This window comes from Hylobates moloch, unplaced genomic scaffold (assembly GCF_009828535.3).
Source record: "Hylobates moloch isolate HMO894 unplaced genomic scaffold, HMol_V3 SCAFFOLD_2, whole genome shotgun sequence".
Classification (NCBI taxonomy): Eukaryota; Metazoa; Chordata; class Mammalia; order Primates; family Hylobatidae; genus Hylobates; species Hylobates moloch.
This window is the reverse complement of record NW_026652277.1, coordinates 112,121,272-112,193,360: the sequence shown is the minus strand read 5'-3', so window position 1 is coordinate 112,193,360 and position 72,089 is coordinate 112,121,272. Positions and strand designations below refer to the sequence as shown.

The following is a 72,089-nucleotide window of genomic DNA, read 5'->3' as shown; positions in this document are numbered from 1 at the left end:
AGACAGGCAGATCACGAGGTCAGGAGTTCAAGATCAGCCTGGCCAATATCGTGAAACCTTGTCTCTACTAAAAATACAAAAATTAGCTGGGCGTGGTGGCGTGCATCTATAATCCTAGCTCCTGGGGAGGCTGAGGCAGGGAATCACTCAAACCCTGGAGGTGGAGATTGCAATGAGCTGAGATTGCACCACTGCACTCCAGCCTGGGCAATAGAGCAAGACTACATCTCCAAAAAAAAAAAAAAAAGAAAAAAAAGAAGAAACTATAGGCACAAAAATATCCACAAGATAGAGTGCTTAATTTGTCATTTTCTTTAGGAACCCATCATATTTTAATAATATTAAATAATGAATAAAAAATATACATTATTTTAGATAATATGCTGATAATGTCAATTATATTTTAAAGTTAAGGTCATTGTTTAATTTTATCATGCATCTAAATAACTATGTATTTGTATATGTCTAAATTCATATATATAAATTTATATAGAGATTGTGATTGTGAATATGAAAATAGATAATAAAAATAACTAAAAACAATAAAAGATGTTAAATATTATAACAACTTTGGCTCAGTGTAATAGCTTTATTAAAAAGAGAAAAGGTTTGTAGATCCTTCCCTGAAAAATATTAGATAAATACATAAAAGGAAAATTAGAATCTTCTTCTATTAAATTATCAAGTCATTATCTGCCCAGATAGAGATGCTTCATTTCCATTACCAAAGTATTTTGTTAATTCTCAGTACTTCTATAATATTCTTGAACTGAATTATTTTACACTTGATTTTAGCCAAAAGGCTGAGAAGCAATGAATGGTACCATTTTTAAGTGTTCTGATTTTGAAGAATATAATTTAAATCGGTAAAATCATTGTTTCTTATTGATGGCCCTTATTTCTTACTTTGAATAAACATGGGATATCTCTGTGTTTTGTCTTCCTTGTCAAGTGTTTCTTTTTTTGTGTGTCTCAAATTCAGTCAACAAGTTTAGAATAATAAATATCTGTAGATTTCTGGAAATGTCTACCAGATACCAAAATGATTGCTTCCTTCCTTGTATGAAAGAAAGATGATAAAAGTAATCAGGTTTGTTTGGCATTTCAATTCTTATAGTTCGCTATGGATATGCAAGATATATTAATATAAATGTTTTAATGATTGCATCATTTTTTAAGTTCAAAAGTATATTAATCTTTAGGCACAAAGATTGGCAAAATATTTGTGTATGAATGGATTTATGTCTCTAAATTGTATATACTAGTCATTCAGAGACAATTATCAACCCTTGTATGTCTTATGCCATAAATCAAAAGGTCCTAGACAACTGTCAATATCCTCACCTGAATAATATGTTCTTACTACTAGAGCAATCCTCTACTACCTGTTTATTAACTAATTGTGTGTTTTCCCTCAGAAGAGGTCTCCAGTCTCTTTGATTTTGACAATGGTGGCTAATAATTTATTACCAAGGACAATCTCATTCTATCCCCATGGCATAGATAAATCATCTGCAATCTTAAGCCAACATTTGTAGGGCAATTTTATTCAAAATTCCTGAGGTTGTTTCTGGCATATGTCACATCTGCCAAGCTAATAACTCAGCAAAGCAGTAAAATCAAGAGCAAAGGTCTATCTGGGTATTGAAAGAGAGATTTCTTCACATGAAAATGTGTTACTTACCATTGTGTATTTTCTGGATGGCTTATTTTCATCTTCTAGACTTTGTATTTCCAACATGGTGTATGCCGAATTACTTATTCACTGACTAAGGTACCCATTTTATAGGGACCATACTGAAAGTGCTTTGTAAGACATTGTCTATCATTAAGAAACACTGCATTCTTAATTACCTTCTTACAGGCTTTATCTCCAAATACAGCCAATTTGGGGTTGGAGCTTCAACATAAGAATTTGCTGGAGGGCACAATTTAGTTTATAGCTGAAATGGCCAGATACTTTAATGATTTAAGGCAGTATACTTACGTTTATAGCAAGTCTAAGTGGCTTTTCTCAAGGATAAACTCCTGGAACCCCTGCATTACCTTCATTCTGGAGAACTAGTTCTACCAAAATGGTACCAAGAAAAGTCTGATTTTAAATTTTGTTGAAATGGCCCTTAGGTACTATAAACTACAGATGTGGTCATTGAATCATAAGGATTAGATATCTAGACTCTTATTTCCAAACTCAAAATAAATCATCACATTCCCCTAACCCACAGTCTTTATGACTCAGAGATAAATAATTGAGAATCTCTCAAGATACTCAAGAGCAAATAGCATCATGAAGAGGACAGGTTTCTCAAGAACCTTGGATATAGCAGCAAACCTCCATATATAAACAGCTTCTACCCAAAAGATCCCTGGACAAAGATCCCCATAGGCTAAGAGTCACTGACTGCCAAATGAGTCTTTGTCTCATTCTTCTTATTTTCATAGGAGTTATTTTCCCCTTCTGTCACTTTAAGATTTTAGACTATTAATTATCAAAATGGGAAACTTAAAGATGAAACCTTTGTTATAACAATATGTGGCTTGTGGTTCAAAATGTAATAAATAATAATAATAATAATGAGGAGGAGGAGGAAGGAGAGGGAGAAGAGGAAGAGAAGAAAACCTGGCCATTGTGCCACTCTCTAAATTACTTATTTCAGAGAATTCAGATGGAGCTTGAGATTACAAACCTTCTTAAAAATCCAAAAAATAGTTACACAAGAAGGATCTATTTATAATCCTACTTTGTGTGTTCCTTGGTATCCCATCCTATGCTATATCTGGCCCAAAGTTTTAAATGCTTTTACACAGCTGATAACTTGGATTGATGATTAAAATCACCATAGAAAACCAGAAACCACATGAAAAACTAGTGATTGTGCTCAAGACTCTAATAGCTCCTGAGATTACAGAAAGTTATTTTTCTTCAGGCTCAGAAACCACATGGTTGAAAGAATCTAGATTCTGAAATTTAGCTTAGGCATATTGGCCCTGATGCCCATGCTAGCCCAAAGAAAGAACCACGAAAGACTCTAATGGCCTAAAATAATTATTCCACTGTGACCTTATCACCTAGCAGTTTCTTTCCAGCCCTCTTGTTAAACCCAAATTATCTGAGCAATGGTGCTAAACTGAATCCAGTTCTGCTGCCCAACATCCTGTCCTGTAATTAATCCAACCTAAGCTGTCTTTTGGAAAAGTCTACTCCTTGGCAAATGTTTTGAACAAATAATGTTAAAAATCGTTAAGAAACAATAAAGATTTGGATTTTTTAAATTATATTTTCTGCTTTTCTGCTTTATACTTCAAGGCTAACAGCAAGATATGATTTGTTTACTTAAAACTTACAAAAGTCATGTTTAGCGGATCTGCGTTTACTTGGGTTATTGAAACACAAGACCAAATGGAGAAGGAGATAAAAACGGTTTTTCAGATGATTACTAAAATTTTCATGATCAGGATCTGAGACTATGAGTATCATTTCATCTATTACCGTAAATTATATCCTATACGTGCTAAAGAGATAGATCCACTGTCTTACTTGCCTCATTCAGCCGATTTTTACTGAAGACATTGTGTAAGCAAGTGCTGACTTAATCTCTTGGGATTCAACAGTGAACAAAGCAGGCAAACATCATTGCCCTCCTGAGACTTACAATCTATCAGAGGAAGACAAATAACACACAAGTAACAAAAAATACATGCTGGGCAACATTATAGACCCAGATGCCAGGAAAGTACCAGTATATGATTGCTGTCATGGAGTTTCATTCAATTTAAAGTATTCATAAGAAGTTTTATTTTATTCTTTATATTTTTATTTTTTAACTATTTTTGAAAATAATTTTAGATTTACAGGAGGTTGCAAAGGTAGTACAGAGAGGATTTGTGCACCTTTCTCCCAGTTTACTCAGATGATTAAAATTTACAAAATTTCAGTGCAATTACCAGAAATTAGACATTGATACAATGTACGGACATAGTTCTATGTCATTTTATCACATGTGCAGATTGGTGTAAACACCTCTGAAATCAACAGACAATAAATTCCTTCACCACAAAGATCTTCCTCTGCTATCCCGTTATATTCATACACTTTCTGTCCCCCTGCATGGTCCCTAAACCCTAAATCCTCTGAATCCTCAACAGCATTTGATTTTATCGCTATTTCTGTTGTTGTTGTTGTTGTAATTTTAGCTATTCTAATAGGTATATGGCGGTATCTCATCATGGCTTAACTTGGATTTCCCTAACTACAAATGATGGTGAACATTTTTTCATTTGCTTATTTGCCAGTAGTATATCGTAATTGGTGAAGTGTCTCCTCATGTCTTTTTCTCATTTCTAATTGAATTTTTTAACAGTTGAGTTTTGAGAGTTATTTATATATTTTATATATGAGTTCTTTGTCAAATAGGTGGTTTGTAAATAATTTATTTTCTTTTGTAGTTTGCCTTTTCATTCTCTCAAGTGGGAATTTCACATAAAATATTTAAAATTTTGATAAATTCCAATTTATCAACTTTTATGGACCCTGTGTTCAATGTCAAGTTTAAGAACTCCTCACTAGGCCCTAGGCTCTAGAGATTTCCTAGTCCTAGGATTTTTTTTGGTAAGTACATTTATTGGGGATTTGTATTAATCTGTTCTTGTACTGCTATAAAGAAACACCTGAAACTGGGTAACTTACAAAGAAAAGAGATTTAGCTGGCTCACGGTTCTTCAGGCTTTACAGGAAGCATGACTGGGGAGGCCCTAGGAAACTTCAGTCATGGTGGAAGGGGAAGCAGGCACATCTTACATAGTGGAAGAAGAAGGAAGAGAGTGAAAAGGGGACAACCAGATCTAGTAAGAACTCACTCAATATAATGAGAACAGTAAGAGGGAAATCTGCCCCCTTAACCCAATCTACTTCCCACCAGGCCGCTCCTCCAACACTGGGGATTACAATTTGACATGAGAATTGAGTGGGGACACAAATCCAAACTATATCAGAATTTTTCTTACACAATTATGTCTACAGATAACAACAGTTTTCTTTCTTTTTTTTTTTTTTTCTGATCCATATGGGTTTTGTAAATTTTTCTTGCCTTATTGGATAGAACTTCCAGTACTAAGTTGAATAAAAGTGATGAGGGTGGATGCAGATGCCTTATTCCCAAACTTTTTTTCTTTTTCTTCTTTTTTTTTTGAGATGGAGTCTCGCTCTGTCGCCCAGGCTGGAGAGCAGTGGCGCGATCTTGGCTCACTGCAAGTTCCACCTCCTGGGTTCACGCCATTCTCCTGCCTCAGCCAAACAAGTAGCTGGGCGTGGTGGTGGGCACCTGTAGTCCCAGCTACTTTTTTGTATTTTTAGCAGAGATGGGGTTTCACCGTGTTAGCAAGGATGGTCTCCATCTCCTGACCTCCTGATCTGCCCGCCTTGGCCTCCCAAAGTGCTGGGATTACAGCCCTGAGCCACCACGCCCGACCGCCTTGTTCCCAGTCTTAGGGAGAAACTATTCCATTTTTTGTTGTTCAGTTCTACTGGATTAGATGTCTATTTTTTAAAGATTTTTTTGAAATCAAGTTGAAGAAATTTATTTCTAGTTTTCTGATAGGGTTGCATTAATTTGTTTTTAAAATGAATAATTGTTCAATTTAGTCAAATTTTGCTTCTTCGACATGCAGTTGATATCATCATGTTTTTTCATAATTATGTGTTCTTTTTTTTTTTTTTAATTTAGCCTATTAAAATGGTGGACAGCTGGGCACAGTGGCTCATGCCTGTAATTCCAGCACTTTGGGAGGCCAAGGCTGGCGTATTGCCTGAGCTCAGGAGTTCGCGACCAGCCTGGTTAACACGGTGAAACCTCGTTTCTACTAAAATACAAAAAAAAAAAAAAAAATTAGCCAGGCGTGGCAGCTTGCACCTGTAGTCCTAGCTGCTCAGGAAGCCAAGGCAGGATAATTGCTTGTACCAGGGAGGCAGAGGTTGCAGTGAGCCGAGATTGTGCCATTACACTCCAGCCTGGGTGACAGAGCAAGACTCCATCTCAAAATAAATAAATAAACACAACAACAACAAAAAACAATGGTTGACTACATGTATTGATTTTTGAATACTGCACAATCCTGAATTTCTGAAATAAATTCCACTTGGTCATGATATAGAATCCCTTTTATATATCACTGAATTCTATTTGTTAATATAGTCATACCTTGGATACTGAAATCTGTGGATGCTCGAGTCTCTGATATAAAATGGTGTAGAACTTGCATTTAATCTATGCATATCCTCCTGTATACTTTAAAGCATCTCTAGATTACTTATAATATCTAATATAATGCAAATGCTCTATAAATTAGTGTTATACTCTATTGTATAGAAAATAATGACCAAATTCTGTACATGTTTAGTATAGAAGGAATTATTTTTTCAGTATTCTTGATCCATTATTGGTTGAATCCATGGATGCAGAAACCATTAATATAAAGGGCTGGCTGATTTTTGTTAAAAATTTTGTATTTAAATTCATGAGATGTATTAGTTTATAGTTTTTATTTATCTTTGTTGGTGCCAGGGTAATACAGGCTCCATAGAATAAGATGGTTAAATGTTGCCTTCACTTCTATTTTCTGGAAATTAGTTGGTAGAATTTATATTATTTTGTTTCTAAATGTTTAGTAGAATTGTTCAGTGAATTCATCAAGGCCTTGAGTTTATTTTTTTCAGGAGGTTTTAATTATGAATTAAATTTCAATACTAATTACAGGACAATTTAAATTATACATTTCATATTGAATGAGTGGTGATAGTTTTTGCTTTTCAAGGAAAAGTAATTGTCAAATTACTAAACTGTCAAATTTATGTTTTTAGACATTTGTATTATTTGCTCATTATACTTTTAATGTCTGCAGGTTTGTAGTCAGATTCTCTGTTTTATTCTGGATATTAGTAATTACAAATTACTAATCTCTTTTTTATCTGTCAATTTTGTTCAAAATTTATCAACATATTTTTGATCTTTCAGAGAACCAGTATTTTATGCCGCTGGTTTTCTTTATTGTTTTTCAGTTTTCAATTTTGTTGATTTCTGCTCTTAGCTTTATTATATTTTCTTTCTTCGCCTTGCTTTGAGTTTATTCTGTTGTTATTCTAATTTCTTGAGGTAGAAGCTTAGCTTATTAATTTAAGTATCTTTCTCTCTCCTGATGTTGACATCTACTGTTGAAATTTCTGTCTCACCATATCTTGTATTTTTAGTTTTTGAGTTCAACGTATTTTTAAAATTCCCCTTGAAACTTTCTCATCAACTCATGTACTATTCAGAAATATCATATTTAGCATTCAGTTATTTAGAGAACTTCTCACTGTTTTTTCTTTATTCACTTCTAATTTGATTACATTGTGCTGAGAGAATATATTGTAAATTATTTCAATTTTTTAAATGTATTGAGGTTTGTTTTATGGCCCAAGATATTGTCAGCTTGCTATATGTTCAATGAACACTATAAAAGAATGTTCATTCTTTTGTTACTGGGTGGAATGATCTATAATAAAAGTCAATTTGATCCTGTTGGTAGGTGGTATTGTGTATTTCTATAGCCTTGCTAATTTTCTGTCTAGTTTTTCTATAAATTGTTGAGGTAGAGATCCTAAAATCTCAAACTGCAGTTGTTGATTTGGCCAATTTTTCTTTTTAGTTCTGTCCATTTTGGCTTTGAATATTTTATAGCTCTGTTTTTTGATACGCACACGTTTAGGATTGACATTTCTTCTTGATGGATTGATTCTTTTATTATGTAAAGTCTCTCTCGTTCCCTGGTAGTTTGCTTTCTTTTGATTAATGTTTGCATAGGATATCCATTTCATTCTTTTACCTTCCATCTACCTATGTGAGTATATTTGCAGTGAATTTCTTCTAGATGAAGAATTGAGAATTCTAGAATTGAGTTTTGTTCTTTTACACACTCTGCCAATTTCCATCTTTATTGGTGAACTTACACCATGATATGGTTTGGCTCTGTCCCCACCCAAATCTCATCTTGAATTCCCATATGTTGTGGGAGGGACCCAGTCAGAGGTAATTGAATCATGAGGGCAGGTCTTTCCCATGCTGTTCTCATGATAGTAAATAAGTCACAGGAGATCTGATGGTTTTAAAAAGTGGAGTTCTCCCACACAAGCTCTCCCTCTTTGCCTACTGCCATCCATGTAAGACGTGACTTGCACCTCCTTGCCTTCCACCATGATTGTACGGCCTTTCCAGACATGTGGAACTGTAAGTCCATTAAACCCCTTTCTTTTGTAAATTGCCCAGTCTTAGGAATGTCTTTATCAGCAGTGAGAATACAGACTAATACAGAGTATTTATATTTAATGTGATTATTAATGCTAGCCCTTAAATCTTCCACTGTATCTGTTGTGTTTTTTTCTTTGTTCTCTATTTTTTTTTAGTCTCTATGTTTTTTAACTTTTTTTGTGTGTTGCTTAAACATTTGTTAGAGTTTTATTTTGGTTTATCTTAGTGTTTTTGAGTGTTTGTCTTTGATAGTTCTCTTAGTTGTTGCTCTAGGTATTAGTAAATACACACAGACACTTAAACACACATACACAACTTATGACAGCCTATTTGTGTCAACCACTTATACCAGTTCATATAAGTTGTAGAAGTTTTACCTTCCTTAATACCCCTCTCTTGTTCCCAATGTATAATATAAGTATTTTAAATATTTATTCTCCAAACACTTATAACATTACACAGTATTAGAAACTTTGCTTCAGCTGGTTAGCATAATTTGGAAAACTCAAGAGTAGAAGAAAATTTTATAGATAGAACATTTTTGCTCTCTTGTTTTTTCTTCCTTCTTGAAACTCCAAGATTCCTGCTTTTATTATGGATTACTGTTTAAAAAATTGTCTTTAATAATACTTTTGGGGGATGTCTGCTGATGACAAATTCTGTTCATTTGCCTTCATGTGAGAATGTTTCAGTTTTCCCTCATTTGTAAAGGATAGTTTTGTTAAAAATACAATTCTGTATTGAAATTTCTTTTTCTTAAGGAGATCACTCCTGTTCAACTCCTTTCCCCCCACCCCACCCATATAATGCATTGCTTCTCTCAGACTTCTTCCAAGAAATTTTCTTTTTTTTTTTTTTTTTTTTGAGACGGAGTCTGGCTCTGTCGCCCAGGCTGGAGTGCAGTGGCGCAATCTCGGCTCACGGCAAGCTCCGCCTCCCGGGTTCACGCCATTCTCCTGCCTCAGCCTCTCCGAGTAGCTGGGACTACAGGAGCCCACCACCACGCCCGGCTAATTTTTTTGTATTTTTAATAGAGACGGGGTTTCACCGTGGTCTCGATCTCCTGACCTCGTGATCCGCCCGCCTCGGCCTCCCAAAGTGCTGGGATTACAAGCGTGAGCCACCGCGCCCGGCCAAGAAATTTTCTTTGTCTTTAGTTTTCAGAAGTTTGTCTACGATGTGTTTACATGTGAATTTCTTTGGGTTATTTTATGTGAAATTTACTTAGCTTTTACATATTGAAAGCATATGTCTTTTGCCAGATTTCAAAGGAAAAAAGTCATTTTTGATACATTTTTAAACCCAATTCTTTCTTCTTTTATTCTAAAATTTGATAACATAAATGTTAGATGTTTTGTTGCAGTCTCTCATGTCCTGAAGCTCTATTTATTTTTTATTGTATGAAGTTTATTTTCTTTCTGTTTTTCAGATGTACTCATTTCTATTGTTCAATCCTCAGGTTCACTGATTCTTTTTCTGCCCTCTCCATTGTGTTGCTGAGCTCATCCACTTAGATATTTATTTTGACCATATGTTTTTAATTCTATAAATTTCATTGGAATCTTCTTTAAATGTATTTGCTGTTGCTTTCTATCTTCTTTATTTGGTTCAAGTATTTGCATATTGAAGCATTTTTATATTGTCTTCTTTAAAACCTTTTTAGATAACTTTAATATTTGTGCCGTTTTGGTGTCTATTGATTGCCATTTCTCCAAATGTAAATTTTTGATGAATGATTTTTTATTGAAACATTGATATTTTTGGAATTATAATAATATTAAAATATTAATATTAATGTATATTAATATTATAGTGTTCTAAATATTATAATATTTGTAACATTGTATAGTTATTTAAATTTTATGTTTCAGCAGTCTTCCTCTGGCATAGCTTTGATAGAGAAATTGGGATGCCACCTTATTATTGCTAGGTGGGTATGGAAGTACAGGTTCTCTATGATCATATTTCATTATGATCAACTCATACATCTTTTATGAAAAAATTTCCTACCACTCACATTAGCACTTTGCATATGACATATCTCAATACAAATCCTAATCTCCAGTATCCCACCCCAAACATAAGAAATATGTCTGACAAAAGTTACTTTGATATAATAAATTTTAGAGGTTCAAACCCTCTTATTTCTAGAATTAGAGGAATTGAATCAACCCCTGGGAATCCAAAATTATCTGTGCTACCCAATATACCACATCCTAGAGTAAGGTCAGCTAAATAAGCTATTGGGTCCATACCCCAAAAATATTGGTTATACCCTTCCCGTACTAATTAACCCTCTAGTCCAATTTTCACCTGAACTTCTAGGTGATCGAGACAACTATACTTCAGCTAACCCTCTCAACACCCTGCCCCATATTAAACCAGAGTGGTATTTCTTATTTGCCTATGCAATCTTACGATCTATCTCTAACAAATTAGGGAGTGTATTAGCTCTTGCATCCTCCATTCTCATTCTAGCAATTATCCCTATGCTTCACATATCCAAACAACAAAGCATAACATTCAGACCATTAAGCCAGTGCTTATCCTGAATCTCAGTGACTGACCTATTTACACTAACATGAATCAGGGGCAACCAGTTGAACATCCTCTTATCATCATTGGATGAACAGCATCCATTGTGTACCTCTCTACTATCCTCACCTTTATATCTCGAAATACTCCGAGGCTTGACCATCTTTTGACACCAGGAAGTATGGGAACTCGTGAAGGCCTTGTGTTTCCTGAGTTGGAGTGGAAAATAAGAATCGTCCACTAGGCCTCTGCTGATTCATCCTCTCTGGGAGTGTAAGGGGCGCCTCATTACCACTTTCAGGTGGTTGCCACTGATGCTATAGGAGGCTCTATAAAATCCTGTAAAATTCTGACTCTCTACTAGCCCTCTTTTGACATCACCTCCAAAATGGAAGGAAAAGGCCACCTTATTACTGCTGGATAGTTCTAGAAGTTCAGATTTCCTAGTCTCCACTGGCTGGCATGGCAGATAGAGTGGGGATGTTCCTTAAGACTGGGCAGAAATACAAGTGCTGACTTCCACGTGGTCTCCTGTGACACCACCTCAACAGGGAGATTACCTCATCGCATACTAGTGAAGGTGAAATTCCAGGCTCCCCATTCCGCATTTTTTAGCCAAGACCACAGATTCTTTCTTCTTCTTTGTTTTTCTCTGTAGTGTTTGGCTGGAGTAGAGTTGTTATTGTTTAAAAGGTTGTCTGTTTTCCAGTATTTTTGCTAAACAGAATAAGCTTTTCTTGCTTTTTGATTGTTTGTTTTGGGATATTTTTGCCTGTGTCAGTTGATGTTTCTGGGTCATCAGCCTCTTTAATAACCAGTCTGGGATATAGAAAACAAAAAGTCACCCAGGAAACTCATTACCATACCATTTCTTGCGTTCCATGGTCCCTATCCATTGCCTTTTTCCCCTCCATCTTTCAGAATTTTCCTGTGTGTTTTATATTTTACAACTAGGAAATTTAGTTGTATTTAGAGAGATGATTACAGAAATGTTTGGCTACTTATGTTCCTTAAACAGCAAAACCTTTTATCTTTATAAAAATATTTTATTTGTTTCACATTAAAATAAAGGTGAGTTTCATAGATCTTATATTGTACTTCTGGTTTCTGGCTTCTGCCTTCATTTGTAGTATTAGTGAGGCACATGCACAAAGAACAAAACTTTCACTTTAACATAACTAAGAATACAACTTATGTTTTTGCCCAGTACTTTTCAGATGGGATGTAACTAACTCCTATCCCAACTCATTAAATGTATTTAATGCATATATCTCGAGGGTAATTTTCAATATCTACTCCCATTTATTTTACTCTATTAAGTTCTACCTTCCCTGCTACAATAGCACTATTAGTTATCATTAGAATAAGGATAATTAAAATAAAAGAGGTTCATGTTCAATATTGCTATATTAGGCACCTTCCCTGTCTCTCATAACTTCAACACTTTCTTCCCTGCCTTTTTATCCCATGTAGTACTGAAAGATAACTGTCCATTTTTACTGGACACTTCTATTAGTCTAATTTATTCTCTATTCAAAAACATATATAGCCAATACTCTCTCTAGCTGAACATACGTATCTTCCCTTTTGTCAGACTGTATCTATCTCACAATTGGATTGCTTGAATGCACTCACATGCCAAAGCCAAAAATTTTTCTCTTCAAGATGAAGCTTCTGCCGGGCATGGTGGCTCACGCCTGTAATCCCAGCACTTTGGGAAGCCGAGGTGGGTGGATCACGAGGTCAGGAGATCGAGACTATCCTGGCTAACACAGTGAAACCCCATCTCTACTAAAAATACAAAAAATTACCTAGGCGTGGTGGCAGGCTCCTGTAGTCTCAGCTACTCGGGAGGCTGAGGCAGGAGAAGGGCACGAACCTGGGAGGCGGAGCTTGCAGTGAGCTGAGATCACACCACTGCACTCCAGCCTGGGCAATACAGTGAGACTCCATCTCAAAAAAGAAAAAGATGAAGCTTCCTTTTACTTAAAGTTTTTAAATGCTAGTTTCTGATTTGTAAAATGGGGCTAATTTTAATACCTATTGAATAAGATTTTTATGATTACTAAATGAAATCACATTTTATTTAAAACTAAAGGTTGGGCGTGGTGGTTCATGCCTGTATTCCCAGCACTTTGGGAGGCTGAGGAGGGTGTATCACCTAAGGTCGGGAGTTCCAGACCAGCCTGACCAACCTAGAGAAACCTCATCTCTACTAAAAATACAAAATTAGCTGGGTGTGGTGGCAAATGCCCATAATCCCAGCTACTCAGAAGGCTGAGGCAGGAGAATCACTTGAACCCGGGAGGCAGAGGTTGTGGTGAGCCAAGATCGTGCCATTGCACTCCAGCCTGGGCAACAAAAGTGAAGCAAAACTCTGCCCCCGTCCACCCCTCCCCACAAAAAAAAAAAAAGAAAAGAAAAAAGAAAAAAAAATTATGTCCAGCATGTCAACACTCAAAACATTAGTTATAGTAATTATTATTTTCAGAAACCCTTTAAATTTTTACTTATCTTACCAGGTCATGGAAGATACACTTTAGTTTAAACATAAGAACTCCTTTAGATTATTAATTATTGCATACATGTGACAATAGCCTTATACTTTATAAGAATCACAAGAAGATAATTTTTGAAAGGCACATGATTATAGTGTTGGCATGTTAGATTTTTATAACCAGCTTATTGAGATGTCTGTCTCAATAGGGTATAAACATGACATGTTTTGCATTTATTCTACTCATTATTCTTCAATGGGCCATATATATGTTCTGTCACAGTCACTTAAAATTGTCTTAAGTGGATTACATAACTTTCTTATTGGTCAAATTTAATGTTGCAATTTTGTACTGGATTCAAAGCTTTCCTCTCCTCTATTGGCACAACATGTGGCTTAGGAGAGAAAGGATGAGAGGAGGATAGTGGTCTGCTTTTCCATTCCTCTTCCATCTTCACCTTCTGGAGGTGGCCCTACAGGATGGAGGTAGGAAAGAGCAATAGGGAAGACAAAGGTTTAATTTGTAAAATTACCATACTGGGTGTGGGGTGGAACCCTATGTGACACTGTCTTGGTCCTATTTTATCACGTTTTATTGCTCTCCGTTGATGGAGTGGTCTTCATCAATATGTTGTTCTTTGTGAAATAATGAGCATTTGTTTGGGGCACTACTCAACTCCGCATCCATTCCATCCACTAATTAAGTCTCTGTCTGCACAGCTGCATGTGTAGCAGTGCAGGCAGCAATGGCAGCTGCTGTGGAGCTGTCAGGTGAGAGCCCATGGTTGGCTTCAAGTAAACAAAGTGCAGAGCAGCACCAAGCCCGTCATCTGCCTTGGAACCATTGAAACTGGCACCCAAGATCAGCTGCAAGTGCCATTAAATGGAAATTGCAAGAATTGGGATCTTATATTGATAAAAACTTCCTGATTGCATTGTAGTAATGGTATCAAACAAGAAAAGACAGAACCAGATGACAGAAGATCTGTCCCTATTTCTAGGAAATAATACAATTTGATTCATCATATGGCTTCATGGTAAACTACTCCCTGTTACAACAAAACCCTCTAGTCTAAAGTCCTCTGATACCAACCCAATGTCTTTAATAGTAACATGCCTTCAAGCAAGATCTCCCCAAGTTTTAGTTGGAGAGATGGAAGAAGGAATGAAGCTGCAGTGCTGCTCCTTGTCATTTCTAATATAAACCTTAAAAAAAAAAAGATTCCAGAGTCTTTTAAGTTCACAAAAGTAGAAAACCACTAATGTAAGACATATTGTAAGGCTGGAGCTACAATTTGACTAGTGTCAACAGTGAAACCATGCAGGAAGCCAGCATCTTCTGAAGCCATGATTGATGATAAGCCAGAACCAGATAATCTCATTGAAGAAGATCTCAATTTGTGCTGAGGAATCACTTATCTCAAACAAAACAAAACAAAACAAAAAACTATAGCAACATGTACATATGGGCCTTCTCATCCTTCTATTGAAATTTACCCAGCATCTTCAAGTTAAAATGCAGATAGAGGTCCATTGAAACAGGCTGTAATTTCAACAACAGCAAAACAATATTCATGCTGCCAAGAGACTTGATATATAGAACAAATACATGAAAAGGAGATGTTAGCCAGAAGTGCTTAACAGCTTAGAAAAGACTTATAGTCCTTTCTTCAGAAACAACTCAGAAAAAAATGAGTGTTAAGGAAGAAAACTTTTTAAAAGAGTTACTTCTGGTAAGTCCAGTTATTAAAGTAAAAAAAAATCAATTATAGAATAAAAGGAGAAAAGTGTTGATTATGGCTCCTGAACAAGAAGCATCTCCAACAGTGTGTGAGCTCTAGCAAAGCCTGAAGAGGCCTTACCTTCTATCTTCTAAACAAGCTACCAACAATATAGTTTGAATGGGTATGTCTGAAGAATAACAATCTAGAAGCAAAAATAACTGTTAGTCTGTTTGCATTGCTATAAAGTAGTATGTGATACTGGGTAAAAAAAAAAAAAAAGAAGAAGAAAAAAAGGAAAAAAAGATTATATTTTGACTTATAGTTCTGCAGGCTGTACAGGATGCATAGTGCCAGCATCTGCTTCTGGCGAGGGCCTCAAGAAGTTTATAATCATAATGGAAGGTGAAGGGGAAGCTGGCATATCACATAGCAAGTGAGGGGCAGGGGAAACGCCAGGCTCTTTAAACAACCATCTCTCACCTGAATTCATTACTGCAAGCAAGGCACAAAACAAAAAACAGATAAGTTTTTGGAGTGTTGCAAGTACTGGCCTGCTTGTAAATATGGGGATGACTGTACTTACCATCATCCTATTTCACCTTGGAAAGCCTTCCTTAATTGTACATTTCCTGAAAAATGTTTGTTTGTTCGCCAAAATTGTAAATACGTTGCAAACTGTACTAAACCAGATTGTCCCTTTACTCATATGGGGAGAATTAAAGTAACGCCTCCAAACCCAGTAGCTATAATGCCAGCACCACCTTCTAGTAGTGAGCTCTATCACTACTTCCTGGCTTCTAAGGAAACTGAATGTCACTTGTATCATCCAAAACACTGTCGATTTAACATTCAGTGTACAAAAGCCAGGCTGTGCATTCTATCACCCCATTGTTACTGTACTGCCACTACATACCTTGGAATGAATTCTACCTCAAACCAGCAAATGACATCCAGTCTTACCTGGCAGAAGTTCTTGCAGTTTGAAATTTTCCATCTACTCATGAGAGATATTCTACAGAACTTGTCAAATCTTTGAAACTTGTAGTATATTGCTTTCATAAAATGGAGTTTATTACCTAACTGAAGTGTCTAATTTTTCAAGTTTATAAGTGTATTAAGTGGTTTAACATTGGGTGTTTGTTTTGTTTTACTATGAAAAGGTAGTTTAAGGAAAAGCTAAATTCTATTAAAACATTTGAGGCATTTTTGTACACTGCTGTTCTAAGTATCATCATTTATAATGTAATATCATTGTTAGTAATGATACTATAGTTTAGGGCCATTTCATTGCTATGTGTAGAGAAATATAGTGAGAGAGGCAAGTGTTATAGGCTGAGTATGTTTTATCCAAATGATTGGGACCAGAAGCATTTAATCAAACCCTTCTTTAATCAAAATCCTTCCCCAACCTCAAAGGCAAAGGTCAACATGGAAGGGGAAAAAATTACAAAACATTGCCTCGAAGAGTCAGGTAGTTGTTTGTGTGTTTGTGCCTGTATGTGCATGTGTATGTATGTGTATGTGTGTCTCTCTCTCTGTGTATTTGTGCACGTATGCACTTTTTTTATTATTATTATACTTTAAGTTTTAGGGTACATGTGCACAACGTACAGGTTTGTTACATATGTATACATGTGCCATGTTGGTGTGATGCACCCATTAACTCATCATTTAGCATTAGGTATAACACCTAATGCTATCCCTCCCCCCTCCCCCCACCCCACAACAGTCCCCGGTCTGTGATGTTCCCCTTCCGGTGTCCATGTGTTCTCATTGTTCAATTCCCACCTATGAGTGAGAACATGCAGTGTTTGGTTTTTTGTCTTTGCGATAGTTTGCTGAGAATGATGGTTTCCAGCTTCATCTATGTCTCCACAAAGGACATGAACTCATCATTTTTATGGCTGCATAGTATTCCATGGTGTATATGTGCCACATTTTCTTAATCCAGTCTATCATTGTTGGACCTTTGGGTTGGTTCCAAGTCTTTGCTATTGTGAATAGTGCCGCAATAAACATACGTGTGCATGTGTCTTTATAGCAGCATGATTTATAATCCTTTGGGTATATACCCAGTAATGAGATGGCTGGCTCAAATGGTATTTCTAGTTCTAGATCGCTGAGGAATCGCCACACTGACTTCCACAATGGTTGAACTAGTTTACAGTTCCACTAACAGTGTAAAAGTGTTCCTATTTCTCCACATCCTCTCCAGCACCTGTTGTTTCCTGACTTTTTAATGATCACCATTCTAACTGGTGTGAGATGGTATCTCGTTGTGGTTTTGATTTGCATTTTTCGGATGGCCAGTGATGATGAGCATTTTTTCATGTGTTTTTTGGCTACATAAATGTATTCTTTTGAGAAGTGTCTGTTCATATCCTTCACCCACTTTTTGATAGTGTTGTTTGTTTTTTTCTTGTAAATTTGTTGGAGTTCATTGTAGATTCTGGATATTAGCCCTATGTCACATGAGTAGGTTGCAAAAATTTTCTCCCATTCTGTAGGTTGCCTGTTCACTCTGATGGTGGTTTCTTTTGCTGTGCAGAAGTTCTTTAGTTTAATTAGTTCCCATTTGTCAATTTTGGCTTTTGTTGCCATTGCTTTTGGTGTTTTAGACATGAAGTCCTTGCCCATGCCTATGTCCTGAATGGTATTGCCTAGGTTTTCTTCTAGAGTTTTTATGGTTTTAGGTCTGACATGTAAGTCTTTAATCCATCTTGAATTAATTTTTGTATAAGGTGTAAGGAAGGGATCCAGTCTCAGCTTTCTACATATGGCTAGCCTGTTTTCTCAGCACCATTTATTAAATAGGGAATCCTTTCCCCATTGCTTGTTTTTGTCAGGTTTGTCAAAGATCAGATAGTTGTAGATGTGCGGCATTATTTCTGAGGGCTCTGTTCTGTTCCATTGGTCTATATCTCTGTTTTTGTACCAGTACCATGCTGTTTTGGTTACTGTAGCCTTGTAGTATAGTTTGAAGTCAGGTAGCGGGATGCCTCCAGCTTTGTTCTTTTGGCTTAGGATTGACTTGGCGATGCGGGCTCTTTTTTGGTTCCATATGAACTTTAAAGTAGTTTTTTCCAATTCTGTGAAGAAAGTCATTGGTAGCTTGATGGGGATGGCATTGAATCTATAAATTACCTTGGGCAGTGTGGCCATTTTCACAATATTGATTCTTCCAATGCATGAGCATGGAATGTTCTTCCGTTTGTTTGTATCCTCTTTGATTTCATTGAGCAGTGGTTTGTAGTTCTCCTTGAAGAGGTCCTTCACATCCCTTGTAAGTTGGATTCCTAGGTATTTTATTCTCTTTGAAGCAATTGTGAATGCGAGTTCACTCATGATTTGGCTCTCTGTTTGTCTGTTATTGGTGTATAAGAATGATTGTGATTTTTGCACATTGATTTTGTATCCTGAGACTTTGCTGAAGGTGCTTATCAGCTTAAGGAGATTTGGGGCTGAGAAGATGGGGTTTTCTAGATATACAATCATGTCATCTGCAAACAGGGACAATTTGACTTCCTCTCTTCCTATGCCTTTGTTTCTTTCTCCTGCCGGATTACCCTGGCCAGAACTTCCAGCACTATGTTGAATAGGAGTGTTGAGAGAGGGCATCCCTGTCTTGTGCCAGTTTTCAAAGGGAATGCTTCTAGTTTTTGTCCATTCAGTATGATATTGGCAGTCGGTTTGTCATAGATAGCTCTTATTATTTTGAGATACATCCCATCAATATCTAATTTACTGAGAGTTTTTAGCATGAAGCGTTGTTGAATTTTGTCAAAGGCCTTTTCTGCATCTATTGAGATAATCATGTGGTTTTTGTCTTTGGTTCTGTTTATATGCTGGATTACATTTATTGATTTTCATATGTTGAACCAGCCTTGCATCCCAAGGCTGAAGCCCACTTGATCATAGTGGATAAGCTTTTTGATGTGTCGCTGGATTTTGTTTGCCAGTATTTTATTGAGGATTTTTGCATGAATGTTTATCAAGGATATTGGTCTAACATTCTCTTTTTTTGTTGTGTCTCTGCCAGGCTTTGGTATCAGGATGATGCTGGCCTCATAAAATGAGTTAGGGCGTATTCCCTCTTTTTCTATTGATTGGAATAGTTTCAGAAGGAATGGTACCAGTTCCTCCTTGTACCTCTGGTAGAATTCGGCTGTGAATCCATATATCTGGTCCTGGACTTTTTTTGGTAGGTAAGCTATTAATTATTGCCTCAATTTCAAAGCCTGTTATTGGTTTATTCAGAGATTCAACTTCTTCCTGGTTTAGTCTTGGGAGGGTGTATGTGTCGAGGAATTTATCCATTTCTTCTAGATTTTCTAGTTTATTTGCGTAGAGGTGTTTATAGTATTCTCTGATGGTAGTTTGCATTTCTGTGGGATCGGTGGTGATATCCCCTTTGTCATTTTTATTTATGTCTATTTGATTCTTCTCTCTTTTCTTCTTTATTAGTCTTGCTAGTGGTCTATCAATTTTGTTGATCTTTTCAAAAAACCAGCTCCTGGATTCATTGATTTTCTTGAAGGGTTTTTTGTGTCTCTATTTCCTTCAGTTCTACTCTGATCTTAGTTATGTCTTGCCTTCTGCTAGCTTTTGAATGTGTTTGCTCTTGCTTCTCTAGTTCTCTTAATTATGATATTAGGGTGTCAATTTTAGAACTTTCCTGCTTTCTCTTGTGGACATTTAGTGCTATAAATTTCCCTCTACACACTTCTTTGAATGTGTCCCAGAGATTCTGGTATGTTGTGTCTTTGTTCTCATTGGTTTCAAAGAACATCTTTATTTCTGCCTTCATTTCGTTATGTACCCAGTAGTCATTCAGGAGCAGGTTGTTCAGTTTCCATGTAGTTGAGCGGTTTTGAGTGAGTTTCTTAATCCTGAGTTCTAGTTTGATTGCACTGTGGTCTGAGAGACAGTTTATTATAATTTCTGTTCTTTTACATTTGCTGAGGAGTGCTTTACTTCCAACTATGTGGTCAGTTTTGGAATAGGTGTGGTGTGGTGCTGAAAAGTATGTATATTCTGTTGATTTGGGGTGGAGAGTTCTGTAGATGTCTATTAGGTCTCCTTGGTGCAGAGCTGAGTTCAATTCCTGGATATCCTTGTTAACTTTCTGTCTCGTTGATCTGTCTAATGTTGACAGTTGGGTGTTAAAGTCTCCCATTATTATTGTGTGGGAGTCTAAGAAATATTTGCCTTATACTTACCATTTAAACATCCCTAACTTGAAAATCTGAAATCTAAGATGTTCCTTTGGGCATGCCATTTGGGAATCACATCGGTGCTCAAACAGTATTGGATTTTGGAACATTTCAGAGTTTGGACTTTTGGATTAGAGTTGTTCAACCCATATTATTCTAAAAGTTGAATTGTTGCTTCCACTTTTCCCAAAGATTGTATAATGTTCATAATCCTCCATGAAAACAAGAGTGACCAAATGTGCTGAGGTTGCTTAAGATAGTTATTTAATTCTGCTTTTTAAATTTTAAATGAATTTAAGTTGAAAGGCATGATAATACAGGTCTCTTGGGTTGACTGCCACTTTGGTAAAATGGTTTCCAAGTCCCTCACCTTCTGCAAAAGGTGGCTGTGTAGGGTGAAAACAATTGGAGTGATAATTACAAAAAAAAGATCAACTTTTTTAATGTTTTACTACTGAGATATGCTTTTAAAATATATTTTGGGGCAACTACATCATCACAAAATTGTATGAAGTTTTTTTGCAAGTATATACATAAGCTATCAGAAAACAGACTTTAAACTCACAAGATTATAAATAAACATGTCTATTTTCACATTCTAAAAAATAATGTTCTCAGAAATCACTTTGCAGAAAATATACTTAGTTACTACTGAAGATAATTTTTGAAATGTAAAAATTAGATTTAGATAGTATGTTTTAAAAGGCAGAATTATATAATTACAGAGATCATATGGATATACCCCAAAATAGTGTGAAACTTTGGGCCTACTGTATTTATTTCAGAGTTTTATGTGTGTGGTTTTTAAAATTGTGAAGGCAGGAAGTATCAAAAGCTTTAGAATTAAATAACAAACTGATTGTTTCAAAGATGTGATATATAGTAATATTTTCAAAAATTAAAGCTTAGAACGTGGTTAGAAAACAGTGAATTAATGTAAAAGGGATAATAAAGATTCAAACATTCTTAGGACAAAATTAAGCTAATTCTGTAAAAAAAAAAAATAAAAACTAAAACTAAACAAAGCCTCTCTCTAGGAGACATCTATGTCTCGCATTGGTCTCATATCTTCAATTCTCTCTCCTGGTGAGGCGTAACCTCAGGTGAACCAGTGGCTACTAAGACAGCTCTGTGTTCTGCTTCTTTCTCTTACCATCTTCTATTCCCTCTTAGATTTGTCTTTTGTATTTAGACTCATTATATAATCTCTTCTTGCCTGCTGGGTATATGTCACTCCAATATTCATGGCACTGGAGATTCTGCACTTTAATTAGATAGCTCCTCCTCTTATAGGCATTCTATATCACAAGTGATTCTCTTGGAAACTTCTCATATGTCCCTTGCTCCATCTTTCTCATTTTTTTTTTTTTTTTTACAAAGGAAAAATCTCTTACTCTACGTATTTCACTTCCTTTAAAATGAGTGGTCTTTTACCTTTGTTTTCTCCTACTTTTCACCTTCCATTCCTTTTGCAAAAACAGAAGTAAAAAGCGGCTGTGATGGTGTCTGGGGTTTGCAGGACTGGTTCTGACATCTCATAGTAAGCCATGGGGAGAGGTTTGCAGCATCAACTGTTATGCGTCTTTAAAATAACATGCACTTAATATGGTAACATGCACAGTCCATTCGTAGCTTGTTAGATGTAGTTTACATGTAATTCTTACCTTTTAGTTTTATATAGATCCATATGAAATTATAGATACTATATTTGATATTTTACTTAAAACCAACTAAAACTTTCCGAGGAAGGATTATTTAATTTAAGCAATTTAATTCACCAAGTACTCAACTAACCTACAGAGCCATAATATAAAGTTTCTATTTTAAAAAAGGTAAACTAGACTTAATCCATGGAACTTGGAGGTATATTTTAGGTTAGTTCTTTAACATCATTTGACAAGTAAAAGTTGAATATCCAGAAATCTCCTCGTTTGTGTCAGATTGGCATGTATCAGGCAGTGTCAAGCAGTGAAGTAATGAGCATGTTTCAAAGCAATATATAAATAATGCAGGTTCACTGTCACTGCAGAGGTGTTTTCTTTTTTTTTTTTTAGTTTATTATTTCCACTATTAAGAAAAATAGGATTCTGAAGCAGAATAAAGCTCAATTAAAACAAAACATGTTAGAATTGCAATTAATATTTTTAGAACTTGTTCTACATTTAATTAATAAGGCCAAATAATAATCAATGGTATGTGTAGAGCTCTGGGACTAAACAAGTGACCTTTGGTGTTAGATCTGAGATTTAATCCCAACTCTGTCACTTGCTATCTGGTCTTTGGAGAGTCAAAGACATTTCATTCTTCTATCTATAACAATAAGACAATGTTGTCTACCTTGCAATAAGGTTGTAAGAATTACAGTTAATGTAAGTAGGAAACGTAGGTCAGAATAGCAATTTCTAGCAACTCTTAATGTTGTTACAATTTAAAGATTAGACTGGTATCACAGGAGAGAGCCAATGAGGGGAAGAGCTGGAGGGCATCAGCTAGCAACTAGAAATGATGGTATAGCAATGATAGGATGGTATAGGCAATAATAGGATGGTATATAAATGATGGTATAGGCAATGATTTGGATGTTTAATCCAGTTGCACATCTTATTTGTCTTAATGATCTAGTTGGGCCAAGATGTGAAATGACTAGCGTAAATCACAATTCCATTCTAATAACTAGAGTGTGTTCCTGCTATTTCTCAATGTACAACATTTCTACTGTCAGACTATCAAAACACCCATTTTTGCATACTACTTTTATATATACAACTAACATTTAATACTTTTTAAACGCATTTTTGAGGCAGTGTGAATGACAGGGATTTGAAAGTGGTAGTGACTAATACATCATCTAAGAACACAGTTGTTGGTTTCATTCCACGTTACTTTGCAAACGGTTGAATTGTGGTTCTTTTCCAGACAAAAGCTAATTTCAGGGCATCTTCTCGAGTGAAATCAAGGAGAATGGTGATGTTATTCAGGAATTTTATCAACCACTAGTCTCTAGCCCTCTTGGTGGGTTTAAATAAAACGAATGCCTCATTGAGTGAAATTATTTGGACAGATGTCAGAGTAAACCCAAAGAAAAAAAACCCAGCCCACTGTGAAGGACTCCTCAATTACTAAAGGAGTGCACAGGAGGTGTGCAGACAAATCCTATTACTGGGTAATGGGATTTATTTGCGTGTCCAGACACCAGTTTGAAAATGTGATTCTACTCAAGACATAAGCAGAAGAGTTCTTATATAGGACAAAATTCTGTCTTCAGGAAAGATAGATTATATTTCACTAAAGTCAATCTGATTCTCCCTTTAATAAATTGCTTGAAGGAAAAGAAAGTCTTTGCTGGCACAGAAAATGCTGAAGACTCCTGAGCTTAGTCCTTTGAAGTACAGTCTACAGCAGGGAGTAGGCAAGAGAATAACAGAATTTTGTCAGAGGTAGGCTCCGAAACACTAAGGATTTCTAGCTAAGTGACATTCCTTATTCTTCCTAAGCCAGGCCTAGAATATGAATAGTAGAGTATTTTAAAGTGTTACATATTTTGTACCACGTAGATAGTGAAATATTTATAAGATGCAAGGCCAAAATCTCTCTACCCCAGGAAAAAAAAATACTACAGAATTGAATATTAACATTTTTTTCATTGCTCTATTGTTTATCAACAATTGTTTATCTAAAAATGTCATTAGCTAGAATTATGCTGTATTAAACCAGGGATTGGCAAAAATTTTCTGTGAAGAGTCCGACAGTAAATATTTTAGACTTTGTTGGCATATGGTCTCTGTCACTACTGTTTTTCTCTGCTGTGGTAGTGTAAAAGTAGCTGAAAACAATTCACAAATGAAGGGCTGTGGCTGGATTTGGCCAAAAGGTTGTAGTTTGCTGATCCCTGACACTGGCTAATCAGCATCTTTAACAATTATCCCTCATATCTATTACATTTCCTGGCACGTGATATAGATTAATAAATAAATATGAGAAAACAATATATATTTCTGGTAGTTCTTCCTTTCTGTAGAGTACTCTTTTCTACATTACATCTCCTTTTATATGATTCCAGTTGATTAATCCTAAGATAACCTGGACATTCCAAAAAGTTTGCCTCAAAATATGTATTAGAGTTAATTTTGTTACATGACTGCTAAAAATAGTCATAACCTGAATCTCATCATGAAAGAATATTAGAATAACTCAAAATGTGAAATCTTCTACAAAAATATCGAGGTCAAGAAAGACAAAGAAAGGCTGACATAATGTTAAAAAGTAAAGCTAATGTTACAAATATTATTAGCCAGTCTGGAGTATAACTTTGATTAGGAAAAGCAAAAAAATTATAGAGGGCATTTATTAGGCAAGTGACAAAAATGGGGAAAAAAAAACGATGGAGTTTAAAAAATAGCAATGAATTAGGAAATTTCCTGAATGAAGTTATGAAAATGAATGACCTTGTTCCCAAGTAATACACCTTAAAGTATTTTTGATGGGGGCTGGAGAGCAGGGTCTCCATGTTACTCTCAATGGTTCAGATGAAATAATATACATGCATATAAATTGATAGAGAGAAAATGATAAAGTAAATAGGGCAAATCAGGCTAAACAACATACAAGCTTTCCTTGTTAAAAAGTTATTTAAAAGTACCGTTGTCTGCTCTGTCTTTCTGCTTAGATTTGATACACATAAATAGGAAACACTGATATTTTCACATATGTTCTAGCTCTTACTAATCTCTTCCACTTTGAATAGATGAATAGTTAAAATGGTAACCACTTGGTGAAGCAAATGAATGGATTCAATATTTGTATAGGCATTTAAAAATATTACCTGTTTTCCAGTTTTTCTGCTAAGCAAATAATCCTTAAGGAAAAACCAATAACTGAAATTATAACTTTTAAGCCTTGAAATGTTCAACCAAAGAAATTCTCAGTAATTCACGAAATACCCAATCTGCAGGAAATACTTAAAATAGTTCTTTCAGCTATTTATTTAATTAGATTATATTTTGCCTGTAAACCAGACTAACAAGAACAAGAACATACAGTGTTTGTGCAGAATGCTGAGCAAGGGCACAACATAGTAATTTAGTTAACCTAGAAAGCAAGTTTTCAAATTGAAACTGAAAGGGAAGAGTTTTAAGTAGATGGAGCCTGAAAGAATGTTAACAAATAATGGACCATTCAAAATTCCTGAATGGTCCAGGTAGAAGCTGGTTAGAGAGACAAATGTTTTTTTTTTGGATGGATAACTTGCTGGTTAGAAAGAATATCTCCTCTCTGTGCAATTTTAGAAGGACTTTGGGTTCATTCTAAAAGAGCTTTGCTTTTAGGTTGGTTTACTTTTCCTGTTTCTATTTACTGTTTTTAAATTATTATAGTACAGGGGAAGAAAATGAATAGCCTCTGACGTTATTCATGCTGGTTTACATGAAACTCTTTTAATTTAGAATATCAAATGAATAAAGAAAGTCTTGAATTATTTTAAGCTACTTCTGTCTTTAAGAGTAAACATGAATCTGGACCAGTCACCAAAACTGTGGGTATCACATCTGTTTGTTAAACAAGAAAAATATAATGAATCTTCATGGACATCAACAGGCTTAACTGAAAAATATCTATTTGGTTGCCTAAAATAATTAATTTGTAAAAAATGTTAAAACCTACTGATTATTATTATATCTATTTTTAAAATTATGAGCTAAGCTGAAGCTTAAGTTTCATTATATGACATCCTTTCAGCAAACCTGACAGATTCCTCTGGTTATATTTTTATGGAGTCAATACATTTGATTGCTATGAACGTACTGAAAGCAACAAATGGCAAAGTTATAAGATTAGTTTTATAGATGAAATAATTATAAAGCAACTGGTGAAACAATTCCCTGAAAATTAAAGTATCCTCAAATTTTGCTTTTTCAGAAACTGTGTTGATATGTTTACTGCTTTGCAGTAGTATCAACTATTTCTATCTGAAATTGGCCAACCGACCTCCATAAATTGCCATTTATTTTACTCCAGACCTTGCAACATTTCTTCCTCCACAAACTCTTTTCAAATTATAGATATTGTTATCACAGTGGAAGGTCATTTTAAATCTGTTTGTTGGTTCAAATAATGCTTAAAATCAATAGTATTTGCTGCCTATCTCCACACTTGATTTAATGGGTAACATTGCTGCATTCTACAGCACACAGAATCTTTACTGCTGAAAGTCACCTTTATCAAAAGAAATAGCATTAAGGCCTTATTTATTTTTGTTTTGAAGCTTTACTTTGATTGATTTATAGCATACCAATACCTATTTCTGATTGATGTTTTTTGGGTGTAAAATATACTAATATAATTATGGATTATAATCTGGTATAAAGAATGTTTTACAGATCTTATTGAATTCTCCATGTATCTTTTTTTTTTAACAAAGTCAAGTAGCTTGGGGAAATAGAAAACAGTCATCAATTAAATGTCAATCACAGGTAGATTTTTACACACACATACACGTATACTCAAATTATGTATAATTGTTAGTAGGGAGCCCTGTATTCAATGATTCTTGCTTTCTTTCTTCAGCTCCAAAGGCATTTTGATCCTGCCTCTGTAAAACATGCTATTTATAGCACCTGTGGTTTAAATCTCTGATTTGTCCTTGCCCACCAGTAGCAGCAAGTAGGGAATTACAATGTATATTCCACCTTAATATATTATACCATATTGTTTGTTTAAATTTCACATATGTTTTGTCTTGGATCAAAAGTACAAATAGATACGGAGTGACATTTTATTATTATAATTGTTTCTATAAATTTATACTCGACTGTGTGTGTACATATATAGACATGTATACACACATATATATAAATATATACACATATATATAAATATATATATTCATATATATGAATTCACGTGTGTGTGTGTGTGTATATATACACACATTGTGTATATATACACACTGTGTGTATATATATACATATATATATATGGATGAATTCAAGAAGTACAGTGAAATTTTGTTACCTGGCTACATTGCATAGTAGTAAAGTAGTCTAGGCTTTTTGGTGTGTATATATATTAGCTTTTTGGATATAATCACAGCTACTTCATGTCTCAGAATTCTGAATGATTTTAACAGTTATATTAATTTGACTTTGATTTAGTTTTTTAATCCTGGTACTTTAATAAAAAAAGATCACCTGATTTTATAATTATTTGTTTCAAAGTGCAACATTTTATTTTTGTGTAATAAAAACAAACATGAGTCATCATGTCTCTCACTACAACCTCAAATTCCAGGGCTCAAGTCATCCTCACCTCAGCCTCCTGAGTAGCTGGGACCACAGACGCATGCCATCAAGACCAGCTAATTTTTGTGTATTTTGTAGAGACAGGGTTTTGCCATGTTGCCCAGACTGGTCTCAAACTCCTTGGCTCAAGCAATCCACTCATATATCATCCTCCCAAAGTGCTGGGATTACAGGTATGTCACTTCTGTTATTGATATTAGTCCTCCAAAAAAGCAGTCAATAAGTAAACCAATAATAAATATAAGTTTTGACATAAAACCATCTCTGAAATATATAATTAGATTCAATTTCTACATTTACTCATGACCATTTATTAACAAAAAATTTAAGAGGACGAATTTTTTTCATGGCACTAAAATTCCATGGTGTTGTGCAGTACTTAGGTCCCATTACAGAATCTAAGTTTAAGTGTGTTCTTCAAGCAGCAGACTAGGGTTAGTATGTGGAAATTAGGTTATTATGAATTTCTGTTAAAGTGCATAAGGACTTGCACATTTGTACATAAATTTGATGAAAACAAAGTGTATAATTATGCATAATTACCACTGACATTTTAAAAACAACATAAATCGTTGATAGTTTTCATTAACACTTTTTATTAAAATTGCATTATCAGAAGTCAGAATGTTGCATCTTTGTTCATGTTCCAGCTATTATCAAAGATTCATGTCAAATGATAGTAAATTAATATGATCTAAAACAAATTGAATAAATGATACTAACATTACGCAGAAACGCTAATTAATAAAACAGTACATTTATGTAAGTTCCCTATAATGCCTTACATATAAAATAAATTGGGGCTTTGCCTCTAACCTAAATTGTTATAAGTTAAATGTTAATTTTGAAATAATTCATTATGTCCTTTTATGTATCATATTGATAACAAACAAATAAGAAATACATTAGTGTCAGTACAATTTGGAAACATTGGCTATAAACATAATGGGGTTGTTTTTTTTTTCAATTTTTTAAAAATTATACTTTAAGTTCTGGGATATATGTGCAGAACATGCAGAATTGTTCCATAGGTATACAGGTGCCATGGTGGCTTGCTCCACCCCTCAACCTGTCATCTACATTAGTTATTTCTCCTAATGCTATCCCTCCCCTAGTCCCCTAACCGCCAACAGGCCCTGGTATGTGATGTTCCCCTCCCTGTGTCTATGTGTTCTCATTGTCCAACTTCCACTTATGAGTGAGAACATGTGGTGTTTGGTTTTCTGTTCCTGTGTTAGTTTGCTGAGAATGATGATTTCCAGCTTCATCCATGTTCCTGCAAAGGACATCAACTCATCCTTTTTCATGGCTGCATAGTATTGCATTTTGTATGTGTGCCACATTTTCTTTATCCAGTCTATCGATGGGCATTTGGGTTGGTTCCAAGTCTTTGCTATTTTGAACAGTGCTGCAATAAACATACCTGTGCATGTGTCTTTATAATAGAATGATTTATAATGCTTTGCGTACATACCCGGTAATGGGATTGATGGTCAAATGGTATTTCTGGTTCTAGATCCCTGAGGAATCACTATACTGTCTTCCACAATGGTTGAATTAATTTACACTCTCACCAACGGTATAAAAGTGTTCCTATTTCTCCACATCCTCTCCAGCATCTGTTGTTTCTTGACTTCTTAATGATCACCATTCTAACTGGCATGAGGTGATATCTCATTGTGGTTTTGAATTGCATTTCTCTAATGACCAGCGATGACGAGCTTTTTTTCATATGTTTCTTGGCTGCATAAATATCTTCTTTTGAGAAGTATCTGTTCATATTCTTTGTCCACTTTTTAATAGGATTGTTTGTTTTTTTCTTGTAAATTTGTTGAAGTTCCTTGTAGATTCTTGATATTAGACCTTTTCCAGATGGATAAACTGCAAAAATTTTTTCCCATGCTGTAGTTTGTCTGTCCACTCTGATGATAGCTTCTTTTGCTGTGCAGAAGCTCTTAATTTAATTAGATCCCATTTGTCAATTTTGGCTTTTGTTGCCATTGCTTTTGGTGTTTTAGTCATGAAGTTTTTGCCCATGCCTATGTCCTGAATGGTATGGCCTAGGTTTTCTTCTAGGGTTCTTATGGTTTTATGTCTTATGTTTAAGTCTTTAATCCATCTTGAGTTAATTTTTGTATAAAGTGTAAGGAAGGGGTCCAGTTTCAGTTTTCTGCATATGACAAGCTAGTTTTCCCAATACCATTTATTAAATAGGAGATCCTTTCCCCATTGCTTGTTTTTGCTAGGTTTGTCAAAGATCAGATGGTTGTAGATGTGTGGCATTATTTCTGAGGCCTCTGTTCTGTTTCATTGGAGAACACATACAAATGGATAAACATTCCATGCTCATGGATAGGAAGAATCAACATTGTGAAAATGGCCATAATGCTCAAAGTAATTTATAGATTCAATGCTATCTCCAACAAGCTACCATTGACTTTCTTCACAAAATTAGAGAAAACTACTTTAAATTTCATACGGAACCAAAAAAGAGCCTGTATAGCCAATACAATCCTAAGCCAAAAGAACAAAGTTGGAGTCATCATGCTACCTGACTTCAAACTATACTACAAGGCTACAGTAACCAAAACAGCATCATATTGGGGTTGTTATTTTCTTAACTTACACTCTCATATGAGATTAATTTCAATCCAAAAAACAAATGTTAGGTTTATTAAAAACATATTCCTTTCAAGAAAATTGCTTTCTGCTTTATTATAAGTAAAATTAAATGTACTTAAAACAAGATACATTAAAGATCTTAATGCACCATAAATCATGTTCAAATGATTGCCTTCATCCTCTAAATTTAACTTTCAAATCCACTTATTATTTCATGCCATGTGTAGAACTATGAAAGTTTTATTCAACTGCTTTTCTGAATCTTTTAAACATCTGTGTTTCTTTGTGTTGATATTGAGTACATTAGCTAAAGATAAAAATATACATAGGAAACTTATCTTGCCTTGTTTTAAAATTTGGCCAAAAAAAAATTCAGGAAAAAAAACACACAGCTACTGTTGGTCATTTGAGCTTCTGAATGTATAACGCATATTTGGCATTAGAATAACAATATTAGCTAAGGGCAAGGCAACATAGGAGTTTTCCTTTTAAGTTATTTATGTGAATTTAAATCAGATCATCCGTGAGGTATCTCTCAGCATTACCAGTAAACTACTTATGGACACAGGACACAAATAAGAACTGAGTCCTTTTTCTTTGCTAGCAGTCTCATTAAAATCAGCACAGATAATGTCATGACAGTAACAAACTTCAAGTAGCCATAAGTACTACAGATGTAGTTTAGTTTTTATTTTCTATCAGAAATATTTAAAATTATTTAATTGGTTAGAAATATTTATTGAATTCTAAGCAGAAATCACTTGCTTTGGGGAAAATTATTTCAAGACAGAAAAATTATCTCCTCTTAAGTTCTCAGTCAGTGAAGGAGGTAATATTTACCTGCCCACATGAAAATACTACATGTTCTTTTAAAGCAGTCACATCCTGCGATGTATGAATACAATTAAAATATGATGACATTTGACTGCTTTTAATGTAATAAATTGTTAAATAATAACTAGTTAAGTTTAATGAACAAAGAATAATGAAACTTGCTAGGGAAAAAGCAGGAGTGCTTCTGAAGTGTGGGATTTTGCTTGTTTCTTTGTTTCTGGTCCTGTAGGGAGATGGCATTTTGGGAGAGGAGACATCCCATAGGAGAAAGTAATCTTCAACGTCAAAGACAGAAATCTGAAAAAAATTACATTAAGCAAAAATGTTGCACATTGAATAAGTTTCAGAGAATTGGCCTTAAGAATGTGGCCTAGTGTTTTGCCAAGAATATAGAAATATTGACCTGATTACCTGTTTAAACTAATTATAGTGTGTTTATGTGAGTGATTTGTGTTTTTGCTGATTGGCTTCTTTTAATGAAGCATGGAGATATTAATTCATTTATTTAATAAACATTTACTGGTTGTATCAAGTACATTTTTTCTAGATTTAAAAAGCATTAAAAACAATGAAAGTGATAATCCCTGTTTTCAAATATCTTAAAGTATCACAGACAGTAATATTTGTCTCCTGACCCACCTCTCATGAACAACTTACAAACACATTTATAGGCTACTTTATAAAAGACTCAAACAAATAAACAAACTATGTAACCAGGAAGCAAAAGAGATGCACTTAACAAACCAGACAATATTTAAGATTAAGGGAGGTGACATCAGCAACATAGCAGCATGGAAACCTCTTGATTCTCCCTCTACCCAGGGACACACCCAATAAACATGTATTCACAGATCTATTTTGTCTGAGAGAAAGTCAGAGACCAGTTGAGAGACTCCAACCCACTGGGCAACTAAGCAAACATCAAAGGGTAAAAAAAGCTAAGGCAAAGTTGAGTATAGATCCCAGTCCAGTCAGTGCACCATAAAATTGAGAAAGAAATCTCTAACCTCTACCTTCTCCCTGTGTAGAAGAGGACTTGGACCCCACATATACCACCTTACCTTTAAGATCCATCTAACTCTAAGGCTATTAATTCATCACCTCTATGAATGAAGTGGGTTTGACATACATTAGTCTTTCTAAACCACAGGAAAAAACACAGTGGTTTTCTAATGGCACACACGTACTTCTAGGGGCTTCATCCCCCAAGAGTAGTACAGAGAAGGAAATTTTAAAAAGCAGCTCCCTGTTTATTCCTATGAGATGTTTATGATACACTCTTCCAGGGGATACTTAGCAGCCTGGCTTTAAATGAACTTGCATTGCAGAGCTAACAGTGTAAACTAACAGCAGCTTTCTGGCAGCCTAAGCCAGAGATTGGCACTTCACAAGCATTTCCTCTGGTTTAACTAAGTGACAAATCCTGGTCTACCCATTCTTCCTGCAAGGAGTTTGGCCATGCAATGAGTGTCACAATTTTTATAGCTCCTACCCAAGGGAGTGTCTTCTTAACCATGTAGCTCTGAGAGTTGATGGGGCTTTGTATTCCTGAGAGGAGGCCACATTCTACAGAAAAATAATGGAACATATAATCAACCCACGTCCAACAGCTATCTTCTCAGGATCAGAGGTTATAGCCTAAGTATGAGTACAAGTATTTGCCACAGATTCTCTCCATGGCTTAGTGCAGAGACTGTGGGACATACATTCCTATGTTCAGCTTGATTGTGAAGATAGAAGAAACTGGAACACACATCAAATACTCCAACCTTTCTAGCCACATCTACAGAATATGATTCCTACCTTACTCGTCTTGAGGTACTGACAGGACGTGGTACATCATGTACTCCAGGGAGCCAACAAAAACAGAAACAGTAGTCTGGTCAAACACAAAGATTTGAGAGGTGCCTTAAAATCTCAGTCTGAATGGATTAGTGAGATTCTTCTCCTATGTGAGGCCAGTCTGACAAGACTGAGGGAGATAGTTGCCTTACCTTATGTGAATAAATCAACACACAGAGTCACGTAAAATAAAGAAACTGTGACCTATATTCCAAATAAAAAGAGAAAATAAGGCTCCAGAAAGTGACCTGAGTGAAGTGGAGATGTGTGATCTACTCAAGAGGGAATTCAAAATACTGTTCAAAAAGATGCTCACTGAAATCAGGAAAGCATTGCAAAAACAAACAATTTCAAAAGGATAGAAACTACAGTTGGCCACCCGTATTCATGAGTTCTGCATCTGTGAATTCAACCAAATAGGGATTAAAAATATTTTTAAAAGGCACAACAATAGAACATAACATTACAACAGTGAAAAAATACAGTATAAGACATATTTAATAGTATTTGCATTCTCTTAGGTATTATAAATAATCTAAAGATGATTTAGCATATAGTGAAAGATGTGTGTTGGTTATATGCAAATATTAAACTATTTTATAGAAGAGACATGGGTATCTGTGGATTTTGGTATCTGTTGTCTGTACTTGAACCAATCCCTTGTGGATGCTGAGGAACAACTGTATAAAAAAGCACAAAGCAGAAGTCATAGAGATGAATAATATTTTAAGTGAACTGAAAATTTCAATTGGGGTGGTTAAAATTAGGCTAGATCAGGCCGAAGAAATTATCAGTAAACTCAAAGACAGGGCAACAAAAAGCATACAGGCCCAGCACTTTGGGAGGCCGAGGCGGGTGGATCACAAGGTCAGGAGTTCAAGACCAACCTGGCCAATCTTGAATGGTGAAACCCCGTCTCTATTAAAAATACAAAATTTAGCCTGTAATCCCAGCTACTCAGGAGGCTGAGGCAGGAGAATCACTTGAACCCAGACGGTAGAGGTTGCAGTGAGCTGAGATCATGCTATTGCACTCCAGCCTGGGCAACAGAGAGAGACTCTGTTTCAAAGGAAAAAGAAAAAAAACAAAGTATACAATCTGAGAAACAAAAAGAAGAAGGAATGAAAAAGAGTGAGGATAGTTTAAGAGACTTACAGAACACCATCAAACATAACAACAACTGTATTATCTGTGTACCAGAAGGAGAAGAAAGAGATAAATAGAAAATGTATACAAAAAAAAAGAAAAATTCCCAAGCCTGAAGAAAAATATAGAAATTCAGATCTATGAAGCCCAAGTATTAACAAATGATATGACTCCAAAGAGACCCACACCGAGACACATCAGAATCAAATTGTCAAAATATGAAGAGAACTTTGAAAATAACAAAGGAAAAGCATATTGTTACAAAAAAGGGAACCTCCATAAGATTATCAGCAGATAGTTCAGCAGAAATCTTACAGGGCAGAAGGGAGCTGGATGATAAACTCAAAATACTAAAAGGAAAAAATATGTTCATCAAGAACACTATAAATACTAATCGTGTCTCTCAGTCCTGCAATCCTGTCTTTTAAAACTTACAGGGTGATAGGGGAATTAGGCAGAGCAAGATGGTTAAATAGAACACTCCAGTGATTGCTACCATCACCCCACTTTGTAGGAACACCAAATTGAACAACTATCCACACAAAAAAGGACCCCTATAAGAACCAAAAATCAGGTGAGTGATCATAGTGTACCTGGTTTCACCTCATGTAAAGGAAAGAGGTACTGAAGAGAATAGGAAAGGCAGTCTTGAATTGCCTACATTATTTCTTCCCCATGCCCCAGCGGCAGCCATGTTGCACAGAGAAAATCTGTGTGCTTGGGGAAGGGAAAACAAAGTGATTGTGAGGCTTTGAGTTGAAATTTAGGGCTGTTCTGTCAGAGTGGAAAGCAAAATGGGGCATAATTTGACACATTCTCATGGAGGAAACATTTAGATCAGCCTTAACCAAAGGGGAATTGTTTGTCCCAGCAGTTGGAACATGAGTCCTGGCTAGTACCACTAATATAGGCTAAAGTGTTCTGGGATCTAAATAAATTTGAAAGGCAGAACTGCAATTTCTGGGCAAGTTCTTGTGCTGTGTTAGGATCAGAGCCAATGGACTTGGGGTGCATGTGACCAAGTGAGACACCAGCTAGGATGGCAAATGAGGTGCTTGCATAACCCCTTCCCTAACTCCATGCAGTGCAGCTTGCAGCTTGAGAAGGTGAGAGAAGAATAAAGAAGATATTGTCTTACAACTTGGATACTAGCTCAGCCACCAAGAAGAGTCCTAAACCCCCCATTCCAGACCATAGCTCCCATATGACATTTCTGGACCCACCCTGGGCCAGAAAAGAACCCACTCTTCTGAAGGGAAGGACCCAGTTCTGGCAAAATTCTCCACCTTCTGACAAAAGAGTCTTGAACCTTGAATAAACATCAGTGGTAACAAGGAAATAGCTGCTACAGCCCTTGGGTGAGACCCAGTATTGTGCTGGCCTTAGATGTGAACCAGTACAGTCCCAGTGGTGATAGTTACAGGAGTATTTGCATCATCACTCCCCAACTCCAAGTAGCAGAGCACAGAGAGAGAGGCTCCATTTGCTTGTGGGGGAAGTTAGGAAAGAGAACAAAAGACTCCACCTGGCAATCAAGGAAATTCTCATGGATCTTACCCAAGACCACTAAGGTGGTACCTCTATGGGTATGCAAAATTTAGAGCATTACTGAGCTTGAGGTGCTTCCTAATGCACATACAGATGCAGTGAACAAAGATTTAGATAATCACACTCAATTCCATTTGAATACTTGAAACTTTCTCAAGGAGGATGGGTACAAACAAACCAGGGCTATAAAGATTAGAATAAACGACTTGGTTTTCAATGACCAGATGTTGTTGAACATCCATAAGCATCAAGACTACCCAGGAAAACATGACCTCACCAAATAAACTAAATAAGGGGCCAGTAACCAGTTCTAGAGTAACCAGATGTTTGACCTTCAGACAGAGAATTCAAAATAGCTCTTTTGAGGAAACTCAATGAAATCTATGATAACACAGTGTAAACATTCAGAATTCTATCAGATAAGTGTAAGAAATAAATAGAAACAGTTAAAAACAATCAAGTAGAAATTCTGGAGCTGAAAAATTTAACTGACAAACTGAAGAATATATCAGAATCTCTCAACAACAGAATTAATCAGAAGAAAGAATTAGTGAGCTGGAAGTTAGGCTATTTGAAAATATACAGTCGCAGTAGCCAAAATAAAAAAGAATAAATTGTAAGGAAGCACACCTACAAGATCTAGAAAACAGCTTTAAAAAGGCAAATCTAAGAGTTATTGACCTTAAAGATAAGGTAAAGAGAGATTCAGGTAGAAAATTTAGAAAATTTATTCAAAGAGATAATAACAGAGAACTCTTCAAACCTAAAGGAAGATATCAATATTCAAGTACAAGAACGTTGTTGAGCACCAGCCAGATTTACCCAAATAATACCTCAAGATGTTTAATAATCAAACTCCCAAAGGTCAAAAAAAAAGGTGGGGGGGGATCCTAAAAGCAGCAAGAGAAAAGAGACAAATAATATATAAAGGAGCTCTAATATATCTGGCAGCAGTTTTCCCAGTGGAAAAATTATAGACCAGGAGAGAGTATCATGGTATATATAAAATGCTAAAATAAAATAAAGAAAGAAAAAATTTATCCTAGAATAGTATATCCAGAAAAGAATATCCTTCAAACATGAAGGAGAAATAAAGACTTTCCCAGACAAACAAATACCAAAGGATTTCCTCAACAATCGACCGGTCCTGCAAGAAATGCTAAAGGGAGTTCTTTCATCTGAAAGAAAGGAAAGTTAACGAGCAATTTTGAAGGTACAAAATTTGCTGGTAACAGTGAGAACACAGATAAATACACAATATTGTAACCTTGCAGTTGTGGTGTATAAAGCACTCATATCTTTAGAAAGGGGAATATCAGATGAACTTATCAAAAATAATAACTACAACAACTTCAAGACATAGTATATATAATAAGACATAAATAGAAACACCAAAAAGTTGAAAAGCATGGGGGATGAAGTTAAAGTGTAAGTTTTTTTTTTTTTTTATCAGTTTTCTTTTTACTCATTTGTTAGATTATTTATTTGTTTATGTAACGAGGGTTAAGTTGTCATCAGTTTAAAATGATAGGTTATAAGATGTTCCTTGCAAACCTCATGGTAACAAATAAAAAAAAAAAAGAGATGCACAAAAATATAAGGCAAGAAACTAAAATGTATCACCAGAGAAAATCACTTTAATCAAAAGGAAAATGGAAGGAAGAAGGAAGGAAGGAAGGAAGGAAGGAAGGAAGGAAGGAAGGAAGGAAGAAGGAAGGAAGGAAGGAAGGAAGGAAGGAAGGAAGGAAGGAAGGAAGAAAGGAAGGGGAGGTCATAAACCAACCATGAAACAAATAACACATGGCAGGAGTAAGTCCTTACTCATTAATACTAACATTGAATGTAAATAAACTAAACTCTCCAATCAAAAGTCATAGAGTGAATGAATGGATTTTTTAAAAGGCACAATGATCCATTGCCTAAAAAAGAAATACACTTCAACTATAAAGACATATATAGACTGAAAATAAAGAGATGAAAAAATATTCCATGCAAATGGAAACCAGAAGAGAGGGGGCATAGCTATACTTACATCAAATAAAAAAAGATTTTAAGACAAAAACTATGAAAAGAGATAAAGAAGTTCATTAGATAATGAAAAAGGGATCAATTCAACAGAAAAACGTAACAATTGTAATATATATCCACCAAATACTGGCATACTCAAATTTATACAGCAAACATTAGAAACACAGAGAAATAAACTCCAATACAATAATAGTTGGAGATAAACATCAGACTTAGTCTGCACTATAGACCAAATGTACCTAATTGATATTTACAGAACATTTAATCTAATGGCTGCAAAATACACATTCTTCTCCTCAGCACATGGATCATTCTCAAGGATAGCTTTGCATGACAGGCCACAAAGCAAATGTTTTAAAAATTCAAAGAAGTAAAGAAGTGAAATCATATTAAGTATCTTCTCTGACCACAATAGAATAACACTAGAAATAAAAAAAAAAAACAAAAAAAAACCAAAATCTGTTAGAACTGGTAAACAAATTCAGTAAAGTTGCAGAATACAAAACAAACATACAAAAATCAGTAGCATTTTTATATGTCAACAGTGACCAGTCTGATAAGATACCTAGGACTAAACTGAAGCAGAGTAGTGAGAGATGTCTTCAATGAAAACTATAAAACACTGATACCAGAAATTAAAGAGCACACACACACAGAAGGAAAGATATTCTATGTTCATAGATTAGAAAAATCAATATTGTTAAAATGCCTGTACTACCCAAAGCAAACTACAGATTCAGTTCCATCCCCATCAAAATACCAATAACATTCTTCCCAAAAGTAGAAAAAAAAATTCTAAAATGTATATGGAACCACAAAAAATCCAGAACAGCGATAGCCATCCTTGGCAAAAAGAACAAAACAAGAGGAATCACTTTACCTGACTTCAAATTATACTGCAGAACTATAGTAACCAAAACAGCATGGTATTGGCATAAAAACAAACACACGGATCTGTGGAACAGAATAAGGAACTCAGAAATAAATCAATGCATCTATAGTGGATGCATTTTTAACAAAGGCATCATGAACATACAATGGGGAAAGGATGGTCTCTTCAACAAATTGCTGGGAGGGATGGGAAAGGTGGGAAATGGTGATAATTAATGGGTACCAAATATTTAGAATAATTAAATTCTAGTATCTGGTAACAGAAAAGAGTGACTACTATTGGTAATAATTTGTTGTACATTTTATAATAATTGAGAGCATATAATTGGAAGGTTCACTATATGAAGAAATTATGATTGCTTGAGGTTATAGATTCCCCATTTGCCCTGGAGTATGTATGCCAGTATCAAAATATCTCATGTACTCCATGAAGGTATAACCCTACTATGCACCCATAAAAATTAAAAATTTAAAAATGTAAAACAAAATTCAAGGATGATAAAGGGTTTTTCAGACTAACAAAAACCAATTGAGTTAATCACCACTGTACCTTCCTTACAAGATATGTTAAAGTGAGTTGTTTAAGTTGTTTAAGCTAAAGGAAAGGATGCTAGTTAGTAATATGAAAACATATGAAAGTATAAAAATCACTGGTAGAGGTAAGTACACTGTAAATCCAAACACTCTAATACTATAATGGTGTTGGGTAGGTTATTTATATCTCTAGTATGAAGGATAACAGACAAAACAATTACAAACAACTAAATCCATAATGATTTGTTAAGGAATATTAATTATTTTAAAATGTAATTGCAACATCAAAAATATAAAACATGGAAGGAGCAGGAGAAAAAGTGTGAAATGTGTGTATGCAATCAAAGTTATATTATTTTTAGCTTAAAATAGGTGTTAGTATAAGATGTTTTATGTTAGCTTCAGCGTAACCACAAAGCAAAATTCTATAATAAATACAGAACAGTTAAAAAGAAAAAAAGCCAAAGCATACCACTTACAGAAAGCCATCAAATTATACACTCACAGACACCAAAAAAAAGCAATAGGTGAAGAAAGTAACAAAAAGTCTACTAAACAACCTGAAAATAAGTAACAAAATGGCACTAGTAAGTCCTTATCTATCAATAATTACTTTAAGTGTAAATGGATTAAACTTTCTGATAAAAAATGTGAAGTAATTGAATGGATAAAAAATAACTCACCTCTATGCTGCCTAAAAAAGACTCACTTCACCTTAACAGACTCTGAGAGACTGAAAGTAAAGGGATAGGAAAATATATTCCATGCAAATGGAAATTAAAAAACACCAGGGGTAGCTATACTTATTTCAAACCAAATAGACTTTAAATCAAAAACTGTAAAAAGAGACAAAGAAGGTCATTATATAGTGATAAAGGGGTCAATTCATCTAGAGGATAAAACAATTATAAATATATATGTACCCAACATCAGAGCACTGAAATATTTAAAGAAAACAATAAGACACATGAAGGGAGACAGATGGCAATACAATAATTACAGGGGCTTTCAATACCCCACTTTCAGCCATACGCAGATGATCTAGACAGAAAATCAATAAACATTAGACTTGAAATACACATTAGACCAAATGAATCTAACAAACATATACATAACATTTTGCCCAACAGCAACAGAATATACATTCTTTTCAAATGTAGACAGAACATTCTCCAAGATATATTATATGTTAGGCCACAAAACATATCTTACAAGTGTAAAAAGATCAAAATCATATCAAATATTATTTTCTGACCACAATGAAATCAATAACAGGAAGAATCATAAAAAATTAACAAAAATGTGAAAATTAAGTAATATGCTCCTGAACAACTATTGGGTCAAAGAAGAAATTAAAGGGAAAATTTGAAAATATCTTGAGACAAATAAAAATGCAAATATGCCAAACCTTATAGAATGTAACAAGAGCAGTTCTAAAAGGGAAGTTTATTGCAATAAATGCCTGCAACAACAAAAAATCGCATCTGAAATTTAAAAAGTTAACGTTACATATCAAGTTGCTAGAAAAAGAACAGCAGGCTAATCCTAAGTTAGTGGATGGAATGAAATAACAAAGATCAGAGTAAGAAAAATGAAAAAGAGACAAGAAAAACAATAAAGAAGATCAATGAAACTAAGATTTTTTTTGTAAATTTAAACAAAATTGACAAAACGTTAGCTAGACTAAATAAGAAAAAATAGAAGAGACTCAAATAAAATAAAAATAAAAGAGGAAACATCACAACTGGTAACAGAAATACAAAAGATCATAGGAGATCATCATGAACAATTACATGCCAACAAATTAGACAACAAGAAGAAATGGATAAATTCCTAAGAATATAACCCACCAAGACCAAATTATTTTAGAAAATGGAAATATAAACAGACCAATAACCAATAACAGACCAATAAGAACTAGCAAGATTGAATCGCTAATTAAAAATCTCTTACCAAAATAAAGTCCAGGAGTATTCACTGCTGAATTCTACCAAATGTCTAAAGAACATCAATACTTCTCAAACTCTTCCACAAAATTGAAGAGGAGGGAATATTTTCAAACTCATCTCATGAGGCCAGCATTACTCTGATAACAAAAGTCAGACAAAGACACTACAATAATAATTAAAAAAACTACAGGACAATATCACTGATGAACGTAGATGCAAAAATTCTCAACACAATACTAGCAAATCATTAAGCCATACATTAAAAGGATCATTCATCATGACCAAGTGAGAATTATCCCTGCGGTGCAAAGTAGTTTCAAAATATGCAAACTATTTAACGTGATTCACCATATTTATTGACAAAATAAAGGACAAAAAAAATGACCATCTCAATAGATGCAGAAAAAGCATTTGACAAAATTGAATATCATTTTATAATAACAACTAAACAAGCTAGGTATAGAAGGAATATTCCTCGATACAATAAAGGCTATAAATGACAGGCCCACAGCTGTCATCATACACAATGATTAAAAAAAAACAATTGAAGGCATTTTCTTTAAGATCAGGAGCAACATAAGAATGCCCATTCATACCACTCAGGTTCAATGTAGTACTGGAAGTCCTAGTCCTATAGTTTAGTACTTCAATTTGGCAAGAAAAGGGAATAAAAGACATCAAAATAGGAAAGGAAGAAATGAAACTGCCTGTTTGCTGATGGCATAATCTTATATAAGGAAATACTAAAGAATCCACCAAAAAAAAATCTGTTGAAATCCATAAATGAATTTAGTAAAAATGTAGGACATAATCTCAACATACAAAAATCAGTGGTATTTCTATAGACTAACAATAAGCTATCTGAAAAAGAAATTAATTAAACAGTCTTATGTACAACATTATCAAATAAATTACTAGGGAATAAATTTAACCAGGGAAGTAAAAAATTTTTATACAAAAATTATAAAACATTGACGAAACTATTAAAGATCACACAAATAAATGGAAAGGACATATCAGTTTATGAATTGAAAAAAATAATATTTAAAAAATGCCCATACTACCCAAAGCGATCAACAGAATCAATGTAATTGCTATCTTAACTTTGTCATTATTCACAGAAATAAAAAAAAATCTAAAATTCAAGTGGAACCGCAAAACATCCTGAATATCTAAAGCAATCTTTACCAAAAAGAATAAAGCTGAAGGTATCACACTACAAGATTTTAAAATTTATTACAAATCTATAGTAATCAAAATAGCATGATACTGGAATAAAAACAGAAATATTAGGTATTTCTCCTAATACCATCCCTCCCCCCAGCCCCTCACCCCAAACAGGCCCTGGTGTGTGATGTTCCCCCGCCTCTGTCCAAGTGTTCTCATTGTTCAATTCCCACCTATGAGTGAGAAAATGCAGTGTTTGGTTTTCTGTCCTTCAGATAGTTTGCTGAGAATGATGGTTTCCAGCTTCATCCATGTACCTAATGCAAATGACGAGTTGATAGGTGCAGCAAACCAACATGGCACATGTTTTAACAATCCTGCACGTTGTGTACATGTACCCTAGAACTTAAAGTATAATACATGTACATGTATCCTAGAACTTAAAGTATAATAAAATAAATAAACAGAAATATTGACTATGAAACTATTATTCATAGAAGTAAATAAGATAGAGAGCCTAGAAATAAATGCACATGTCTTCCATGGCTAATTGATTTTCAACAAGGGTGCTAAGAACACGAAATGATGAAAGGACAACCTTTTCAGTAAATATTGCTGGGAAAACTAGAAATGTATACATAGAAGAACAAAAATTGACCCTTAACTTGCCCCTTATAAAAGAATCAACACAAATTGGATTAAATGCTTAAACATAAGACCTGCAGCTATAAAACTGCTAGTGTGAAACATAAGGGAAAAAGCTCCATGACATTGGCTTGGGCAGTAATTTCTTAGATATGACACCAATAGTGCAGGCAATGAAGCAAACATAGACAAATGGTATTGTTTCAAATGAAACAGCTTCCACACAGAAAAGGACATAATTAATAGACTGAAGAGGGAATCCACAGATTGGGAGAAAATAATTGCAAATCATACACTGAATAAGGGCTTAATATTCAAAATATGCAAGGGACTTAAACTACTCAATAACAAGAAAACAAATAACCCTATTTAAAAATGGGTAAAGGATTTGAATAAAGATTTCTCAAAGAAGACATACAAATGGCCAAGAGATACAAGAAAAAATGTTCAACACCTGTAATCATCAGAAATATGCAAATTAATACCATCGTGAGACATCACCTTGTACCTGTTAGATTGCCTATTATTTAAAAAGGAAAACAAAAGATTATAAGTGTTGTAGAGAATGTGGAGAAAAGGGAATCCTTATACACTATTGGTTGTATTGTAAGTTAGTACTGTCATTTTTGAAAACAGAATGGTTTCTCCCAAAAAACTAAAAACAGAATTACCATATGATCCAGCAGTCTTACTTCTTGGCATATACTGAAAAAGAACTGGCATCAGTATGTCAAAGAAATATCTGCACTTCCAGGTTCATTGCAGCACTATTCACAATAGCCAAGATATGGAAACAACATAAATGTCCATCAAAAGATGACTATATTTTTAAAGGTGATATATATACATAATAGAATACTATTCAGGAAATTCTATCATTTGCAACAGCAAAGATGAACCTGGAGGACATTATGGTAAGTGAAATAAGCCAGGCACAGAGAGACAAATACTGTATAATCTCATATGTGAAATCTAAAAAACTCAAATTCACAGAAGTAAAGTAGAATGCTAATTACAAGAGGCTGGGAAGTGGAGGGCGGATGGAAAAAGGAGAGACATTGGTCAACATGTACAATGTTTCAGTCAGGACGAATCAGTTCTGGCGATCTATTGCACAAGATTTTAAATGTTTTCATCACAAAATAATGATTTTAAATGTTTTCATCACAAAATAATGATTTTAAATGTTTTCCTCACAAAATAATGATAAATATATGGGGTGATAGATATAGGAACCCGCCTGCTTTGATCATTCCACAATGTATACCTGTAATGAAACATCATTTTGATCTGGTGATTCTCTATCTTTGAGAAACAACTGAGCTTAAGGAAGCTATGCCTGATTTCACAAGTTTTTGTGAAAGCAAATATGGTCATTATTCCCTAACACCACTTCTTGCCAGCAGCAAGTATATCAAAACTAAAATTTGACAAGTTATAATTTTGAAACTTTGGATATGATTATATATGTGTAATTTAAAATGTCTAGTCCATTTGTTGGAGAAGAGTAATACTTAATTGTGATTATAATATTTTCATCTGCATCAGCTTCACACGCACACAAACTCAAGAATATAAATTATATACACATAATTATAATATATGCATGTAATATATGTATATTATAATCAAAATACATACAAGTAATGCATACATAAACATATACATTTTGTAGTATTAATTATATACAACCTTTATATGTAATTTTAAGACATCCACATGTGCATAGAAAGAGATGTGTTATTTCACAATTACTATGTATGAAGAATCTTGCTATTTACGTTTCACGGGTTAGCTCATTTAATACTCATATGGACACTATGAGTGAGATAATAATGTTATCCTTATTCTATAGGTGATGTTTGATAATGGAAATGAAGGACAAATAAGTTAAATCATTTGTCCATAAGTACATAGTTAAAAAAGTTTGAGTCTGGATTATTTGCCATTACAGCTTTATCTCTTAGTCATTGATACATTGAAATCTTGATTCAATTATTTTCCTCTTCTGACTCTGCTTAGTTAGTACCGGTAAATTACCCTTTCATTGTTGAAATATTTGTTCACTTGTTATTAACTGGAGTGTACTTCAAGGTTTCTCCTCTGATCATTCAGTTTCTGTCCTTCACTAGTTCATACCTTGAACATCTGTCCTTTTTCTTTACTTGCTGCTTTGGAAAGCTTATCACTTCCCTTCAGTCTCCTCTGTGTCAATATGATCTCTAAAACCTTTAAATTCTCCTATCTATAGATGACAGCTATATTTATTTATCTGTCATCTCTAACAAATCAAACTGTCTAAAAGAAAATTTATTTTGCCTTATGGTGGAATACTCTTTCCAGCCAGGATATTTTTATTTATCACTAGTACTAGAACCTTCTTGGTCACCGAATCTCCAAATATTGGGGTTAATTTTTTTTCTTCATAAAGTTTATCCTTCATAAAATTCTACCATTTCTTTTAATTTTTCATTCACTCTTCCCATATGTCACACAAACTTCTTCATAGCTTTCTACTCTGTCTACTTCGCTCCCAGCTGCTTTGCTTCTTGAGTGTTATTGCTGATCTTGCACTTTCCTAATGGACTGATGTTTCCAAAAGATTTTCACATAATCTTTTATAGGAAATTCAGTTTGAGGCTTTATTATTCCTCTGGGGGAAAAGAAAGCATTTGATTTTTTTCATATAAAATTAGGGCATTCCATAGTACCATCTTAATTTTACTAACTTTCTTTATTCATGTCCTCCATATGAATCAAGCCATCTTCAGTCCTGTGTTTCTTTGTTAATTTCCTCATCAGAAATGCTCTAAAACTATTTAAGTTGTATCCCATAATTTCATCAATACACAGTCAAAGCCCACTCTAGTTTATGATACTCCATGGTCATCTTTTCCTGTTTTCAATTCTTTGTCATTTGTAAAACTGTACATGTTTTCTTCAACATATAGCATCGGGATTAACTCCTAATGTTTTTTTGTGACATACAGGACATGAATGTACACATAGACTAATTTTCCTTAGGACTCTAACTGCTTTTCTTATTTCTGTTGCAAACGTATCAGTATTTACTGGAGATCTAGGTCACAGCAGATACTAATAAATTCAGTATAATATAATTCTTGCGATAAGAGCCTTCCATTTACTTTTTGATTCTGTGAAGGCCATTTTTCTCTTAAATTAATGTCATTATTTTGTATTTCCTTCTGCTTTTTGTTTGTTTGATTCTGCTTTTAATTAATTATTGGCTTACAATTAAAACACATGGACAAGAGAAAAGGTTGTAAATCTCAACTCTAAATCTAATGTGTGTTTACTGATATTTCCAAAGGAAATATTCTGAGACCCAGCAGTGCCTTGTTAAAATAACTGGTCAATAATGTTCATAAAATTATTTGAAATAAAATTAGTTCTAATAGTTCAGAGTACATGCTTAATATCTACTAGATTTTTCACGCAAACTGTTAGGCTGAACTAAAATTTTAAATATTTTGCAGATTTATTTACTCTATTTTTTCTTTATATCATTTATGTCTTTATGACAATAAGTACATAATTCCAGGGTCTTCCCTCAGGGGAAAGTGCTATTTTTCTTGCCAGAACTGGGAAGATTCACCTTTTAGTTGCCATTTACTAATGTTGGAGAAAGAGATAGTTATTATTTTTCCTATTTTTCCTGTCGATTTATTTCACTTCCATTCTACCTTCTCCCTAGTATTTCTGCTTCCTTGCCAGGTACTTTGGAAAGAGAATATATTACTATGATTTCCTAGCACACCTCCAAATCTCTTGAGATATTAACACGAATGAAAAGAAACTACACAAATAGAAATCTACATATCATAATTATATTTATTTATTTCTGTGATATTGTTCAGGAATAGAAGAAAAATAAATAATAAATATATTTGTATGTCGCATATATGAAATTATATGAGGATCTCTGTAAGTGCTCCTAAACAAATAGGGGATGAGAACAGTAAAAGTCAAATAATGTGCATTCATTTTCTGGTCTTGCCTCTTACAATTGTGAAGTTTAATTCTTTGGTGTCTCTGTTTGCTCATCTATAAACAGGACTTATTATGTGGTGTTTTTAGAATATTATATAATATGACCCACGAAAATATTTTAGTACAGGAGTGAGCACATGTATCTATAGTTGGTGTTATATTGTCATTGTTCCAATTATTATTAACTTTCTAGATGATGGATGCAGGATGAAACAAAGATTAATATTTTCTTAACTCTTTCCAATTCATTCATGGGATTTTTTTAAGTTATGAGGTCAAGAAAATTGTAAATGAGTAATTATGGTTAGCTCTATTCTACCAAGAAAGCAGAACAGAGCTGGTACTGTAACTGGGAAAACACATTTCTCAGATGTACACCCCTATTTCTTTGCTGCATTATCTATAAGCCTTACTTCTGTTTTCACATCCTCTCAGCCTCATATAAGTGTGTGCAACTAAAGTGATGCACACACAACATGCATTTATACACAGATGTTCCAGCTGTGTTGATGGTAGTACCCATATGTTGCCCATTTCATGAGGGATGTACTGGCCCATTTTGCTTTACGCAGTGGGAATAATTGGGTTCAGTGGGAGGCATAGCTTAGTGAGATGATGCACCTTTTCAGGTGAAAATGCAAATAAGCTATAGGCTAAAAAAATTCACTTTGATGGCAGAGACATTAGAGGGAGAGAATGCACATTAATTGTAGTTATATTGTGTGACAAAATACAATTAGAAATAAACAAGCAAGGCAAAAGGAAGGAGTAAGGACACTCGGGAAAGACTAAAGAAACCAAATTGCTTCTAAATTAAGCATGGCATCTCTGGAAAGCTTTATGAAATCGTGCCCACTGATGTACCTGAAAATTAGAGTGTGGCACAAGGGGCCATTGGAATATCTGAATATAGTGAGTAATATTCAAATTACTGATCCATATATAGGAATTATAAAAGTCAAAAATTAAGAAAATATATGCAGGAAAATCTTAACGGGGTATTGTTAAGGCAGAGCTATGAACATACAGATAACTACTGATATCCAGTGACTTCTTTGAAGGCAGCTGAATATTAACAAGGGGAATCCTTACCGAGACTCAGCAGTGCCATAATTATGCAACACATTGCCCATTACTTAGTTATTCAGAGGTATCTCTAAGAAATTGGATTTCTGAATGTAGATGTAGCACATTAATTCTGAGATTTATTTGGTATGTGCTTCTAAAATAAGTGACCAGATTTATAATGTAGGTACAAAATTATTTAAATTCTCTGAAGCTATGGCTAGTCACCACACCTGTGCATCATCCATGGCTGAGCATTAGTTAAGGATATTTATAAGGCAAAATACATCACCCTTAAATCTGAAAGAAAGTTGCTGGTTTCTTTCTTTTTCTTTTTTTCTAAAGAGTACTTTATAAATTTTCCATTTTAGTTGAGTGGTAGCAAACAAATACAATAATTTTCAAAAAACCATCCATGTTTGGTGGAAGACCATGATATGCAAGTACGAATACGCAAAAGAGTAAATTTACTTTGCTTTGTTTTAGATTATGATAATGATGCCATCTTGCTTTAAGATGACTGACTACATTACCATATTTCTCAACTGTCATTGACAGTAAAGGTACCAATAATGCTATAAAACAAGTCCGCTGCCTATTTTTGTGTGCCTGAAAGCTAACAAGAGTTTTTACATTTTTAATTGAAAAAAGATCAAAAGAATTTTGTGACAGGTAAAAATTATACAAAATTCGCATTTGTGCTCTCAAATAAAGTTTTATTTGAACCCAGCCACACACCTTTATTTAGGTCTGTCTACTGCTGCTTTCCCTCTACAATGATGAAATTAATTGGTTGTGACAAAAACCATATGTCTTCTACAGAAAAGGCCTTTCGACCCCATTATAAGGCAAACTATGCCAGTAGATTGTTCTTTTCTTATCAGGCTTAGTGGCCCAAGAGCTAACTCTGGTGTGAGAATTAGACTGGAGCAGCTGAGTGATTTGGATTGTTAGGAAAAGCCCCAGGCTTAAGAGAAAGGGGTTCATGGGACCAGCATTCAGGGTCTTCTCTTCCTGCCTTTGTTTACATCACAGCAGCCAGAAACTTCTACGTTTCACTTTGAGTCCTCTGGGGCCTCTCTTGATCTTATTTTTTCTCATTTTAACTTCATGAAAATTAAGAGTCAGAAGGTAAATCTATGTATTTTCTAGCAGAATATTTGTGTTTGTTTAAGGATAGGAAAATAAGAGTGTCAACCCCTCTGATGATCAGAGGTCATCCATCACACTCCTGTTACAGCAAAAGTCCATTAGTGCCAGGGTAAGGATGCAGGGCAAGACTGCATCATCTTCTAGGTGCCTTCAGTCACTTACCCTTGACCTGTGGAAAAGTTGCTTTGAGGAAAGGGTGGAAGTTCATGGAGAAAGGTTATATTTACTTGCCCCAGTTACCCAATTAGCAGGGCACAATTCTGAGATTAAGGAAAAAGTATAAGAAATAGACAGACTTCCGTAGTATGTCTAAGACCCCTGCAAAAAAGCAGTGATGGAGTAACTGATCACAAAAGTCATAAGAAAGAGAAATGTCAAAAGATCATAACATGCATACAGCAGCAACTTTAAGAGAACTCAGAGAATAGCAGACACAATCTTTTGGATATAGGGTTAAGATTTATTTAAGACAAGGTTCACGGGATTTATTTTGTTGTTGTTGTTCTTTTGGTTTGAGTGTTTTTAATTTTGAAACATAAGTTGTTTCCCAGTTCTTTATGCTGTTCATTCACAAAGATACTAAATGAAAGAAGGGTAAGGAAATATGTTGCACAGCATACATTCTTGAGTGGTGATGTGCTATTAATAGGGCTTATTCGTAAGTATGTCTAGTGGCAATCATTGTGATATGGATCCTCTTGTAATTTGTTCAATGGCAAGAGCTCATATGGATTCTTTTCTAAAAATCTAAGAGGCTCTTAAAAAGTGACAATGAATATCATATGACCGATCAAGTATTCACTAACTGTTCAGTCACTTGAGTTCTTTTGGTGCTATTGAGCAAAATACTTCACTTTTTTATATTCTGCCCATTGGTCAGTTATAAGTATTTAAAGACCTTGTCACAATTTATAGACTTTCTTTAAAGTTTCTTGATATGCAGTAGAAGATAAATGATTCAGCTCTCAACTATCCAGCATTTTACTTGATTTTGTCATATTGACAGCAAAGGGCTCACTCCGAAGCGAACATAAAATGAAAACTGTCTTGTTAAATATATCTAAAGTTTAAAAGAAGAGCTCACAATGGATTTTTTTTTGAATGGGCTACATCTGCTGTTTTACTAACAGTATGGTTATATTTACCTTCGTTAATAGTTTAGTGAGGCATGAGGCATTACAGACTTTTAGCCAACAGAATTAAAAATGGATAAAAATTAAAAGGTGATTATTCAAAATCCCCAAGATAAAGCCTGTTAAATTAGTATGTACTTGTTTGTCATCTACTTTACAGCTAGTGTCTTCATCTTCATTCCATGAAGGATAAGCTTACTTCATAAGCACACATAAAAGTAGAGAATTTCTCATATGAAAGTAGGTAACGGAAATTTCTAATATTTTAAGGATGGGCACATGTATTAAAAATAAGTATATATATATTCCCTTATTATACATTTAACTTGATATTTAAGACATTTATGTAACATGTATATGTTATTAATAGTAATAATATGGTGAATTCCCAAGAACTTATTGCCAAGCTCCTCCCCCCAAAAAATTACCAAGTAATTGTCTTCTACCTGTATATTCTTCCCATATCAGTCTTTACCTCTACCACAGAGGATGATAAGATTATAATATCCCAAATTGTGTATTTATTATACCTGTAATTCTTATAAGTTTATAATATGTAAGTGCATACCTAATAGTATAATATTATTTCACTTCTGATCGCCATTAAAATACATCTTACCATAGGTAGACTTATAGCAATTGCTTTGATCAGTCAATGCTAGTTTAAGATTTATGCACATCGCTTCAAGTAGTTTTAGCTTATTTATAGTTTTCACTTCTGTAAAATCGCCTGTTGTTTGTTTATACCACTATTACTTGTTCTGTCCTTGTCAATGTTAATTTTGGTTGTTTCTAGATTTTTGCTATCACATAAATTGTTGCTATTGACATTGGTTTCTATATATCACGGAACACATGTGAAAGTTTCTTTATGGCACATAATTGATGATAAAAATGCTTAATCTATGAATATGTGAATATTAATTTAATAATAACTATTTCTACACTCTCACCAGATTCTTTAATTCACACTTTCTACACTGTTGGATATTATCAGGCTTCTTGATAGTTGAAAATCTAGGGTAAATAAAATTATATCCACTGCAGTTTAAATTAACAATTCTCTTATGAATAATTATGTTGATATTATTTACATATATTTACTTTAAAATCACGTTTTTTCTTCCATGTATCACCTACTCCTGTGATTTTTCCCGCCACTTTATACTGCCTTGTGTTCTTGCAATCTTTTCCTTTGTTTCTTAAAACATATGTCCTTCCAGGATCTATTTATATTGCAGCAAGAAGGTTTCTCAAAGTACCATGCCAGATGCAGTAGCAATAGTTTTGAATGTGTATAAAGGACAACAGATATATAGCTGTAAAGTAGATGACAAACAAGTACATACTAATTTAACAGGCTTTATCTTGGGGATTTTGAATAATCACCTTTTAACCTGTATTGTAAATACAGGATGAGAAGAATTTTTCTATTTGAACACCCAAATGTTGTGTATAATAAATGTCAAACCCCAAGGAAGAATAAAATAGATTAGGGCTGGTTGTGGGGATGGGGGCTAGTTAGTTGGGATGCATATGAGCTATCATTTGCCTTGATAGTTTATCATTGCAGGGAGCAGAAGACACCAAAACCAGAAAATCAATCTAAATCAAAAGCCAAAAGGTAAGACCAAATCTCAGAAATCAAAAGGGCTTCCAAAGAATTGCCAAGTGGGAGGCCACAAAACAAACATAAAAGCCAAGATATAGTCTTCATTGACAAGGACCGGTACAACGGCACATGTCCAAATGTGAACCAGTCCAGAGTAAGTGAAAAGATACAGAGGTTTGAAAACTGCCTAGAAATCGATGCTTTTGTCAGATAGTTACTCTTATGTTATTTCCAGAGTAAGATAATACATTTGATAGTTAAAGTTAAACGGCCCAAGGAATGGTGGGCATTATATCATGGTCTCCATAAACTTTCATTGCTTGTACAGAGCCAAGTCTGGAGTCAAAGAAACTCATTTCCTTTTTTTTTTTTTTTTTCTTTTTTTTTGGAAACGGGATGTTACTCTGTTGCCCAGGCTGGTGAAGTGCAGGGCATGATCATAGCTCACTGCAGCCTCTAACTCCTTGGCTAAAGCAATCCTTCTATCTCAGCCTCCCATGTAGCTGAATTACAGGCATGAGCCCAGCATGCCAGCCATAGCAACTCTTTATTAGTCTAGCATTCTTTGTTTGGACTGCAAGAAGGCAAAATGTAGATTCTTAGAAAGCTGGGCCTGTTTCCAGAGGTTTCACATAATGCTTAAGTCTAGGGGTAAACTGAAGAGGTAGATGGAGATTTGAGAACTCTTAAAAGATGCACAGATGGCATTGACATCCTAGGTGAGAATTTAGGGGACTGAGGACGGAGACTGGAATGTTCATGGAGAAAATATGATGACAAAGGAAATAATAGGTAGTTGCCAGTGGTTAGCTGTCTCAGTTAAGAAATATTACTTACAAATCTAACTCTGGCCCTTGTGGCCAAAATTGGGAATTAAAAGAAGAATCAAAAAGTGTTACTCATCTTGAATAATCTGTAATTTTAAATCCCATCATCCAAAGATAAGAAGAAATTCCCAGGTCTCTATTTTTATCAAATTATATTTGCCCTGGAAAATATCTTAGCAAATAAATTTAAGTTGCTCCTTTTCTACTTAGTAGGTATAAAACAGAGAGTACAAATCTATATAATTGGGCAGTCATGCTTTATCTAAATTTGACCATGTCATGCTATGGCTCTTTCTTTTAACCTATCATCATATATATTATTAAAATTATTTATTAGTCTTAATCTTTATGGTCCCTGCACAGACAGACAAAATCACAATACACTTCATTCTTACTTGTAAATATTGCCAAGGAAACAGCAGAGGCATTTGGTCTCTTGATTTTTATACTGCCAAACCATGCTTATTTGCATGAAGCTACTAAATTAGGAGAAGCTGAGTTTATGTTTTTAATGTATAATAATTAAAATGTTATCAATAATGTTTTAAAGGCCTAGTTAAAATTAGAATTTTTTTTTCATTCCACTAACGAGAGAACATAGGAGATGAGCTGAAAATATAATATTAATTTTAAAATTAATTTCAATAATAAACAAAGCAAGAATGAATGAGAGAGATTTAGAGAAAAAAATGGTACCTATTATTGGCTTCCTAATAGTATATTTGTGTTTAAGTTTCTAATGCAATAAATGTGCTTTCTGAAGTATCTCTCTTTATAAGGTTTTCTTCTTAATTTCACACCAAGTAATCATTCAAATATAAAGATGTTTTTCTCTGGATTATAATTAATAATATAACTTGTTTTTGAAACTTGAATGTATGTATAACATAGTCTTTTCTCGAGCCAAAATATCATTTTAACCTTGCTAAGAGGGTCTTGTTTGTTTCCTTGCATGTTGTTTCATTTTCTCTTTTTTTTTAACTTTCATTTTAGAGTCAGGAGGTGCCTGTGCACATTTGTTACATGGGTAAACTGCACATCATTGAGGTTTAGTATATGAATGATACCATCACCCAGGTAGTGAGCACAGTATCTGATAGTTTTTCAACCCCCCTTTCCCTTTCATTTTCCCTCCCAGTAGTCCCATTCTCTACTTTTCTCATCTTTCTTTCCTCGTATACTCAACGTTTAGCTCTCACGTATAAGTGAGAATGTGGTATTTGTTTTTCTGTTCTTGGATTAATTTGCTTAGGATGATGACCTGCAGCTGCATATATGTTGCTGCAAAGGACACGATTTTGCTCATTTTTATAGCTGTGACATATTCCATGATGTATATGTACCATATTTTCTTTATCCAGTCCACCTTTGATGAGCATCTAGGTTGATTCTAAGTCATTGCTATTATAAACAGTGCTGTGATGAACATATATATGCATGTGTCTTTTTGGTAGAATTATTTAGTTTTCTTTGAGTATACACCCAGTAATGGGGATTTTGGGCCAAATAATAGGTAGTTAAATTCTTAGTTCTTTAAGAAATCTCCACACTGTTTTCCACAGAGGCTGAACTAATTTATGTACCCACCAGCAGTGTATAAATGTTCCCTTTTCTTCGCAATCTCACCAATGTTGGTTTTTTTTTTTTTTTTGGAGACTTTTTAATAATGGCCACTCTGGTGTGAGATGGTATCTCATTGTGGTTTTGATTTGCATTTCTCTAATAATTAATAATATTGAGCATTTTAAAAAATATATTCCTTGGACACATGTGTGTCTTTCTTTAAGAAGTTTCTGCTCATGTCCTTTGCCCATTTTTTAATGGATTGTTTCTTTCTTGTTGAATTGTTTAAGTTCCTTATGGATTCTGGATATTAAACCTTTGTGGGATGTATAGTTTGCAAATATTTTTTTCCCATTCTGTAGGTTGTCTTTTTACTCTGTTCATAGCTTTTTGTTTGTTTGTTTGCTTTTGCTCTGTAGAAGCTCTTTAGTTTAATTATGTTCCACTTGTTAATTTTTGTTTTGGTTGCAATTGCTTCTGGGGACTTAGTCATAAATTCTTTGCTAAAGCGACATCCAGAATGGTTTCCTAGATATTCTTTTAGGATTTTTATAGTTTCATGTCTTACATTTAAGTCTCTAATCCATCTTGAATTACTTTTTTATATATGGTGAATGGTAGGGGTCCAGTTTTATTCTCTGCATATGGCTAGCCAGTTATACCAGCATCATTTATTGAGTAGGGGGTCCTTTCCCCATTGCTTGTTATTGCTGACTTTGTTGAAGATCAGATGGTTGTAGGAGATAGGGCTGGTCTCCATGGCGCATGCCTGAAATCCAAGCATTTTGGGAGACTGAGGTGGGCGGATCACCTGAGACCAGAAATTGGAGACCAGCCTGGCCAACACGGTGAAACCCCATCTTGTAAAAATACAAAAAAATTAGCCAGGGATGGCGGCGCATGCTTGTAATCCCAGTTACTGTGGGTGAGGCAGGAGAATCGCTTGAACTGGGGAGTTGGAGGTTGTAGTGAGCTAAGATCGAGCCACTGCACTCCAGCCTGAGCAACAGGGTGAGACTCCGTCTCAAACTAAATGAGTAGATAGATAGATAGATAGATAGATAGATAGATTATAGATAGATAGATAGATAGATAGATAGATAGATAGATAGATAGATAGATAGATAGATAGATAGATAGATAGATAGATAGATAGATAGATAGATAGACAGACAGACAAACATTGTTGCAGGAGCCTGTAGAAGCTATTCAGAAGGCTGAGGTAGAAGCATTGCCTGAACCCAAAAGTTTGACGCTGCAGTGAGCTAAGATCCTGGCATGTTACTTATTCATCCCACTATTTTGAATTAAGAAGAGAACAGATCGCTGTACAAAGCCTTGGAAAGTCTGTTTATGTGAGCAAAAGCACTTACTTCTTCATTTTTGTTCTTTAGCATCCCATGAAAATTCTAATAAAGTTGCTGTATTTCCTCAGATATTCTCGGCCTCCACTTATTTTCTGATTGTATGTTCAGAACTGCAATTCGTTTGTTTCTCTCTTTTTGAGAACAAAAAAGAAAAGCAACCAAAATACTAGTATTTATAAAAAAGAACTATTATCTTTCTGGGAACAGACAAAACTGCATCTACTACTACAAGACCTGAACATATATTTTTGTTTTTTTAAATGTTTATGAACATTTTAATCTTTACATTCAAAAAAATTTCTTAATTAATTGCAAAATGTTCATACAATGTACTTAAACATTTTTAAGCACTTTAAAAGAATTGTATTTCAAAATATAGTTGATTGATATAATCAATTCATACCACACTATCAAAAAATAAGTAATTCAGTTATATCAAAGACTAATTTTGATTTGTAAAGTATCTTAAATTAGGACATGATTATATCTAAGGAAGGACATTATTCTATACAAAAGGATGTATATACATAACTGTTTATCTCATTTTAAAAGGTCTATGTTTGCACTTCTATAAAATTACTTTAAGAGACCAAATACTTAGTCTCTCATAAAAACAATCTATCCCCTGAAAATGCCAGCCTCAGAAGAAAGCTTTACCAAATTTATCATCATAAAATATAAAAGAAAACCTTCTAAAATCTCTCAACATTACTGATAATTCAAGTATCAGGAATTATAAAATAAAATATAAACAAAAAAACTGTAATCTGAGTGACTGCAGAATAAAAATATAAATCCTAAAAGTAAGGTTTACAGGTTACATTCTGGGTAAAACTGATAATATTAATTATAGAGTAATTTCATTAATGTTGAATTTGCAGTATTCTTACTTTGCATCAACTTTGTAGTTTGTTAGAGATTGTGCCAAGTTGATTTTCAAAGAATAACACGTTCTTTAAGATTTTTCTCAGTAACTTTTACTTGGCCTTTAAAAATAAGGGTTCAGTACTTTTCTCTTTTAGGGTCAAAGCTCTTTATTAACCAAAGACTTTATTTGCCTTTACAAATAGTGGAGATACTTATAAAGAATTTTAAGTAAATTTTATTAAAATATTTTTAGAATAGTTTGATAATTTCTGTAGGAATAGTAATTTAATGGGTTATTTTTGTGGCTGTATGTTTTTAACTTTTACAAAATTTTTCATGAACTGATAAAAAATTTTATTAGTATTAATTTTATATTATTAGTTAAAGAAATTACTATAAAGCTATACTATACTTATATTACTAAAAAGCTATTATATAAAGTTCATATCACTGATGCAATTCAAGGAGGGTGATATATTTGTGTTGAGATTAATATTCTAGCAAACAAGGCTCACTGAAATGTATGGGCACCTGCATGTAGAATGGCAAAATAGTAATTAATATGGATTATATTACATAGGAATGAATCACAGGTTAGGAGGTTACTCTAAACATTGAGTCTGCTTTTCCCCACATACACATATTATTTTCAAATCCGAGACTACATGCCATGGAGAAAATATTTTATGATCCAACTAACATTTGAAGATTTGATAATGCAATTGTGTTATCTAGGTAAATGGAATATTTACTAAATCTAATTGACATTAAGTCCGGCAATCATGTCACTGACTCATTTCTATAGCCAAAATTATTCTCAATATACTGTTTGCATATCTTTAGTAGAAAATTTTTTATTCCACCAGCAAACATAAAGTTAGAAATGTTTTATTATCTACCATATGAGGTAGCTTAATAGTATGAAAAATTGCATAATATCTGACTAGTGGTTAGTTTTGTGTCTTCATAAAAATGTTATAGACATAGTATCAACTTTTGGTCAAGTAGTTCATGACTGAGGATGTATATTGGACCCTTAATTTTCTGAAAGTATTTTCTATATTTATTAAGTTAATCAAAACAAAAACAAAATTTCTTACCATTTCTACTTAGCTGTTAAGTTTTTAAAACTAAAAATAAACCAAAGTTCTTTCTTGCAGTAGTCACTTCTTTTTCTAACTATCCATTGTGTATCTCCCCTTGAAAGTCCCTTAGTCATTATACAATGAATTTGTTTTTTAAATGAGGCCATGGTTATATTTGAAGAAGGGCATCTTTCCACAAAAAGCATATATACATAAGTGTTTCTCTCATTTTAAAGTGTCCATGTGCACTTCTGTAAAATTTTAAATCACCACCTGTACCCTACAAACTGCTTTCCATCTTTATTTCTCTATCCAGGCAGGCACACACACACACACACACACACACACACTCACACACACACTCAGAATTGAATCCAGGCTCTTGTCTCTCTGCACCCCTCCCATCTTTTAATCAGTTCCCACCATTTTCTCATACTAATATCCTTAAACAGCCCTTCTCTACTGTCCCACTAAGAACGCTTTGTTTTCATATCTCATTCTTTCTTCTCCCTGTTTATCTTCAATCTATTCTGCACACTTTTTACTTATCGATCTTTCTAAAACAGATCTTTTTACACCAAGCACATTATATAGATTTTGTGATGACTCCCTATAGCCTTGGAATAAACCCACTCTTTAGTATGACATACAAGGATGGTGCCTACATCCTCAGCTTCTGTGCCACTCTTCTGCATTATACACACCACCACCATGTTCTTCATGCTTTATTTTTCTCTCTGTTGCCACAAATGCCCATCTCAATCTTTTTTTTTTTTTTTTTTTTTTTGAGACGGAGTCTCGCTCTGTCACCCAGGCTGGAGTGCAGTGGCGCAATCTCGGCTCACTGCAAGCTCCGCCTCCCGGGTTCACGCCATTCTCCTGCCTCAGCCTCTCCGAGTAGCTGGGACTACAGGCGCCTGCCACCACGCCCGGCTAATTTTTTTTGTATTTTTAGTAGAGACGGGGTTTCACCGTGGTCTCGATCTCCTGACCTCGTGATCCGCCCGCCTCGGCCTCCCAAAGTGCTGGGATTACAAGCGTGAGCCACCGTGCCCGGCCACCCATCTCATTCTTTACTGATGAGTTTCTAAATTAATTCTACTAGATATTCAGCTTTATGATCATCTCTCTCAAAATTCCTTCTCTGGCCCTCAAGTCATACTAGATGTACTTCTACTGTGGCATTAATTTCAGCCTATGAGAACAATCTATGCTCCATCCCACTGCCCCACATTTGACTGAGGATCTTGAAGGCTAGTACTGTGTCTTCAACATCTACCCCAATGACTAGTATAATTTTTATTTAATGAATATTTGTTTAATAAATAATTCAATGAATTAATTGTAATCACTTGTCAAAAAGTATACTATGAGTCCAGTCATTAGGCCCAAGCTTCTTTGACAGATTTCTAAAGCTAGTATTCATCAAAGCATAAAGAATTATTGTGATATATTTAGATTCCAATTGTATATTGAGTTCATGAGGTAAAATCATTTAGAATAATTTATTTGAAATAGCAGTGCATATAGATACAGAGTTTATTATGTTACGGTCTACAGTCATGAATTGTTTATGGACAGGGAGACTTTCTGAGAAATGCATCTTTAGGCAATTTCATTGTTGTGAAAACATTGTAGTGTACTTACACAAACCTAGATGGTATACCGACTACACACCTAGGCTACATGGTATAGCCTATTGCCCCTAGGCTACAAACCTGTATAGCATGTTACTGTAAATGCTGTAGGCAATCGTAACATAATGGTATTTGTGTATCTAACCATACCTAAACATAGAAATGCACAAAAAAAAGATATAAAAATAAAAAAATGTTATGCCTGTATAGGTCATTTACCACAAATAGATCTTGCAGGATTGGCAGTTGCTCTGGGTGAGTCAGTGAGTGAGTGGGGAGGAAATGTGAAGGCCTAGGACATTAGTGGACACTAATGTAGACTTTGTAAGCATTATACACTCAGGCTACAATATGTGTATTAAAAATATTTGTTTCTTTCTTAGCTTACTTTAATTTTCTTACTTTTTAAAGTATTTTTTAACTTTATGACTCTTTTGTAATAATGCTTAGCTTAAAACACAAATGCATGCACCGTTGTACAAAAATAATTTTTTCTTTCTGTCATTCTGTAAGCCTTTATTTATTTTAAAGATGATCTATTTATTTTTACTTTTAAAACTTTATGTTAAAAACTAAGAAAGAAGCACACACATTAGCCTAAGCTTACACAGGGTCAGGGTCACCAATATCACTGTCTCCTACCTTCACATCTTGTCCCACTGGAAGGTCTGCAGGGACAGTGACACACATGGAACTGTCATCTTCCAGGATAACAACATTTTCTTTTGGAATACCTCCTGAAGTACCTGTTTGAGGCTGCTTTAACTTAACACGTGGTGGGTTTATTTTTTTTTAATAAATAGAAGGAGTACACTGTAAAATAAAGATATAAAGTGTAATATAATGATGTACATAAACCAGTAACATGGCTGTTGATTATCATTAGCAAGTATTACGTAGTCTACATAATTGTATGAGCTGTACTTTCATATGACTAGCAGCACAGTTGGTTTGTTAATACCAGCATCACCACAAACACATGAGTAATGCATTGTGTTATTACATTATGATGGCTATGATGTCACTAGGCAGCAATAAATTTTTGTTTTATTATAATCTTATGAGACCACTGTTTCATATGTGGTTCTTCTTTGATTGAAAAGTTGTTATATAGCACAAGACTATATTTAGATATAGTTGCAGAGAGCTAGATTCAATTCATTATGTCAAAGAAATTTTCATGTTAACATATTTGATTATTTTTTAAAAATTTGGACAAGTAGTTGGAAGTCTCCTGTGAACTTTTCTTTGAATTGCTTAAAAGCTTAATACTTTGGTTGTCAGGTTTTTAAGCAAATCTGAACATTGACATAAAAGATAGCATGAATCCCAAGTACTGCAGGAAATAAGGGTGAAAATTGCACAACAACAACAAAAAAACAAAAATGAGAAAGCTTCTAAATAGTAATTGGGGTGCTAGGGAAAACCACTCATCAACATGAGCTGTAAATTCAAGGTATTTTAAAGAATGGAAAAAATGCATAATTTTTAGCCTTCTGCTCCCCTACCACACTACACACACTATATATATATGTATGTATATATATACACACATATATATATCTGTGTATATATATATATATATTTTAAGCTACAAAAAGCTTTAATATGAAGGCATAGTATAATAATATTAGCTTAATTTATTTTTCTATTCAAACTAACTTAACTTTAGGCTACATTTGTGAAAATATGGAAAAACATGGTAAGTGTTCTAGTTTATCACATATTAGTTGTACTAACCTCTTTATGCTTTGCCTTTCTCATTTGTAAATAAAGTAATAGAATATAGAGGAATTTTGTAAAAATTAAATGAGATAATCCCTGTGAACAAGTAAACAGTACCTAGCATGTAGTAGGCATTTAATATATATTAACTATGTGTTTACTTATAAACATAAATAAAACCTAGCAAATATTTACACCTATTACTCAAATTTGTTTTTAAAAAAGGAAAGAAAAAGACAATTTATTCTTCTAGTTGACTGGTATTAGTTTGAGTATATACTGAAATAAACAGATGTCCTTTTCCAACAGTTTAAGGAAAACTACCTTTATTTTATGTTTTTCTTCCTGGCATTTTGTTTGGCATTATGTAGACCTAACCCTGTATCAGGGATCATCAAGCTGCTTATAGGCAGCAGATTATTCAAAGTAAAATTTTAGTTTTTAGTGGTTTTTGCTGTTTTTTTTTTTTGCAATCACATATTTACTAGAATATCTAATAGAGAAATGTAACTATATGAATACTAAAGATAATATAAATAATTTGCATTTTGTAGATTTTTTATTATCACATTTGTATCATTCTGTTCATATTGACCATTTATAACAATTTAGTTATATATATATTTATACACCATAGAATTATTTTTAACTACATATTTATATTTAAATTACAATAAATAAAAAAGAGTTAAAACTAATAGTATAACATAACCAGTAACTTTCAAAGCATTATTAGCAAGCATTATGTGCTATTCATAATTGTATGTGCTATAAATTCCTCATAAAGTTCCCTATAAATTAAAGTCAGTCCATGAAATCTTTAAATTCAAATTTAGCTATTCCCAAGGAGAAAGGCTGAAGTATTGCTTAAAAAAACTCTAGGTGTTTGAATTAAATAGCTTCATATTAATTTTTAAATACGACGATTGTATGCATTCCATTTCAAGTCTTGACAATTATTTCCCTGTTGATTCTAAATCAGGAAATAGATGCCAGTAAACTGAATTATTGTTATGCTTCCAGCTGCAGCTGCACAGTCTCAGAGATAGTGGTGAAAAATTAAAAACAATACTGGAGAGGATGTGGAGAAATAGGAACACTTTTACACTGTTGGTGGGACTGTAAACTAGTTCAACCATTGTGGAAGTCAGTGTGGCGATTCCTCAGGGATCTAGAACTAGAAATACCATTTGACCCAGCCATCCCATTACTGGGTATATACCCAAAGGACTATAAATCATGCTGCTATAAAGACACATGCACACGTATGTTTATTGCGGCACTATTCACAATAGCAAAGACTTGGAACCAACCCAAATGTCCAACAACGATAGACTGGATTAAGAAAATGTGGCACATATACACCATGGAATACTATGCAGCCATAAAAAATGATGAGTTCATGTCCTTTGTAGGCACATGGATGAAACTGGAAAACATCATTCTCAGTAAACTATTGCAAGGACAAAAAACCAAACACCACATGTTCTCACTCATAGGTGGGAATTGAACAATGAGAACTCATGGACACAGGAAGGGGAACATCACACTCCGGGGACTGTTGTGGGGTGGGGGGAGGGGGGAGGGACAGCATTAGGAGATATACCTAATGCTAAATGACGAGTTAATGGGTGCAGGAAATCAACATGGCACGTGGATACATATGTAACAAACCTGCACATTGTGCACATGTACCCGAAAAATCAAAAAAATCTAAGATGACTTTCATACCTTTTAAAAAACACTGGAGAACGTTTTTTAAAAGGTATGAAAGTCATCTTAGATTTTTAAGAAATCTCAGTCAAACCACTTGCACCTGGGCTATCACATATTTTGTTTTAGAAGACAATAATGTAGTTGTGAAATTTTTTTATCATGGGCACACAGAAGCATATTTTAGCTATCTTTTTAAATATTATTTCTGTCTTTTTCATCTTTGAAGAGAATAAAGCAATTACTTATGCCTTTGGTTTTGGTTATAAGTTTAACATTCATTTATGTGTATCTGTGTATGTACTTTACAAAAACCATCTCTGTTAAAGAATCCATGCCTTAATGGATAGTAGAAAAAAAAAAAACATCAAAATGCTTAAGTATGTTAGAATAAGTAAGAAAGGAAAAATTTACATGTACATTTTGTGTTATGTGTCAGGCATCAAAATAACAGAATTTCATCAGATTTTTACTAGGGATGAGGCATTTGTGAGGCACACTGTGGGATTTGCAAAAAAATAGAACTCATTCTACCTTCAAGGAGCCCTCAATATTTTCACAATACACAGACAATGAAAAAGAATAAAGATGAAGCTAAAAGGAGATGATAAGATACCTGTTTTCTAAGTAATCCAGTCTAAATAATCCTGGGGAATCCAAATCTTTGTTTTTAAATCAAAAATAAAAAATTTATCGAATATTTCCCTACAAACTAATGCTACCAAGGGAAAGAACTGACAATCGCATGTTCTAGGTTTGTCTATGAAGCATAAAAGTACATTTAAGATTTAAGATATTTTAGGTATCTTAACTATAGTAACAGTCTCATTACTATGTATCTCAGAAGTAAGAGATGACAAGTTGAGTACATCAGGAAAGAAGGCCTCCCAGGTCATTGTGCAAGTAAATTAAAGGTGAGTAGAACATTTGTAGTTAAAGTTTTATAAAAGAGAATCATAAAGAGGTGAAAAATCAGGCTTGGTTTAAATATTGAAAATTTTTCTTTTTATCAAAAAAAGTTTTACTTGGAACCCAGAGATTGAAGTTCTAATCTTAGCACAGTCACTAATTTCTCATCTATGATCTTATTTTCTTATGTATATAATGAGGGAATTCATGTAAAATTCCTTCTGTCTGTAATATTCTGTGATTCTCTTATCAGCCTTGTCTGTAAAAATAGCCCATTCTTTGACATGTTCTAGATGAGGTGGCTCCATTTATTTGACCCTAGATATTCCTGTGTCAATAGGTTTTCTATAGTGGGCAGAAACATTTTTATTTTGTGAGTTCCACAAAAATTAGAAGTAGATGGGGTATTTTTGATAGAAGACAACACATATAAAACATTTTCTCCCATGCGTTTCTGGTAATAATTCTTCCTAACTACCCTTCATACAAGCTTCTTGCTTATATCTCTCTTGGTTAATCCCTAATTAATTGAGCCTAAGTCTTCAGCTAAGTGAAATAGGAACTTGTTTTTCACTACCTCAATAAAGTGACTAGAAATTTTTGCCCTAAATGAAACATTTTTCTCTTTTTTATATACTTTTATTTTAAGTTTAGGAGTACACATACAGGTTTATTACATAGGCAGACATGTGTCATGGGTGTCTGTTGTACACATTATTTAATCAGCCAGATACTAAGCCTAGTACCCAATAGTTACCTATTCTGATCCTTTCCCTCCCCCAACCCTCAACCTTCCGAAAGGCCTCAGTGTGTATTGTTCCCCTCTATGTGTCCATGTGTTCTCATCATTTATCTCTCACTTATAAGTGAGAACACGCAGTATTTGGGTTTTTGTTCCTGCGTAGTTTCCTAAGGATCCATCCATGTTCAGCTCCATCCCTGTCCCTGTAAAGAACATAATCCCATTCTTTTTTAGGGCTGCATAGTTATTCCATAGTGTAAATAAACCATATTTTCTTTATCCAATCTATCATTGAGGAACATTTAGATTGATTCCATGTCTTTGCTATTGTGAACAGTGCTGCAATGAACATATGCATGCATATGTATTTATGATAGAGCAATTTGTATTCCTCTGAGTATATATCCAGTAATGGGATTGCTGGATTGAATGGTATTTGTTTTCAGCTTTCTTAGGTTTAAAAGGGACTTCCACTTATCTTTTAATATAACCTGTAAATGACAATGCTGGAATGATTTTTGTAGAAGGGTTTTCATAATAATTACTACCTGTGTACCAGAATATTGACTGAACTTGATAGGATGGTGCAATTTATGTACATTATATTTATAACAAGATGAAATTCATAGCTTAACATTTTAAGTCAAAACCAAATTATTCTAATTCAGAAATAAGAACAAAACATCTTTATCCACATGAACCCTATTATTTGCCTCTTTTATAGCCTTGGTGTTATTTGCAAAGTGTTTTTAACTACTGCTGAAAAAAAAGTCCAACTTTAAAAAAATAAGTTTACATAAATGCATTTATCTCCCATTTGCTTTCTCCTAATATGTTCTATAATGCTGGATTCCTGCTTTGCTTTTAGAAGACACACACATGCACACATAAGATACACAGATTTTTGCTCACAAGACCCTGAAACTTTCACTGTAAGCTGAACACATTTTTTTGAAATGACAAGTTCTCAACCACTACTGGCATTCTCTACCCTCCGCAATGGATTAGGTGTCTTAAGCTTCTTTTCACATAAAGAATTACATGATGATTACATGTAAAAACATATAATTTCAATGCAATATTTCCAGTACAATAACTTTTGTATTCTATTAGCAAGCCCCATGCAGTTATACCATTTCATAGCCAATGATATTTATGCCACATTAGTGTTTCAGAATTTTTAAAAAATTCACTTTATTTAAAAATTGTGTGTGTGAATCATTTCTTGTTCTAGTCCTTTACTAATTTGGAGTTATTTTTCTATGTAATTTTGTAGCATTTTCTTGAATCTCTAGTTCCATGATGTTTTATCCAAGAGAAAGTAGTGTTTAGATATTTAGAACTAAAATGTGTAGTAATAACACATGGCACTTATTTACCACATATCCTATACCATTTTTTTCACTTGTTTACCAGTTATACACACATAGAAAGTGAAAAAAAGTAATGAGATTCAGATATAGAAAATGTCTAAGCAAGGATTCAAACAGTTCTTTACATCTCAGATCCAAAGGTCCTTTCCATTTGTTCACATTCACTCCCTTTTTACCCGCCTTCAATGTAGATATCTAGGTTTTATGATAAAAAGCACTGTGTTTAAGTGCCATTAATAATAATTTTTTGAAATTCACTTTTTTTTTTTTCAATTTTACACCACAGGGTTTACAAAAGACACTTTTATGTCTTGAGAAGATCCTCTGTAATGACTACCCAGATGCTCTCTGGGCCATAATGGGATGGATGACAAAGGCAGTTTGTCCATACCTAGGAAGAATGAGTGACAGAGAGAAGTCCTTGATTACCACCTTCTCTTTTCTGATTCTCACTTCATTCTTCTCCACTACAAGCCAAGACTTGAAAGTCCACCTTCCACAACAAGAAAGGTTTATACTTGCTTCCAGCATTTCTATAACTGTATTCCTTGGATTCATTCCTAAGCATAATAGGAGTTTTACAAAATAAAAATGTTACAGGTTGAATCACATATGGAAAAACAATGGGCCAAATGAAGACAAACAAATTTCTCTGTTCAGTGCCTACAATATGCTAATGTTCTTTAAGATTCTCCAAAAGGAGAAAATATTCAATAGCTTTTCTCAAATTTATTTGCCTATGAGAGTCTGACGTAGCTAAATACCCGATAATATTGTTTGGCAGAGCCAACTGAGAAACACAGCTTTAATGAGTTATCAGTAATTTATACCTTGGGGTAAAGGAAGAATAGTACAGAAGGACTTGGTAAGAGTAAATTTTACTTGATGTCAATGAGCTTCCAAAGATACAATCATGCTTCACTTAATGGCAGCAACACATCCTGAGAAATGCTTTCTTAGGCAACTTTGTCATTCTGAGAACATGACAGAGTGTACTTACACAAACCTAGATGTTACAGCCTGCTACACACCTAGGCTATATAGCATAGCCTATTGCTCCTAGGCTATAACAGTACAGCATGTTACTGTGCTGAAGTCTGTAGGCAATTGTAACATATCAAGGAACACCTATGTACATAATGAGAAATGTCTACATATCTAAATATATCTAAGCTTATAAAAGGTTGAGTAAAAATACAATAATATAACCTTATAGGACCACTTTAGTATGTACATTCTGTAGTTGAACAAAACATCATTATGGGGCATATAACTGTAATTGCTACTTTTGGTGAAAATTCTACTTAGCGCCACTATCACAGGTGTAGCTGATGGGCATTGTAGTAGAAGGAAACAGATTCTCTGTTTTTGCCTAATGTGTGCTGACAGTACGAGAGAAATAGTTCATTATCACGAAAAGATTATAAGGACAGCTACATAAATACTTTTACCAACATTACCGGCAATGCAAGAGCAGAGTAATAGATATCTTTAGTACACCAGACAGCAATCACTTAATCAAGTAATAGAATAATCTTACCCAAATGTGCGTAATAGGTTACTGAAAGAAAGGAAACAAACAAAAAACAGATCCACTTGAGCAATTTCTTATTGAACCAGTTTGTTTTTAATGTCAAAGTCACTTACAAAATCACTGCCTCTAAAGAAGTTAGGAATTTAGGAAGTTAGCAAGTAGCTTGAGATGGCCACTTAATTATACTAGTAGCACATTTGTACTTAGTTTCTGTGTCAATAAAGAGTTGTGATAATGTTGGAGCTTATTTCCATGTGTGTATGTTCTGTGTCCCCAATTAAATGGTGAACTGAAGGTGATTCCTACTTGCATTTTACTTTTGAATCTTTTCATTGCTACATTGCATTTTACAATTTAGGCATTTAACACATTTGATTGACTTGCCTCTCAGGAAAATAGCATAGCTCAGTCTCTCACAGCTGTATATAATGAACAGGGCCTTATTAAGTTGAAGTTCAGGTGTCTTCACATAACTATTTTAATACCTGGATTTATTTAAATGATAGTATAAATATAAAAGATTACTTTTTTTTTTTCTTCAGGAGAATCACTTATTGGCTTTTCTCAATGGTATCCCATTTTCCAAAAAAAAAAAAATAATAAAAATAAAAACAAAAAAACCCTCTAGTATAAATATGTAGAAGTGGTAAAAGGTCCGTTTGCACATAAAACCAGAGATTTTACCAAAGACATAGTGAGCTGATGATGACATTCTTTAAATTTTCTATTTTTTGTTGAGTTTTGTAATATTTTGATGTGAATTTTATTTGAAACATCGTTGTAGATTACAGAATTTTTCTAGAAACAAGGAAAACCCAATAACTGTAAATGTCGCTGTGACCTAATCCTTCAGTCAAATAGTCTGCAGCAGAGTAAGTCCGCTAGCTATATAGGTCAACCTTAGTCACAGAAGAAAAATTAATTTTGGCTTCGGTGTAGCAAAAGGCAAACTTTAATTTTAATTAATGAATGTCTATGATATGAACTAAATGTGTGTGTCTCCCAAAATTCACATTTGATATCCTAACTCTAGCATGTGATGGTATTAGGAAGTGAGCCCATTGGGAGGTATTTAAGTATCATGAGGGCACCTGATAGGATTAGTCCCCTTATAAAAGGAACCTACAGCACTCACTCTTTCCCCCCTCCTCCTTCCTCCTCTTTTTGCCTGTCCTGTACCTTGAATTTCCCACCTCCAGAAATTTAAGAAATTCCTGCAGGATATGGCAGTTTGTTATAGCAGCCAAACTAAGACAGTCTAAAACATGTTTCTGAGTCTGTGAAGTCTTAGAATACTTATTTAAGTCAAAGGCCTGACACTCATCGTTTGCGGGTGAGTTGCAGTCTGTTTACCCATCAGGTAGTTGATGCTTTTCCTTCTACTTCTCTATTAACAGTACTAATGGACTTTGAAAATTTGCATTTCTTCAACGGCATTATTCTGCCTCATTTTCTTAATACTATCCTGTGGGTTTTGTCAACCTCTCCTTTTATCTATTTCTTCAGTCTAAATTAAATTCAAACAAGCGTACATCATTTTCTATGAATATTATAAAACCTACAAAGCAAACTCTTCCGTGAACATAGTAAATAACACTTCTGAAGGTAATATTTAAGTGCAATTTTGAGCAAAGTCATCTTACTTTGTAATGGAACTAGATAATTAAACAAAATAAACTGCTTAAGATAACATTAAGGACTTGGCTGTGGGAAAACTCGGCGAGGCAAGACAACTGACCTAAGGCTTTTTTCTCATTAGTTCAGGTGAACTACCTAGGTGTGCTGTATTGAAATCTTTCCTCCTCTCCCTCTTAAAGATGGCTTTTCTCTGACTAGTTGTTGCATGTGAAGTTGCTTTTGCTTAGTAAGCAGGATCCTCCAGCCTAGAAAACAGAGAGGACTGTGAAACACATATCATGAGCTATTTCTTCCCAATATTCTTCTCCCAGCTGCCATTCAACGATCTTCAGAATTCAGGCAAAAATTGACAAATAGGCTTCAAAGCTGCTATTACTTCTCTGTGCTACCAGTTTTCTTCTCAAGAAACCTGTCTGTATATCTGAATTCCACTTGGTAGATGGAAGGAGAGCCTGTTCCCAAACAAGGCGCTATTTCCTTCAGGTGGCTCCCCTATGGCACAGACATGCTAGAATTTATTTGCCCTTTGCCCCAGATGGGAAAAAGGACCTGTGTAACCAAGGCAACTCACTCTGACCAAAAGGATGAGCAACAGAAAAGAAGTTGGTTCTTCTCACTGGACACACCTTTTTAGATAGCTGGAAGGTAACTTTGGCTTCTGGCATTTTCCTCCACTTCTGCCAGGCCATGACTTAATAAGGGGCATATTTACATTCTAACCTGACTTCTTCTGCTTCTTCTATTTCTCACTTGTAAACAAACATAAGAGCATGGCCATATTGGCCTTTTTCTTTTGTCTTACATCAAAGAATTTATTACAAATGAGCCATAAAAATGAATGTAACCCTTTGCCACTTATTCTTCAGAAACATGGTGTTTTGATTTCCTTTTTCTAATTGTCTGAGAAAGACAGGCCAAGGTTCTAGAGAAGAAGAGTATCTAAAAATACCTCAAAAAGTACAGAATTTAGGCAACTGGAAATATGGAATACAAGGTATTTCAGAATCAGTATAATGTTCTGTGCTTATAATACACTGTCTTTCATCTAATAAATTCCCTTTCCCTTTTAAGATAAGGGTAGCTATTTTTATGCTTTCATTTTTGGCACCCACAGACAGACTTCACCGTGTAAACAAAAAAGCAGAATTCTGGTAGACATTAATGCTAAGATCAAATTATCTATCAGCTGAAGAACTGGTTAACTCTTTGCAGAACCACAAGCTAGGATAGTTACAAAACTAACTTCAAGGCCAAAATTAGGAAACAGAAATTTTGGTTACTTCTTAACAACATCTCTCTGAACCATCTCAGGCCTTCTTTTCTCCTGAAGTCCACACAGCCTTGTTTATTCTGGTGCTTCTTAGCCATCCGTGGTGGCTCCAGCCAGGGTGAGGCAGTCACCTCTGAGAGTTCCTGATGGGAGAAGGGGACTGCTCTCCTTACTGCTACATTTCAAAACTTATCTCAGATCTTAATTCCTTTCTCTTTTGGAGCCTTCCATGAATAAAGAGGCCCTTAAAGTTCCTTTTGAGAGAATCCTTCAGTGCATAACTTATATCTTCTTCAGCTCTTTTCTTTTTTTACCTCAACCTTCCATCTGGGGAATTTTTCTTAACCTATTATTAGGATGGGGACTAAAACAAATGCATATTCTTGGAACCTTTTCTGTCCTATACTTAGGTTAATGTTTTTGAACTTTTCATTAAGAGAATGCAGATTTTGACGGTTAAACTTCATATTTCTACTAAGACAGTTACTTCTTCCTAAAGCAAATGTCTCAGAGTAAGCAGGGAATGTGGGGAAATGGTGGTAACTTAATAACATATAGATATATGCTACCATTGTTTTGTTGCTTAGGGCTACAGGTTGATTGTGTAGCACAAGTGTTGATGCAGTTAAGTACAGTAGTTACAAGCACAGGGAAGCCTCTCCAGGAAAGGCTTCAGCTTAATATTCAAGATTGATATAAGGATTGATGTATAAAGCAGTCAGCCCAGTGCTTGGCACATACAAAGGGGACTGCGATAATGGCTACTAGCTCTTATTAACAGTGACATGGAAATGTCACTTTAAATTTTAAAAATGACTACTGATGCAGTTTATACTTCAGTAAAATTGTATCTTGTCTATTATAATGTGAGCAATTAGCAGATATAGTATTAATGGCTCACCTCCTAAAACTGTCTTTGTGAGAGGGACTGATTCAGCTAGTTGGATACTGATAATCTCATCACAGCCAATTCTTAAATAACACTCCCATGGAAAGATGTTGCTATACAAAGGATAGGTTAGATTTCTATCCATAGGATTATTTTTCCCATTCATGGTGAAAAATATTTGATTTTTGAGTATGGGAGGGAGAGCATATACAGACTTTTCCCATATTTTCAATATTCTGACTTCCCTCTATGCCCCCACTGAATAAAATCCTATACATTTTTCTAGCCAAGAGTGGACCAATTGGGGGAAAATTTTACTAGACCCTTTAAATCTCAAGATTCTGGATTCAGGGAGAGGGGAAGGAGTGTGGAAGTGAGGACAGAGAGAATGAACCATCTACCTAGTGTGTTACACAAATGGATGATTGATGGCACTAGGAGAATTAAAGAATTGTATAAAGTTGAACTTACCTAGAAAAGATAGAGTAAAAGAGTCTAATCTTATTACCACAAAAAGCCTCAGATATTAGGTACTAAGTCCAATTCAATCACTAACCCACTGGGCTTTTAAATGTGATGAAGGGCTGATAAGGAATGTATCTCCCTGAGGTATATCACAACCATTTGGGTATGTCTCTTATGCATCCATAATATTACTGGAAAACCCACTTGTTTGTCCATTATGCCACAAGTATTTGTTATTATTTTTAATTTTGTGGGTACATAATAGATACTTTGATACAGGTGTGCAATGTATAATAATCACATCATGGTACATGGTGTATCTATCCCCTCACACATTTATCCCTGTGTTACAAAGAATCCAATTAAACCCTTTAAGTTGTTTAAAAATGTTTAGTAAATGTATTACTGGCTATAGTCACCCTACTATGCTATCAGTTACTAGGTCTATTCATTGTTACTATCATTTTGTACCCATTAACAATCCCCACCACCCTGGACCACCCCACTACCCTTCCCAGCCTCTAACAACCATCTTTCTATTCTCTATCTCCATTAGTTCAATTGTGTTAACTGTTAGCACCAAAAAATGAGAACATACAAAGTTTGTTTTCTGTATCTGGCTTATAGTTCTTGTAATTTTTTTGCATATTCAACCTTTTGTCATTTTTTCCGTAAATTTATTTTTAAAAAAATATAAAATAATGCACATTTATTTGTTTTATGTCTACATATATGCTCAAAACACATAGAAAATAGAAAA

The 72,089-nt window shown here is 34.3% G+C and overlaps 1 long non-coding RNA gene across 1 annotated transcript; it reads right to left on the bottom strand.

Annotated features, from left to right (window-relative positions):
* Positions 1 to 30,843: 30,843 nt before the first annotated feature.
* LOC131382848 (uncharacterized) lies at positions 30,844 to 66,049 on the bottom strand. Its single transcript, XR_009212426.1, has 4 exons — positions 65,925 to 66,049; positions 59,714 to 59,884; positions 55,489 to 55,613; positions 30,844 to 31,299 (listed from the first exon to the last, which is right to left on the bottom strand). It is a non-coding gene; the product is annotated as an uncharacterized LOC131382848 (long non-coding RNA).
* Positions 66,050 to 72,089: the final 6,040 nt, after the last annotated feature.